Below are 72,089 nucleotides of genomic sequence, written 5' to 3' on the forward strand. Positions count from 1 at the left end.
ATAGAGTGCCCATAGGCTCATCTGGGAAGAGACTTTCAGAAGCACAGACAGAAGCAGGTTTCAAATATAACCCTATTCCTCCCTAAGTCTAGTGTTAATTCTCTGATCATATTACAACAGCAAGTCCGAATGCTTAAGGGGCTGCATAATCGGAGGAAGCCATCTGTAATGGACATTGTTAGAATGCCCTTGATAATGCCTTTAACAACATTAATAACACTGATGATAATGTTATTAATAATACATGGATTTTAATGTACTTTACTTACACACACAAAATGCAGTAGAGTGAACAGGTGCATGTTTATTATGGAGCGCATCTAAAATCCTAAAACATATTAATAACTAAAATCTCCATTTTAAGTAAAAACATCTTGTATTTCGTTAACCAGCTATTGACTAAAAAATACATTTTACATTATATTATCATAACTTTAAAAACAGATAAATGATAAAAGTGTATTCATGTTCAATCTGTCCAACCTTTTTAACTGCTGGTGTGCCTATGGGAAAGTGCTGCACAATCGACTACTGCAGTTTGTGTTCAGTAGAGAGTCATGCTGTAGAAAGACAAGGTCATTCCCAGATTAATGGATCTGAAGGAAGATTTTTCAACTCCCTCAGCAGCACATGTAGTATAGGTTTTTAACTCCCCAGTGCTCGAAGCCAAATCATCAATTAACCTACAATTACAGCTTTGGCAGCTTAAATAAATGAAGACCAGTGAGAGGACTAATTAAAAGCTAGACTGATTTTTATTTTTGGCAAATACAAATTTAAAGCAGCTGACTTTGAAAAACAAAGAGGATAAAGTAGATTTAATCTGACACACTTATTAATAATGAGGTTTGTTGTAGATATTAGAATTTTTTTTTATTCATTTAAATGTAAGCTATCCACATTCATCACACAAACCAATGAGGAATTGCAGGGACTTGTTTCATGCATTAATGATTAATGTGTTTTATTATTCAGTTCCTGGCCTTTTACAAATTAGAACTTTCCAACGTAACTGATAACCTAAATGACATTTAGCTCTACATATGTATTGATTCTTATTGTTTACAGAAGAAGGCGTGTTCTACTGAAGTGAGTGAATAAAGCCATAAGGTGCTTTAAGTACTAGTCATGATTTGGCAGAAAATAATGGGAAAACTTTTTGTCATTCTGTTTCAGTCAAGGCTTCGAATGTTTTCATCTCTAAATAAAAACAAATACGAAATCTTAAATAGTAATAATATTATATTTTATATTTATATATAAAAAACTATTTCTAATATGGTATTTAAGCAGTTATTGTCCACAGAGATGCCCATGTAAACTCTAATAAAAATAAAAGTAAAATATAAGACATCTGAGACATTCCTGTCTTCGCCTGTGCATAGAGTTGCATGTTCTCCCTATGCTCTGGGGGTTTCCTCATGGCACTCTGGTTTCCTTCCCAAATCTAAAGACATGCATTGTAGGCTCAATGGGATCTCTAAATTTTCCATTGTGTACCCCTCAATGGCTTGGCACCTTGTCCAGGGTGTTCCCCTTAACTTGTGCCCTGAGTCTACTGGAATAGGTTGTAGGATCTCTGTGAACCTGTGTAGGGTAAGAGCTACAGAAAATGGATAGACAATGGAATGGATAAAGAACAGATAGATAGATGTATATTTTCCTCATTCTTCCTCAATATATTTTCTTTTCTTATTTGCTTTTTATTTAAATTTAAGTGTGTATTAGAAATATCCATCTCTCCACATTTGCTGTAATGCTGTTACTTTGTTGAAAAGTCTAGTTTAATGTAATGTAACCTTTTATTAAGACATGTGTTTTCATGACATCATTTTTTAACCACTGGGAACTATTATACAACATGCATGTTGCACTACCTATATTTTGGGATAAAGATTTCATACATTTTGCAAGTTCATTTGAATGCACATGACTAGTGTGTGCCATATGCCATGTGCCATATGCTCTTCTAGCTATCAAATGAAAAAAAAAAAATACTATTACATGATACAATAGCCTACATCCCACACACATTAAGATTTCATACTGATTTAATTTCTCATGGCCACATTCAATTGTGGGCACAATTAATTTCCGGTGTACAAATTGGAAAATAAAATCTATTTCATTGCCTCTATAGTTACCTACTACCTGCAACTCTCAACAGCAGATCCCCCGCTTAATCTCCATGCTTTCTGCCATCATACTCCAAGTGCATCATCAAAAAATAATAAAATGTTCTAGGTCAAGTGTTAATTTATTATTCTGAATAAGGATAGTTGAAGCTAAACTGTTAAATTAAACAAATTATGCACTGACTGATGTAATAATAACAACTTAGCTTTTCCATGCAGCAATTTATTGGTAATTCACTTTTCTCCTGTTTATTACAATGCTTGTCATGCCATTTATCCATCCATTTTTCCTCTTTCCATTTTCTGTCTTGTTTATCTTACGTGGGATCGTATGGAACATGTAAACATGGAAAACTTGTAAAGATTATTTCTGGTATGTGGCTTGGATTAAAGTGACCCAGTGTTGATGGAAGGCAGATCAGTAGGTTGCTTAGAGTTGTGTAGGAGGATTAGGAGAATGCAGGAGGAGTATTGTTGCTTATTGTTGTTTGACAAGAAAGAAACCCTGAATAATGTTAATTAATATGGAGAAGGCTTGTGTGTTTGTTAGAATTCAAGAGGTAAAATTTCTAAGATTACGATGGTGTGGTTGTGAATTTCAATCCCATGTCTGCCTGCTGCATTTATTAGCTCTCAGTTGTTTAAAAGGCAGATATTATCTACCCTAATGAATTAATCTGTCCATTATTGGAATGGTAGCACCATTGGGCCACCACTGGTGAATAGCTACTGCTTGGATGGTGTAACATTCCGAGCACAGCCACAACGCTAACAATGCTATTTTGCGAAACCGTCTGTCCACCAAACAAATCCAGCCAACAGTAGTCAGTGGTCATAGACCGACAATGATGAAGGATATGAATGAATGCATATTGAAAAGATTTGGAATAACAAACAAAAATGATGCATGGAAAAGATGAGGTATAGTCTTTGCTGGTGTGCCTATAAAATAGGATTACATGGTGAGTAGCGAATAATTCATTCATTCATCTTCTACCGCTTATCCGACCTACCTCGGGTCACGTGGAGCCTGTGCTCAGGCGTCATCGGGCATCAAGGCAGGAAAACACCCTGGATGGAGTGCCAACCCATCGCAGGGCACACACACTCTCATTCACTCACACACTACGGACAATTTTCCAGAGATGCCAATCAACCTACCATGCATGTCTTTGGACCAGGGAAGGAAACCGGAGTAGCCGGAGGAAACCCCGAGGCACGGGGAGAACATGCAAACTCCACACACACAAGGCGGAGGCGGGAATCGAACCCCCAACCCTAGAGGTGTGAGGCGAACGTGCTAACCACTAAGCCACCGTGCCCCCCGAGTAGCGAATAAGATTATCTTAATTTGCTCTCCTTGTTGGAGAGTCTGTCCACAAGGTGATGATTGACAGTTTGAAGAATGTCCATTGATTACATTGGCTTACATTTTCTCAAAGCCTGCTTTATGCTGATACACAGACTAATTAAACATTGAAGGATGTTCATCTTAAATCTCTCTGAAGAAATCCTCAAACAGAGGAAAAATAATTTATTCTGAACAAAAATTATAATGTTATCACTCTCAGAGTCAGATAACAAATGATTGAAATCTAGTGTTACGACAACATGAGTGTCCAGACTAATCATTAGCTTAACAACCACATGAAGAGTTAATGCTTACTGCTGGATTTTTAATGTACAAATGCTGTTTCTCTGATACAACATGATCACAGTCATTAAACACTTACTTAATAATGAAAATGACATCCAGATAACTAATTTCCACTCTTAATTAAGGAATTAATTTAATCAACAAATATAAATGTATTGTTCTATCTATCCATGCATTCATCACTTTTTTGTAGCACGTATGCTACACAAAGTTACAGGGAACCTAGAGACAATCCCATGGGACCCAAGGCACAAGTTGGGAGAAACCCTGGTGGGGTGCCAAGCCATCACAGGGAACAATCACGCACACACTCTATGGACAATTTAGAGATACCAATCAAACTACAACACATGTCTTTGGACTGGGGGAGATAACTGGTCTACCAGGTGGAAACCCCTGATGCAGGGGAGAACATGCAAACTGTTCACAATAGGCAGATGCAGGAAACAAACCCCTGATCCCAGATGTTCATGGCAAATGTTACAATAACTTACTCTACATGGTTCCAATCTGAGTGACTCATTTCATTGGAGGTGGATTTAAGGCATTTCCTCATGTAGAGTAAGAAAACAACCCATCCAGACTAAATTACAGTGTGTGTGACACAAATAAGAGTTTGCTCTTGGTACTTACTTGTGCACATGAATTTAATGCCAAGTGAAACATTCAGTATGAAAACAGTTTTCTTATCACTTCATTGAATGAAAAGCTTGGCATCACGCAGACTCTGGCCAATACGATTCTCTTTGGATCCCTATATTTTGACTCTGCTCTGTCACTGTGTAAAATGAATGGTTTGTTTGATCATCTCTAATCAACTGGGTGGCCTAATTACAATGTTAGAGCCTCAAGCCAAATATTTGGGCTGCACATGGAAACCAAAAAACCCTGAAAGACCTCAATAATTATTCAGACTAAAGCTTGTCTTTTTAAATAGCTTAAATTGTCATTACTTTAGCTTTACATTTCTTGGCTGTTATACAGTCGTGTGGATCAATCCCTGAATCTAATGTTTTAGAACTTGCTGATTTATAGTAAAAAGGATACAAGCATGTTGTTGCATTAGAAGAAAAAAAAAATGCAACAATAGTGATTAATGTGATAATTACAACTAGGACTATTTATGCAGCAATATTTATTCAATCAATATATTGTACCTGACACCAATCAGAAGTTTATTTAAACAGTTGCTGGCTGCATATTCTCGTGTACCATGGTCCGTATATACTATATTTTCACACCATATTTACCCAATTTGATAATTTTTGTCAGTTCCCACCCATTACTAGCAGTCCCTGTTCATGTAATGGCTACCAGTCAGGGAAGGTAAGAGCTAATACTTGTTTTTTTTAAGACATGAGAAGCAAGCCATTACAATTTTGTAATTGCTGCTAATGCTAGAACACATACTGTGTAGAAATGTGCTAAGTGTCCTTTTCTGCATATGCAAGCAATTTGACACTCACTATTGGATTTTACTCTAACAGGGTAGACAATAACAACATCCCTCAGAGAATATCTGTGGCATTATTAAGACATTCTTGCCAGGTGCCCTAACCACTTCAACTGGATTTTTTTCAATTCAGAGAAGGTGAGTGGTGTGGTTTCTTCCCTGGGCTGAAATTTCATAAAAACTTTTTTAATCCAGTACAACTTTTGGTAAATGTTGTTATTACTTTCTGTCTACTTTACTAAACCTGTTATTTGTTTGCCTTTTGATATTTGTACAGTATGGTCTTTCCTTTTGTCTTATTCCAGTTTATCCCTCATGTTTTGCCCTTTTGCTCAGTTTCATGCTTTTTATCTAATTTCATGGTTTCAACCTTCCGGCATTTTTAAACTCTTATTAAACGTCATCTGTTGGCTTGTACCCTGTGGCTGTCTCTGCAAAGTTTGTCAAAGTTATCAAAGATTTTGAAGTCTGGATATTAATGAAATAATAAAAACCACAACACTTAATTAAACTTAACTTATTAACCACCAATACTGGTGATATTGATGAAGTATAAAACTCTTTATACTGTATAATCAGAGGAACAGATTAAAATGCAATTACAATGCAGACTCTTGAATCACACAGCTATAGTAGTCTCCTCAGTCAAAATCTGCACTTCAGTTATAAGCTGTGATCCATTAGTTATTAGTTATTGTGTTTGGTTCAAGAGGTATTTTAATTAAATACAGTCTAAAAAATATACTGTATGAATCTGCTTTGCTCAGACTACTCCTGGTCCTTGGGGCTTGTGTCATTGTATTTAAGTATACAAACACACTGATCAGCCATCCTATTAAATCCACCTGCTTAATATTATGTAGGCCCCTTTGGTCCACAAAAACAGCGCTGACCCTACAAGGCATAGACGTTATAGATATAAAAATTCTACACAGGAACTTTTCATTTAAAATCATATGTGATATATACAAATCAAAAACCTTTTAGGTAACCTTTTTTGTAATATACAAATATTACAACAATCTAGTTAATACTTTAATAAGCACCTTTTGCTCTTTGGGTAATGTGCCATGAGTCTATCAGCATGGCACATTTTGGTTTGACAATATTTTTCCATGTTTTCTTGTAAAACTTTCTTCAAAAAAAAAGATTCATCAAATTGTAAGGGTAACTCTTGTGTACACCCCAAAGATTCTTAGTTTGATTCAGGTCTGAGATCTGGCTAGATGATTAAAAATCTGAATCTCCTTTGGGTTAAGCCATTTTTTGTTGATTTTGTTTTATACTTTGGGTTGTTGTCATGCTGAAATGTAAAATCCATTCTCATCTTTCATTTTATTTGCAGACACCTGAATGTTTTTCACTAAATTCATCTGCTATTTGTAGCTACTCCTGATTTCTTTCACGTAGCAGCCCTAATGTATGATGCTGCCACCACCATGCTGCACTGTGGATATGCGATGTTTTAGAATTATGTAGTCACCTCAGAGCATAACATATTTTACCACATGGTTTGGGGTTGTTAAGTTGATTTTGAATGTTTTTATTTTTTTGTGAGAAAGTGCTTTTCTCTAGCCCCTCTACCACATAGCTCATGAAAAACATTCACATTGAGAGACTGTCACATGCAGAGAGTAATCAGTACTTTGCAGATATTCCTGCAGCTCCGTTAATGTTGCTGAAGGTATCCTAGCAGCCTCACTGGTTAGTATTTTTCTTGGTATTTTTCATACATTTTGGATAGACATCTTGTCCTTGGTGATGTCACTGTGTTCACTATTGGTTGATGACTAACTTCATGCTGTTTTGTCGAAACATTTTTTTTTTTTTTTGCAAGTTTTTTTTATTGGAAACAAACATAAGTCACATAATGATACAGAATCCCATTTTGGTTTTGCATGAACAAGGAGTAAAGTATAAGAATCGCAACAACAACAACAATAATAATAATAATAATAATAATAATAATAATAATAATAATAATAATAATAATAACAATGACAATAATCTGAGTTAAAAAAAAAAAAAAATAAAAAAAAAATATATATATATATATCTATAAATATATATATATATATATATATATATATATATATATATATATATATATATATATATATATATAAATAAAAAGGAAGTAAAGAGAAAAAACTTGAAACGTTTCCTAAATTGATACCTAAATAGATTTTTTAAGTGTTAAATATAGTAATGATTTATACACCCTGGGAGATCCTCCAGAACAAACGAAAGCCTTAATCGTTTTAACATATAGTCAAAGAACGAGTCAAATATGAGTCAAAGAAGTGCTTAGGTAAGAACAATGGGATTGTTAGAAATAAAAAAAGAAATTTAGGCAGAACATTCATTTTAATAGCATTAAATAGAGACAAAGGCAGACTATTCCATCAATGAAGATCAGACTTCATTTTAGTGGCAAGTGGAGTAAAGTTTGAATACCAAGGTACAGTAACTAAATCCAGTGGGACTGATTATGAAGGGCATGTTCAGATGCTTAATTTGCAAAGCAGTTGTGTTGATTGGATAACACTGACTCTTCTGAAAATTTAATTTATATCCAGAAAAAGTCAGAATGTATCAAGAGTGGACAAGATACCGGACAGACCAGATACAGGGTCAGATACATAGAGCAATAAATCATTTGCATACAATGATAGTCAGTGTTCAGTGCCATTCCTAATGATACCTTTAATAAAGTAGAGGTTCGTAATGAACTGGCCAATGGTTCAATGGCCAAGGCAAATAAAGATATTTAAAAAATAAATTGGAGACAGAGGGCAGCCTTGATGTGTGCCACGTTCCAATAGAAAATTCTCTGAGCGCACATTGTTTGTTTGAATGCTCCCTTGATGGTGACGTATAAAGTAATTTCACCCTAATAATTTTTTTTACCAAAACCACATTTTTTTAATACAGCAAATAAATACTCCCACTCTGCCCTATCAAATGCGTATTCAGCATCCATTGAAATCACAATCTCAGGCACCTTCTCGGAATGTACTGTATGAATAATATTTAAAAGAGTATGAGTTTTAAAAAATAAATGACATCCTTGATAAAACTTTTTTGCTCCTCGGAAATAATGCTGGGCAACACTCTCTCTAGAAGCAGAGCTATAGTTTTTGCAGAACTTTACATCAGCATTTAAGAAAGATAAGGGCCTATAGGAACCACATAAAGTTGGATCTTTGTCACTCTACAAAAGAAGAGCTATCGAAGCTTGGGTCAGAGTAGCTGGAAGCAAACCCTTTTCTAAGGATTCATTAAACATCGAGAAAAGTAGAGGTGCCAATTTATAAAAAATTTTTGAAGAACTTATATGAAGTATGGAAGAAGTAGGATACCCATCAGGTCCCGAGGCTTTATTGGAATGCATCGCTTTATTTGAGAATTGAATTTTTTAAGGGAGAGTGGGGCATCTATTTCTTGTATATGGTCAGAATAAACGGTAGGGTTTTCAAGGTTGTCCAGAAACTGATTCATAGTAGTAGTATCGGCCGGAAATTCATATTTAGACAAAGAGGCATAAAACATTTTGAACGTTGCATTAATTTCTACCGGGGCTGTAATTTTAGGAATCAAACGTGAGACAGTTTGACGTTTCAGTTGGTGAACCAATAGTCGATTCGCATTATCCCCTTGTTTGTAGTAAGTGCCGCACGTCTGCAATAACAATCGCTCTATGTTCTTAGTGGAGATGAGATAAAATTCTTTCTTATGGTTAATACATTTCTTAAACAGTTCTGGGGATGGATTTAAAAGTGAGTTCGTAAGCCTGGCTTTATGTTTTTTATTATAACGAGAAGAGTATGAAATAATCTGCCCCCTAAGGAAAGCCTTCAGTGACTCCCAAAGTAAAAATGATGATGTAAACTCGTTCTGATTAAAAAGGAGGAACTCATCAATAGAATAAGACATAAATTCACAAAATTTGTTATCTGTCAACAATAGAGAAATAAATCTCCAAAAGGGAGGTAGATCTTTGTATGGACAGCTGAATATCCAGAAATAGTGGTGCATGATCTGATATTAAAATACTTACATTTACATTTACATTTACAGCATTTGGCAGACGCCCTTATCCAGAGCGACGTACATAAGTGCTTAAATCTCTAACATTGGATACATTAATGCTGGATCACTAAGTTACATACTTAAGATACCATGAGTTTAAAACATTTGTTCAAAGTTACAATGAAATAGTGTCAAAGGGTGTTTTTTTAAAAACACACAAAGGGTGTTTTTATATGCAAAAGATAAGGAAAGAAGTGCTAGTTGAAGTGTTTCCTGAAGAAGTAGGTCTTCAACCGCCGCTTGCAAATAGCCAGTGACTCAGCTGTCCGGATCTCTAGGGGAAGTTCATTCCACCACCTTGGTGCCAGTACAGAGAAGAGTCTTGTAGTATACTTGCCTCTTACCCTGAGAGATGGTGGAACCAGTCGAGCAGTGCTGGTAGATCGGAGGGTGCGGGGTGCAGTGCGAGGAGTGATGAGGGCTTTGAGGTAAGAGGGAGCTGGTCCATTTTTGGCTTTGTAGGCCAGCATCAGTGTTTTGAATCTGATGTGTGCAGCTACCGGAAGCCAGTGGAGGGATCGCAGCAGCGGGGTGGTATGTGAGAATTGAGTAATACTTGAGTAATCAATGGCAGCAACAGACAAGTTCAAGCTGTTGTCTATGAAAAAATAATCTATTCTTGAGTATGATTAATGAACCTGAGAGAAAGAGGAGAATTTTTTAATTAAAAGATTACAAACTCTCCAAGGGTCAACCAACCCATTCTGGTTCATAAAATCAGAAAAAGATTTTGATATAGCTGACTGAGATATTGGTCATGAACTAGATCTACTGTATATAGCACTGGGTCAAGTACACAATTCAAATCACCTCCAAAAATCAGCAAATGAGAATTTAAATGAGGTATGTTACTAGGAATCTGTTGGAGAATTCAACATCATCAAAGTTGAACGTCACCAGCAGCACCTTAACATGCCTACAACCATAAGGTATCTGCCATTTTTATCAGCAATAACATTAGTGGGTAGAAACTGAATATTTTTGTAGATCAAAATATCAACTCCTCTTGATTTAGAGTTAAAGTTAGAATGATAGACATGCTCTATCCAAGAAGCCTGCAGTCAGTCTATAATGACATTTAAATTTGAGATGATGCAAAAACACTATCTCGAAATTAAGGCGTTTCAAATGGCTAAAAACTTTATCACATTTAGATGGGCTACTCATGCCACGTATACGCTATATGATGCGCCTATAATAGGAATACTGGAATTCAACTTAACAGGACACATTTAAGTATAAATACATTTAAGAACAAATGAATACTTCCTAATGCCCCCCCTTCCTCAACACACACAGACCTATTAACATATACACACCCCCATAGAGAAAAGGCATTGATGCCGCAAAATTGTGACGTCAACTTGAAGCTGAGAGATAGATGACTCCCACAGAGTCTTAATACTGTACTTAACAGTAGGCACTTCCAAGAAGAGGGACACACAACCTTATAAGTGATACGAAGATGTTCCTGAAAGAAAAGACCATAACAAACCCCAGGCCGTGCAATTGCCTCCTGACCTCATTAAAGGCTGCTCGAGCCCAGGCCACCTTGGCAGTATGGTCGGGTGAAATCGGAGATCTCCATTTCTCTGACAACAACCAGTCAACTCTCTCTTGCATGCATTGGAACATTCTCACAGTCTCTATAATAATGATATTATAGACTTGGTAATAATTGTGCGTGGTCGCTCACCGTGTTTTGGCTTCAGCTGAAAGATTTTATGTGCTCGGCCTAACATCGGTGTTATGTAGAATTTAAAAGCTTCCTTAAGCAGTGTAGCGACAACTGTAGCGTTGATGATAGTATCCTCAGGAACTCCGATTCTCCTAATGTAATTCCGTCACGACCGTGATTCGAGGACCTCAAACTTATTTTCCACTGAAACAAACTCAGCGGTTATATGTTTTTAAGCTCAACTATATCATCAGTACAGAATGAGAGAAAATCCCCTATTTTACCCAATCTACCTCTGAGTGCAGTCAACTCTGCATCTGAAGCGGCCTTATAATTCACCAGTTGCGTTTTTACTGATTGTCGGTCAGCTCTAACTGTGGACAAATCATCACCCAGTGCTGCTTGAAGTTCGGTTTTAAAGATCTCCAAAATTTCTTGCTTTAACAAGCTTAGCAATTCTCACTTCAGGGACTCTGCATCAATTACCTGCATGACTTCCTTTGAAGAGGTGGAGCCGCGGGGTGAAGACAGGTAGCAATACCTGTGTAGCAGGCCTCAGCTGTTGGGTCGCTGTGGCACGGGTTTTAGTGGTTTTACCATCCATGATAATATATCCACAGGTGGTGAAAAAAGCTTTAACAAAATACACTAGTGGTAAATATGTCTAAATTGCGCTATAAAATAACAATTATCATGAACTGCGGTAGTCTCAAATCAGATGTCTTACTCCATTGGCTACTCAGCAGCACCCCCATTTAAATATTTTTGAATTTATATCTATATCCTTTTCCTTCATTCATATCCTTCTCCTGATACCCTCTTCCACGTGACCGTCTTGCTTCCGCAGAAGAAAATGTGACCAAGAAGATGTAAAGAAAATCCTTCATTTGGGGTTTATCAGACCTGATGACAGCTGCACTTGACTTTTAAACATGAGACTAGATTTGATTGGTTCATTCTGAGTTCATTGGTTCAATCAACAATTCAATTCAAAAATCAAGACTTTTCGTACAGAATTTCAAAGTTTACTAATATTATGAACAGCTATGCTAATTTCTCTTCACTTTCTATCCTGAGGCATATAGAGATGTTTATGCTAATTCACATTCTCCAGTGTTTATAACAATTTATAATCACACTCTGCAGTGTCACCCAACTGAGGACGGGTTTCTCACAAGATCTCTTCCTCATACTATTGAAGGGAGTTTTTCCTTTCCACAATCACCTCAGGCTTGTATTATAAGTCTAGTGTTAATCTTAAACTTTTTTGTTCTATATTTCTTATGTCCTGTAAAGCTGCTTTGATACAATGTCCGTTGTTTTAAATGCAATAGAAGTAAAATTGAATTTAATTGAACACAGCCACATCAGAACATATACCATCAGTGTATGCAAGCAGGTTATTGTAGCTTATTTTCCTTTTTCTATTTTATCCCTAAAATGGTTTTGATTTTGTCATTTTTTTGTTAAATTTTATATGTTGTTTATTTATAAATCACAAAAACCTGCTATTTGGGTAGACTTACCTTATCAACTGTAAGTTTATCTATCTATTAAGGTTCCTATAGGTGCCTCTGTTTTGTCAACAGTAGCATTCGGCTGCTGCAAGATTCATTGTATTGCTTGCTATTGATCAATATTTCATGCATCCTGGGAACAGAATATAAATCTGTACCTAAGAATGTAGCATCTAGTAACCGTGGGGCAAATTTTCTGTGCAGTGAACATTATGACTTGCTTAAAGAAAACTTGGAAAAAGCTGATATTTCTTGTACGATGTAATTTTATGACTAATTACAATAAGAGCTTCTGTATTAGCCAAGCATTATATCACATAAGATTTTTTTTTCTTTTTTATTTTATATCAAGTTAAATAATATTGAGTAAGATATATATAACAGTAGCAGATTATAAAACAAACAGAAACACTATATTCAACCCTATATATTATTGAATAACCTTTAAACTATTTTTTGATGTATAAAGCAATTCATGTGCCATGCGCTCATTGATTTAATAATCCTGACTTTTTTTAATAATTGGGTGAAAAAGGTCAGCAATAATTTTATGTAAATGTTCCCTGTTTTTGAGCATTGTAATAATTCAGGTATTATTCTTTTTGGATGAAGATCGTTGTGTCTGACCTTGATTTATATAGTGAATGGGTTGACATATGACCCCTTAAATACAGTTGTTCATTCACATAATAATTATAAATTTAATTATTTATTTAAAAAAATGTAAAGAATAAAGAATATAAGTTCAACAACAGATCCTGGTATTAATGCATTTTACAGCTATAAAGACTTTTTAATTATAAAAGAGAGTCTCTTAGATTGAAATTTCCATCTATCTATCTACAGACAGACATATATATATATATATATATATATATATATATATATATATATATATATATATATATATATATATATATATATATATATATATATATATGTGTCCGACTAGCTAGCTATATCACAAGCAAACAAAATTCTCATTTAGTAGTAATAAGGTTTTCTCTCAAAAATATAGGACAAAAATGATAGTTTTTATATAATTATAATTTTAAACGTATACATTTAACCCTATATTATTTTCCAATGGCTTGTATTACCCAAGAATAATCTGTTGTTGCTTTTGACCGTATTCTGTTTCCATGGGATATAAATGCAATATTGCACACAAATAAAATCCTTTTGTCATCCATTACTATGAAAAAACAAAGAAAATACTATCACATATTAAGTAATTCATTCATTAAAAAAACACTTAAGCAGTTTAAAATACTAAAAGCAATTAGTGCCATAACCAAACAGTTGTTTGAATTAGTTGGATGTTTACCAGAATTTGGGCATTAATATGTATTATATGCAGAAAATATATATTATTTTGGCATGCATACATTTTTGCTTAATGTCATGGTAATAACTCTGTAATCCAGCACAGTGGAATGTGTCCAAGGGCACCAGTCTGACTCGTCTGACTCTCTAGCTGACACATTCCAGCTGGCAAAGAACCTCAAGTCAACATTTGCAAGCCCATGAAACATGAAATCCATCTTCCCCACATCTAATGGTGGTGCCTGCTCTTCCCGAAGGCTAAGGGTCAGCAGGTGTCAACAGGCAACCCTGCTGAGAAGAAAAAAATTATTGTCAGCATGTGGTCTGTGTTACACCTTACTAAAATACCTGTCAGACTGTTCTCCTATCTCATTTCCAGGATGTAACAAGTGATTCCCAGAGTACTGGAACTGGCCCTGGTCAGGTTTGTTAGGGCTTTAGGCACTTCTGGGTAAACTGTCCCCAAATTCAGGTGTTCGGGGGCTCTTCAGCTCTTCCAAGATTTCTCACAATCCAGAAATGACATACATAATGCCATTCAGCAAACAAAGGTTGACTGGCCGTGCTTTGTTCAGTAAACAGCTGACAGTAGGATTAGGGGTATTCCCATTAGGATAGTGTGAAGTGGTAGTGGCTTTGACAGTAAAAGTTATTGTACGCCATGTGACTGTGTGCACTGGGACAGGATGACCACTGTTTTCAGCAAAAGTGCTCATTCACTCTCTCTTCACACCCTTGTGGACTTCCCTCTCTAGCATTTGCACAATGATACCTTGAATAATGCCTTTGACCGAGCAAGCAATGGTTAAGGACAAGCTGAAATGCATTGGAGCATCAAATAGTGCCCCCAGAAACCCACGGGGAAATGCATTGCTACTTGGATCATTATAATCCTACATGAGACCTGGGCAGGCATTTGTGGTGATATACCATGCTGGCATGCAGCACGGCAAGATTATTAGCTAGTAAATCCTCCAGCCACACTAAATCCACTGTTGTACTTTTTTCCTTGCATAAATATCCCTTGATATAGATTTCAGAATAGTGCCATCATTTCATATTACTCTGCACTGAACTACTGTGGTAAGTGTTTGCAATCCCAAAGCAGTGTGTCTGGGGAAAATCTGCGTGAAAAGCTTGGCCAAGGCACTGTTTTACATAATCTCCTGAGGTGGAATTTCGAAACAGATTCACACATATCAAGGCGCATTATTTATAATGTGTACATTATTTGACCTTTGTAAACTGCTGAGAATTAAAGCGTTCTGAGCCTTTTTCTTTCTCCTTAAATTGATGAAATATTAAAAACAATACAGAATTTTAATTGAATTTGTGAACAGACAAAGAAACTCGGCTAAACACACTAAGAGTTAAACAATATTACTTTGTTTTGTTGATGTCAGTTCTATAGTAAATGTTGGTTAATCCTTAAAAGACTAAAGATTTATATGTAACATGTCATGGTTCAAGTGTTAGAATTCTTAGTATTAAGACACTGCTATCATATTCCAGATACTTGGCTGCCAAGAAGAGTTAAGTATGTAATGATGAACATGTTAAAGACTAGACAAAAATGCTGCTATGCTAACCCTGCTGGTTGCTAGGTAGCTATGGCATGAGATGCATCAACATGTAAGCAACATGTTATATATTTATATATAGGACAGATCTTTCATTTTTCCTTCTTATTTATTTATTTATTTATTTATTTATTTATTTATTTATTTATTTATTCATTCATTTATAATTGGATGATGATGTTGACGGTGGTGGCAATGACAATGTTATTATTATTATTATTATTATTATTATTATTATTATTATTATTATTATTATTATTATCATTATTATCGTAATAATAATGATGATGATAATAATAAAAATAATAATATATCATATTCTTCTTCTGATTATTATTAATAATAATAATAAATAAATAAATAAATAAATAAATAAATAAATAAAGTATAACATTAATAATAGTATAATAGTAAAGTAAATATATAATAAAAGTATAATAATAATAATAATAATAATAATAATAATAATAATAATAATAATAATATTTTCCAGTATCTAGTTATCTAGTAATGTTAGCATACCCTTTCTTTAAATTTAACAAATAATCTACCTCAGCAGATTCAGCTACAGCTTTTGTGAAAACATTCCTCTGAATGTAATAACATCAAACTCAAATTGCCTCTGAGGGCTTCTCTCCCTTGGCGCCAGTAACTGTAATCCCCTGAAAGTGGTGCTGTGATTTATTGTTCTGTTCACTGCTGCTGATTAGATGAACTCCAGACTAAAACTCCACCTCAACTCCATCTCAACTATGAATACAAAGTAAACTGTGTTCATCTGTGTATGACCCTAAGCATTAGTTATATCAAGCTATTAATACTACAATATTATTTATACAGTATAGATCAATTGAAGTGTTTAACATTCAGTATATGAAATAGCTATTTAGTGTTTAGTGCTCACTACCACGTTCCATCAGAAGACCTTTGAGTAGGAGAATGTCACAGGCCAGACCACATGGAGCCAAGAGGAAATATACACTGTTTAAGTATGAAACAAATCAAAACAGATCCTCTTGTATGACTTTCTTTAATCTGCTCCCAGCAGTTAGGAAAGGTATGAAAATTATTCCTAACAAATCCAACATGCAAAGACTATTGCATAAACAGACTGTAAGTCATCACCAGACATATATTATGTGGCTTTCATAATGATATATATTGTTTGGTGCATTAGGCAAAAAGGAGGATTCATATTATAATCAATGTTTCTGAGGAACTGTTTCTGATGACTGGGATTTAAATCCTAGCCTTTTTTTGTGATGCTAATACTAGTTTGATGACGTATTTATATGAAGTGTGCTTTTGATTCCCTTAATAATTTGCTGCATGTAGTGCACTTTACTTAAATAAAGTGGTTTCAACAACCACATTTCTTGTCATAGTATAAGCAATGATGTCGATGTTTGGCAGTGCTTAAACCTCTCTAGCAAATTTGAGTGCACTACACACTCATATACTACATAATAGCTGTTTTACTGTATAATATTAATGTGTAATAGCTAATATAATATCCAATACTGTATAATAATGTAACATTCCTATGGCCTCCTGGTGGTCTAGCAGCATGATCCTATGCGCTCATTGCCGTGGCCCAGGTTCGATTCCCAGGTAGGGAGCTAACCCATCCACCAATCTCTCAATTTAATATCCTCTGCCTTTTCTATTAAAAAAGCAAAACTACAAAACTAGTTGCCTAAATGTGATACTATAGTTATAGTTCCAATCAGTGCCAACATCCTTGTGAAATTTCACAATGTATTTGGTTTAAATTAATACTAAGTTACTACGATAACTAAGTTACTCACTCTTCATAATTCAATCTACTTATTAGACACTCGTATAAATTAAGTGAAAATAAGCAATGAAAGCACAATTTGTTAAGAAACGTAATTTTTTTTTATCCAAAATATTATTAGGTTTAGTACCTAATAATATTTTCTTCCATCTGACTGACCATTTCTGCTCACTGAAAGAAAACATCATGGCTGTATATAAAACACAATAAACCTTTTTTATTTCCGAAACTCAACAACACAGTCCCAAAGGTAAATCTTTAACCTTGAAGTTAATAAAAAAACAACACAAAACACACTGCAAAGTCAAAGTGTGCACTACTTTTAGTGAAAGTCTCTGAAGGGAATTAACACTAGACTGCACTAAAATCCTGTTAGCCATGAGAATCTCAAGGCTTTTCACAAGGCCACATAAGACGCCTTTCAGCATTAACTAAACTCTTTTCACACAAGGCATGTGCAACAACTTCATTCCACTGAGAGTGTTTTCTCTTTGAACAGTGAAATGGCAGAATGAGGCTGAGGAAGCCATGCAATAGATGCATTTGATCTTTTATAGTCATTGGAAATGTCTAGTGCATGTTTTCATCCTAGCCTTGTTTAGTGACTGCAAAGCAAGCTGTTAAATTGAAGATGATCTCAAAAATAATGGAGTGTGGCAAAATAGTCAAACACACACACAAAAAAAAATTTAGACCCTTTTTGTGGCATGAGAATTGCTGAAATAATTATCATCAGCTCTTTTAGGTTCACTTTATTAATTTGATCCAAACCTGTTAATCTGCCCCAGATTTTCTGCTGACTCTGTTCCTTAACATCTGTCACTTTCAGAGCAATCTTGTTATTTTTGCCTGAAAATATTATTCTAATGATTTCTCCCAAGTGCTACTTCAACAAATTAAAAAAAAAAATCTTCTGAAAGTGTAAATTTAATAATGTTATAGCCATAAGTGGTTATGAGCAAAGATGGCAAATTTGTCTGTGCTGTCTGTCTGGGAGGAACGGCATACTGTCTCTTCCCTGAAGTCACAGTGACATAGTGGCAATTTTATTTGACTGTGAGTTCATGTTTGTAGAAAAGTTTTGTTAGCACTTTCCTTAGAGTGGGTTATCACTCAGTGGGTTAGCATGTGTTAGCTTTTACCCTCCCTAGTCACTAGCTGTTATATAATAGAGAAGAGCTAGCTTGTGGGTGGGAATGGGCAGGTGCGGAGAAAAACTGGTCAGAAATCTAATGATACAGAATTCTTATGATACTGATTCTTCTTCAATTTATGTTTGCTGTTTCTTTGTTTATAGGCAGGTAATGTTTCCACTTTCCTCAGAGTCTTGGGTTCGATCCTGATTGTTACAGTCTGTGTAGAGTTTTGCTGTTCACTCTGTGTTAATGGGGGTTTCCTCTGGGTTCTCTGGTTTCCTCAGCTATAACTGTGTGCATTGTGCCCTGTAATGAGCTGGTGTCCCATCCATCTGGATCTACCATGACCCTAACCAGGATTAATATTTTATTCATTACTGTGAATGGTTGTGTCTGTATTAAATAAAATTTGATAAGATAAGTGCCTTTTGCACAAGCTTTCTTGATATGGTGTTTTAGAGAAAAAATGATTATAAAGCAAGCATTAATTCATGGACGCACTAGAACAGCCAAATCTTTACAGTTACAACAATAAAGACATTTGTATTAATAAATATTTTGTACGTTTATGCTTTGTCACGATCTGAGAAGAAGAGTTAGCCTGTTTATAGTCTGAAGTTAAGTAAAATTCCACACAAATTCTTGTCTGGGAAAGAGACCAACATTTTCAAAGTTTCCAGATAAACATGTGCCTATTTAGAAGAATGGATATGTCTAATACAATCTAAGCAAGCCCCATCTGTGCATATATAATCATGGCATGCATGTTTTTTTCTAATGGATAGTGGCAGGAGAAAAAAACATCCTGTCTTTTTCCCCAACACTATAATGAGGAGTGAAAGGTTTAAAGGGAGCATCTCTGTAAATTTGACTGCAGAGTAAAAGGTCTAAAGCACCTTTCTTCATAACACTCATAAAATATTCATACAGAATGGGATCTGAATCAGCTTTGCTCTCCCCACCTACAGTACCACCTGTACAACCCTTCAATTCACTATACTATGTCTAAATATGGAATCATTTGTCTTTTTGAAAATCGCACTTTCATTTATCTACCATGTTACATTTGTCACATATGAAGTAAAAATATGGACGTTTTTTCAATGTGGTTTGATGTAAAATAGTTTAAGAGTTCAAAATTAATTAATGACCTATGATATAACAACATACTATCTATCTATCTATCTATCTATCTATCTATCTATCTATCTATCTATCTATCTGTCTGTCTGTCTGTCTGTCTGTCTGTCTATTTATCTATCTGGTTAAAACTGCCTGATATATTCTTCAGCATTTCTTTGAAGTGTTCTGTTTTTTCCCCACTCTGCTACATTAGTTCTCATAAAAGCTTGTAGAAGATTGCAAGCCATTACAGCTCATGTCAGGGAAAAAAGGGATTTCAACAAATCAGAAACTATTGCAGCTCTAGTGAAGTTTCAGCTCTCCTGAAATGAGGAACACATTCACCAAATATGGTCTAGTTTAGGAACATAAAGGACAGTTACACCAATTGTATTGTTGGCCAAAAGTGACCCAATGGTAAGTACTGACAGTTAACATTTGTAAGAGCATTAAAAATATAGGCTAAATATATATAAATCCCTATATCCAGGGATTTACTTTAAAAACATATTTGAAACCTCCCTCAATAAATACATCTGAATAGAATATAGAAGAATAATTGCATTTGGTAGCTGCCCTTATCCAGAGCGACAGACTTTTTAATACAACTGGGCAATTAAGGGTTAAGGACCTTGCTCAGGGACCCAGCAGTGGCAATTTAGTGGACCTTGAGTTTAAACTTGTGACCTTCCAATCTGTAGTTCAACACCTTAAACACTGAGCTACCACATGCCAAATGTTTATGTTTACGGCATTTTGGAAAGACACCCTAATCCACAGCACCTTAAATTGTAGTCTATTTAATACAACTAAGCAATTGAGGGTTGAGGGTCTTGCTCAGGGGCCCAGTGGTGCCAGCTTGGTGGACCTGGGATTCAAACTCACAACCTTCCAATGGGTAGTCCAACATCTTAACCACTAGACTACCACATGCCCCCCTGAGAGATTACTAACAGTCTAAAAAACTTTATTGGATTGGTAAGATAGTATGTATAGTGCATATAGTGCTTTACTGTTTGTTTTTAAATAAAGTGCAAATTTAAGGACTTTATGAAGAGCTAGGTCTTTAGCCATTGTTATCTTGTAAATGGAAAAAGTACAAATGCAGCAAATTAATTTGTGTCATGTTACTTTTAGAATGAAATCATCTTAGCTGTAAACATACAGTCTCATTAACAATGAGTTACGGCTGTGTTATGGCTGCTACCATCAGACATGTTCATTGCCATCATTTCACAGAGATATATGGGCCACATAAATTATAAATTAACTGGAATGTGTGGGCAGTGATTGGTCAGTTACTCATTTCCTACGTACCAAGGCTATCCTTGCTGGTTGGAATTAATTTTCTTGCTGTACATAACACACTAAATCCAGTGGTTTGAAGAGTATATAGATTAATGTTTCCCACACTTGGTACATAGGAAAATAATTATTTTGAAAAGCGGTAACCCTTGAAAAGCAACAGTAAAGAGAGAAGAATTAAGATGGCAGCATTCTCCAGATAGTGAAAGAAATATATTGAGAATGCTCTTCAAAATCTGGTCATCTTGCCCTAAAAGACATCACTAAAGAAAAAAAACGTTTTTACATTACATTGAACAGCTGAATGTAACTAGGAACAAATCAGGAAGATTCAGAATTTTCTTCTCAAGCACGTAATCAATAACAGAACATTGTGTACAATTCTGCAGAGTATCTGAAAAATACATCATTGTAAAGTAAATAGTTTCTGTTCGTTCCAAGAAGAATGCATTTAAAATTTGATTCATTTTGATTTTTCAGTATAAATGGAATCATGTTTGGGAGTCCTATTGTAACAACCAACTGAACCCCTTCCCGTACATCAAAAAGAACCCTCACCTGAGTTCTGACACTTCCGGTTTGCCACGTTGCACATCCATACCCATTTCCGTGAATTCCGTGATATATACCACAACCACACCAAAAGTCTAGTGCGAAGTATTGCCAACTTAGCTTTGCATGCCAAGCCGTTGTTTTGTTGCTAGTTTCTCTGTGTATCTTTCTGACTTTTCTCTAACTTTCACTTTTTGTTTTCTCGACCTCACTTCCTGTATTTTGCCCTTATTCTATCTTGTATGCTACACTGAATGCTTTCCTGGTTTATTGACATTCTGCCCGTATTTTCACGGTTCTGGGTTTTGCCTGACAATTTGGATTTGTTTGCCTGTGTTATTTTATTAAAGTGCTTTTGGGCATATGCATCATACAGCCTTCTCCTCCTTGTTACACCTGTTATGTCCTATTTTACCAAATGTTTTGCATTAAAAAAATGACCAGTGAAAGTAAAACAGGGCATAAGCAAGGGACAAAAACACTGAAAATGTGATTGGTCTAGTTTATGATTATTTAAGTATTAAAGTTTCATTAACATTGCTGGTTGTTACCTTCAGGAGTGATTAATAAAGAACTGATCTGGAAACACTTGACATGTTTTCACTAAATTAGTAAACCTGAAACTAAATGTTATAACAGTAATTTAATTTACCAGTAATTAGTGCTACTGTAATGACAATTACTTCACATTTATGGCATTTGACAGGCACAATTATCTAGAGTGACCTATAGAAGTGCTGTGAAGTCTCTAATAATAAGTATATTCCAATACACGTTCACTAGGTCTCAGAGATCAATCAGTCAAAAAACCCTGCTAGGGAGGTAATTATAGTATGAAAGGACACAGAAGACCTGTGTTTAGTTAAACTACCAAATTACTGTAAGTACTTCATGACTTTAGTCATTGTTTGTAGACAGCTATTTGGGCATCTAATGACAAAGTAAGGACAGTGATCACATTGGCTCAATGTCATTATGGTTTTATCAGCATAATTATTTTATCATTACATTTTTAGTTTAATAATTTATACTTGTTGTAGAACTAATAGAGTAACATTTGATTTCTTATTGGTTAGTAAATAAAGCCAGAATCAACATTAAACATCATTTCCCAGAACACAAAGCAGCATACAGAAATGGCCACAAATGACCACAAACTTTAACACCTCTCCCCATGACATGTTCATGCTCACCCAAATACTAACAAGGCACACCTGTTACGAATCACACCCTTAGCCTATATATACACAGACTGATGCCATGACTCTTTGGGAAATAATGCTCGGATGTTCAATTATCTGACTTACCAAGCCATTGTTGATGTGTCCTGCTATCCTGCTTTCTACCTGTCCCTGTTTCCGAGGTTGCTTAATGTGACGGATTTGCATACTAGTTTTAATAAAAGTCTAAACTAAAATTACATTTATCTCCAACTCCTTTAAATGCATAATTAAGGAACCATGTTACGAAGTGTTACATTAGAGTTACCTTTATACAAAACCTTAATGTTTATTCATCTAACCACAATAACCTCTACATTTAAAGTAATTAGAATAAATATTTTTTCTCCTGAGGTTATGACATCTACAGTATTAATGTTTACCAACATTTTAGATTTGTACTTTCTTTATTAAATATAAAATTTCCCAAAAAGAAATAATTATGATGGCTTTTGGCTTTTTGGCCATTTTAGCAAAACACTGATGGGACTGTAATGTACAAGCTCTGCCGGAGAAGGCCCTGCAGGAAAAGCTTGTCACCATGGAAACAGGCCGATTCATGTGTTGTGGAAAGACCACAGAGGATCGTTAGTGTTTCCACTCATACCCCTTCAGCCCAGTATTACACAATTCTTCTACACACAATGGAGATTTGAAGACGGTTCACATACAGTATACTGTCAAAGTGATTCTTAGAACTGGTGTAGGGCTCATACTGCAAATTCATATAGGATTAGATATAATAATAACATGCAGTCTAAATGTATTCTGGGGTAAAAACAATGCTAACTTGATTGGTTAGTTGGTTTATATAATTGAACTATTTTGTTCTCCTACATCGGATGCCCTTCCTGACTCAATTCTGACTTTTTTTTATCTGGACATGGGGCAAGCACCGAGAGTGTACTGACTTTGTCTCTGAATTTTTAATTGGTAAATTATCTTGTAGATTTAATTGAACTCTTTGTGACGGAAGACTTTGCCTGCAGACTCAAGGAAAAGTCTGTGGTTGCTCATTTTAAACGCCAGTCATTCTTCGTCATATTAAGTTAAGGAAAAAAACAAACTCACTCAAAACCTAGAAGTAAAAGTGGTGGCATGAAAATAATGACTTCAAATAACTGAAAAGCACTTTTCCTACGGTATGATTTCCTAAGTCTTTTGCTATTACGGAACATAAGAAATTTCATAAGAAATTTCCATTTCTGAACACTGAACATAGGAACAAAATATTTTATGATAATTAAGTAAAGAAACACAAGTGCAAGGTAATATATGTATACATATATGCATATATATATATATATATATATATATATATATATATATATATATATATATATATATATATATATATATATATATATATATATATGTGTGTGTGTGTATGTATATATAAATATATTGTCACATATGTATACATATATTACATAGATTATGTAGATAAATAAATAAATGCTGGCCAATATCAATTTGGAGAGATATAAATTCACTCAGCATGCATTTGGGTAGACAAGCATTTTCTTTTTAGCAGCGAATATTTTTTAAGACTTAAGCTGCCTACATGCAATATACATACACTGCAAGTCACTTCAGTGATCACTCAGTGCACAGACAATCAGAGAAAATATGTGAATAGTAATTAACCTGAACCTTTGACTCTGGAGCTGTGAAATGGCAGCACTACCTACTTTGCCATAATGCCACCTGATGCTATACTTGTTTGTGCAATATAACTCTTAATTAATGTAGTGCTATTGCCAGGTTACTCCAAAACTGTGTCCTGTTGTGCACAAATATTCTCTAATCTTAATCTATTCTTGATTTTTTTTTTATTCTGATTTGTAATGGGACAATAAAATGAAGTGAAAAGGTCAGCCAGGTGGTATTACTTCTGACAAGACACTGCCCTTTGCAAAAAAACACCGGAACTGGACAATCCTCAAGTTTTCAATGTAGTCATTGAGAAATCACTTCTAACCTTTTGCTTTAGAAGGTTGCCTTTTATATCACTCCTGGTAAATCAGCTAAGATTTATATCAGCATATCGTATTTTTTTTTTTACCAAACTCTAGATTACATAATTTCTTCATGCCAAAAATTGTACAACGATCACTGCAGCATTTCAGAATAATCCAGACCCAAATTCCTAATATCTAACTAACTCCTAATACCCAGTTGTAGAATTATTACCAATACATCCAATATTGTATTTAATTATTTTTCAGATACTCCACATATCTTTACAAAATGTTAAAGACACTACAAGCAATACAAGCTTCCTAAATAATATGCAAGGACTCATAGTTTCGGATTCCTGGCCAGACATAATGCAATTGACAATCAATGCAAAGTACGTGTGGAGAAAATTAACGAAGGAGGAAAGTCCTTAGGATCTATCCAAACACCTGATCTTTGTTCATATCTATCCTTGGGATTTTTTATTTTATCTGTGTATTTATGCTTTTTATCTCACATACCTGTGAAGTCTTTTTTATATTGTGCTTTTATTTTGAGCCAAAATAAAATGTTTATTCTTTGTCAAGGGCCCTAACACTTGCCCTAATCCTTTGTCTTTTTGGTACTTTCTGGTCTTTGCCAAATTATATTTGATTTTATCTCTGTGAAATTATTTTTTAGCTTGATTATTAAAAATGTCAGTATAAAGATCCTGTGCACCTACTGATCCAGGTTCTATCGTTCACTTGCTGCTAAAGCACTGATTACCTGGACCGGGTATGAGATTAGAAGTGAACAGTGTATGAAGGTAGATCTAAAGAGACAGAGTTGTTTTTATGTTCTAGTTATTTGTTCAATAAAAAAGACCCTATGGATGTCTTACGGCCTAGACATAGGCCATGACCATGTACTGTTTCTAGAAAAAAAATCATAGACTGTGACTAACAGAGTAAAGTTTTACGATGAAATGCTGGATTAGGATGGTTTGATCATTGTGTCAAAATTGTGTACTCGAATAACCATTGGGGAACTCAAGTAACTTCAGTGTACAGAGAATTTAGCAGCTTTGTTTGGAAAAAAAATCAAGTAAATATGCTTGGTATGTATACTATTAAAACTATTTGAGATACATAAATGGACTATGGCTAGATTTTAGAGCAAAGCTTTAAAGGTATTCATGTGCGTTCCTGGATAAAATATACATAGTAAATGTTCCCTTGACAAAAACCCCGGCAACAAGGAAATACTTTTTTTTCTGAGAGTGAAACATTTATTGTGGAATTTTTAGGTCTAGTTTGACTTGATTAAACATTGCAAGTTTTTATTTACCGCAAGAAATTAATTGTGTGAAAAACTTAATAATTCCTACGACTTATCATTTGCTATATTTAAATTTTCACAGTAATGTCCTTTCGATTTGGTCACCCAGCTGAGGGGCTTCAGTGCTTTCACACCACTTACTGTACAGAATGACAGATATCACAACCTGCAAATGGCTTTACCCTAAGGACTGGAATGCTGGGAAATTACTTAACATATTATCAGACCATAATTCAATCCATTTAACATTTCCAAAGAAAATAAGATCATGCAGCCTTGCATTACTACCATTATCAAAATGAATTACTGGTGTATTAACAGGGTATGTACTGTTCCAACATGACATAGGACTCTGTTAATTTTGTTATGTAATGGCATTAAACATTAGCTGTAAAAGCAGAAATTGTATTTGTGTGTATATTGTAAAGCACGGAGGCCAGTTTGCTTTGCTTATCAGTGTGGATTTAAGGATTTTTTTTTTTTTTACATTTCTCTGTATATTTTGTATGAGCTGTCGAACCCTGTTCTGTAGGTCTAATAAATGAATGGAGACAGATGAGTTAGAATACAGATGAATTCATAAGATCATGCATAAGAAATCTGCTGCCATTTGGTCTGTTATGAGGAGTCATAAAAACACGACATCGTCGTGAGGACTTGACATCTTTGAAATATGCACTGGGGCAAAGTTTCTGACCCCATATGGAATCCCTGAGAAGTATTAACCCTGTACTGTGTTAGATTTATATATATAGCTAGTGTTTATCTCATTATTGTAGCAGTCGTGTGCTCGTGTGCTCATTCATTCTGGCACCAAACCACCCCATGCTACAAGCTGGACACACCACTAGTACATCATCTGACCGGAGGGTTTTGACCCGGTCCGCGATCGGGCTTCGGTCTCCAACGCGCTTCTTACGCGCGCTTCAAAAAACGGAGCCTTGGGTCACGTGCCTTTGCCCGTGACGTCATATTGTCAGATAAAAATGAGAAAGAGAAGCCCTCCTATCCATCCGTTTGTATGTTGTGTTACGCCGATAGGACAGGACGTATCGGTTAAGTGATCAGATAAAGTGTTGCATCGCAGCCCGCGAGTTTGGCTCATAGCTCTTGCGCATCGAAGCAGCACGGGGATCAGCGCGCGCTCTGAACAGCGAATTGAACAGAACAGGTGTTGGAGATAAAGGGAGCGAGAGTGAGAGAGAGAGAGAGAGAGAGAGAGAGAGAGAGTGGTACACCGCAACACAACTCGAACCGAGTCCACCGAGAGCCATGGAGAGCATGGTGAACGTCTCAGCGCCTCTCTATCACCTCTCTCATCTGTCCAACATCAGCACCTTCTGTCCGAACTTGAGCTCCGGCGGTGGCTGGAACGCGACCCTGCTGGAGAACAGCACGTGTGAGCGACCCACCGACGCGAACAAAGGCTCGACCCCCGTCATCATCGCCATCATCATCACAGCGCTTTACTCCATCGTGTGTGTGGTGGGGCTGGTGGGCAACGTGCTCGTCATGTATGTGATCATCAGGTAAGACTTGCAAGCATGTCACTTTTGGTACTTTCCTGACCATGACAACTCCACCCCCCCCAAAAAAAAAACAAACAAACAATCTGCATAAGATATAATACATCACCTGTTGAGTCTTATCTTTTGTCATTGATTTAATGATCTATACGAGGCTGGAGACTCTCAGAAATAAAGGTAGCAAACTGTACTTTTCATTGTGTTGTGTACCTTTGGTGTGTATCTTTTTTCTTGCATGTTGGGCTTCCAAATGCAATGCTTTGTGTTACGAATGTTTTACAAGTGTAGAGTTGTGCACTAACGAAATAAAAATGAATAGAAATAAAAAAGAAAAGCAACAAGAAGATGTATAATTTAGTAACATAATTTCTGAAAGTGTATGTTCCCTGATAACATTTTAAACTTATTTAAATTGCATTATTTTTGGTGCATAGATTTGGATGTACTAATAATACGATTGATTTAGGAATGAAAAGGTGCCTGACGGTGTAGTGCTCTTCAGTATTTTGTTTTCAGTATTTAATGTTCAGTACTATGATTCTTACTGTTAATTTTTCGACTGGTAAATATTTGTTATCTGGAACTGCTGAGTGATGTTATGGGCTAAACGGTCAATGGAGTTTAATACTATTCAGTGATTATTAATGCTTGAACATGCCATTATGGAAGTGTTTGCTAACTGTGAGTAAATATGTTAAAATGGAAGTCATTCCCTCCTGGAGTGCATGAGCACATGTTGAAAGATTTACACAAACAGTGAGACAGGTTTAGTGATATGCTGTGATGTAGAGTACACTCCCAGAAAAGGAAGCTACCAACACCAGCCTGTACTGTTCAGTATAAAAAGGGCCAGTCTTTGAAGTTGTGCCCTCAAAGGTATTTTGGTGGTACACAGAATGCCCCCGGAAAGCATTCATCATCCTTATGATTATTTTTTTGCTGCATTTGAAAATCAAATTTAAGTATATTACAATCAATTATTTGTTACTGCTCATTTTGAAGTAATTCTCTCAAGAAATTGGTTATGGCTACATAATAGGAAATAAAATGTACTATTACCCTGTTTTCTTTTAGCATTGTAAATTAGGACTAGTATTTTATTTCAAAAAAGCCATGTATGTTAAACAGGGTGCACTTGTGTTCATTTTAAATCCACTTGTATGCTTTTACAATAAATAGCTCTGACTTTTTTTTTGAGGTATTAATCCTGCTGTCACAAAGACAGAGTAACTGCCTGTAAAGCAATGAGATAAAGTTATGAGAAGGAAAAAAGATGGATCAAGTTGTTACAACATTGGCAATTCTTTGACCCTTTATATGAAAAATGTGAAATCCATTTTAACAAAGTGGAAAAAATGTGGTACAACCAAAGTCAGTGCTTAGGCAGGAAGGGAATTTGTTGGAGAATTGTCCATGAGTCAAGATAGAACACTGGAGGATATGTGCAGACTTTAACTTTATCATGAGCTCTTCGCAAATCCAGCCTTTATAGACGGGCCGCCAGAAGGAGGTCGCTTCCATGTTCGGTCATGCTAGAAAAGCTGATCAAACAAAAATGAATCCTCATTAGGTCTAAAGCCAAAACATAATGATTGGTGCAAATTAGCTAATACTCAGGTAACACCATTCCTGTGATCAAACATGATGATGGCAGCACAATGCTCTATGGTTGTTTTTTAGCAGGAGGAGAACCTGTTCCATTCAGACAGAAATCTGCATTTAGGGTAAATGTGTATGTTCCAACAGGACCATGAGTCAAAGTACATGACAAAAACTACTAAGAAATGGCTTGGAGAAAACCAAAGGTTTGTTGTGTATTTGGCATGGCCAAGTCAAAGTCCTATGCTTAAAATGTAATTGAAAATCTGTTTGACCTGATTGCTGTTTATCACTATTCTGCAAACAATTTGGCAAAAATCTGCAGGCAGGAATATGCCATGTGCAAAGCTTATAGAGACACATCCATACTTATGAATTAAGCAGTTTGTAATTTTTTTGTCTATACAGTAGGTGCTTTATTTTATTTAATTTTATTTCTTTATGTGGCTTTATGGTATGATGTGTAAAAAAAAATGTGGCTTTATGGCATGCTTAAATTGTGGTGCTATTGTGGCAGTGATGCCATAAATAAAAATAATTCTGGGGGAAGACTGAATATATCTGTATATCCTCTCTGTATATCTTCTACATGCTCATTTACGTCATATATATGTGTATATATGTATATATATATATATATATATATATATATATATATATATATATATATATATATATATATATATATAAAATACAGAAATAAATGTACATTTGTGTCTAATGGGGAAAACCATATAAACTGTTTACAGTAAACATATGTTTTCTGTTTACAGTAACCATACAACGGGTTTTGAGAAAAAAGTTAGATCTCCATTAGTTAGTTAGGTCACTAGTACAGTGGTAATTCCAGCTCTGTTCAGGATCAACAGCATAACTATTCAGTGATATTTTGGTGATGGTCTGTTATACTGTCTGAACCTTTCAGTGTTTAATGAACTTTTGTGTTGTTCACTAACTTTTACGTTCTGTGTTAATTAGCAGTGAGCAGTGACGTGTGTAAATACAGCTGGCTGATTGCTTTTGATAAGACCTTTGTGTAGTGGGCCTTAAACAAAAGAGCCACAAAGCAACTTTTGTAGTTTGCTAATATGACTTCATGATGGCTGTGTGAGAGCTTGTGGTGTAAATTCAAAACAATACCAGGCAGATCAGAGAATTAAATGATACATTGTGGTGTAACAGAGATTGTTTCTACATCATGGCTCCAGGCTTCCTAGATTGATCCTGAACTTGTGTTACGATCTGCATGGAGGTTCTTCTCATGTTCTCTGTATATGTCCTCTGGTTTTTCTCCTGACTTTCAAAAACAGGCCAGTGGACTGGCTACGCTAAATTTCCCCATGGTATGAATGAATATGTGAATGTGTGTGTTTGAGTGTGTGTATGTGTGAGTTGTGATGGACTGGCTTCCAATTCAGAGTCTATTCCAACCTCATACAAAGTGTCCCCAGGATACTTTCAAGCCCCTGGATTCATAACAAGTAAAAAAAATGAACTAAATTAATTATCTCTAATTTCTCATGGGATCACTACATTGATTTAAAGTTTATGAAAGTTCTTTACTTGATGCACCCTGTGAGGATGCTGTACTCAGTAGCACAGGAAATTGGAATTAGTTTCAGATTTTTAGGGATGTTTTAAATTTCATCATATCTTTGCAAATATAATTACAGCAACATGCTAGTTAAGCTACAGATACATGGATGCACGTAGCGAGAGGATATCCTAAACTCTGATTTTAGTAGCGCATATTGAACTAGATTTATTTTCTCTTTATATCTCTTACTGTTTGGAGCATCATAATTTTCCTGGCCATGCTCTGTAAATAGAATGCAGTATAAGGCATTGTTTATATATATATATTTTTTTCGCATGGGTCACTCAAGATATTTATGATGACAGGCTAATCTGATAAAGGACAAACACCTAAATTGGGCCAGTCAGTAAGAAATGGTTTTTTATCATATGTCAGGATTTTATGGACAGTATGACAGGATTTTTAGGGTAGTATGACAGATCCCAACAACTGTCAAGATAGATGTCTCAATAATTTGCTGCTATTTACTTTTTTATTGAATGCTGTGGGTGACCTTGATGAGTATAGCTCTTTTGTCCATGTTCCAAACACGATTAACTGTTGACCACATATAATATAAAAGAGACAAACACAAAATACACAGATTTGTGCTCTTTGAAACAACTTCTAAGCACATTCACTAATTTTGATAAGAAAAGCTCATTCTGTGCAGCAGCAACTCTACCTGCAGGTACAACCTTCCTGTGATTATTAATGATTTGACTGCAAGTCGGTAAAGGTTTACTGGCGGTATTGTATGCCATCGTGTTAGACCTTAGGGGCCAAGTAAAAATGGATTGATAATACAGAAGGGTTTTAAGGTGATGTATTTTTCCCATTGATACAGGAGCTGTGCTGGACTCCTGCTGTCTCAAATCGCAAGCATTACCTCGATAATATGCTGCTATTGTCAGCAGCAACATGTTCCACTATAGTAATCCAAACAAGCAAGCAATGCATTAGAGAACAAAGAAGTAAATAAAAGATTGATCTTTAAGTGGGGAAGTAAAAAAACAAAACTGGATAGTAAACGAAACTTACTCGAAACTTATAAACTAAAATCTGAATATGTGAGACAGTGTGCTTCGCAACATCATATCTGCAGATCATTTATCTAAAGCATTTCAAGCCCACTACAGGGCCCAGTCCACTGCTTCACTTTCCCTTCAAATGCTTCAATAAACCATGAGTCATCCAGTATAGGTTAGGAAAAATGTACCTTTTAGTGTCCAACAGCAATGACATAGCACATATTCACCCCTATGAAATATGTGGAACGTTCCACAGTCAAAAGTTAAAAAGGAAGGTTTCTCTTTTGAATTTTCAAAGACTGCATGATAGTCTCCAAGTGGTTCTATCCACAGCAATCTAATGCATCATGGGCTGTTAGTAAGAAAAAGTTAGTATAAAGAACTTATTGAATTTCTGTCTAAATATTTGAGTAGTCCCTAGTTTATCATCATAAAAATATCTGCGACAACTTCTCCCCTGGCCAGTTAGGTCTGGCTGATGTATATAACTATAACTGGGAAGATTTGCTCCTTTGTGACATAATTTTACAAAAATTCTTAGAACTGTGGCCATTTCCGATTAAAATTAAAGAGAAGATCATAGTACAGATAAAAGTTATTCATAAAGCATCTTAAACCTTAAAAGAGATCTTAAGGTAAAAAAGCATTTTACACACCTTTACAATATTACTCTTGGTAGCATCCGACTATGGAAGGCATATATCATTATATAGGTGGAAAACCACCTTCAAGAACCTAAGCTTGCCTAGGACTCTAAGATTACCTGCTATGTACAGCACCCTGGCTCCCAGAATATACCTAACCAGTGCTGCTGTAGCCCCTACAAACCTTGCTAATTTTACATGCCATAACATTGAGTCTCCTATAACCAGAGTTCTTTCAGGTTTCTCAGTTGTTGCTTCACTGAGGAGAGAAAATCTGTTAGACCTGTGAAGTGAAGAGGAGTGGTGCTCTCGTGGTGTGGTGAGGAGTGGTGAGCCTTAGCGTTAGCTTTGGCTTTGCGACTATGCCTCCAAGTCATCATCGCTGTGAGGGATCTAATGCCAGAGTAGGAGGGTTGCTAACTCTGCCTAAGGCATCCAGAATATCTACTACAGACACTACACTACTCTCTCGATCGCTAAACTTCTCTATCATCTGGTTGCACACCTCTAAAACTAAAATCTTCTCCATCTGAGAGCTAACTAACATATAATTATCACAAGTAAAATTAACACTAATGACAAAGAATTATTCATTCATTCATTCATTTTCTACCGCTTATCCGAACTATCTCAGGCATCATCGGGCATCAAGGCAGGATACATGCTGGACGGAACGCGAGTAAGAATTACAAAACACCTAAAAGCTTACACACTTTTCAAGCTGAATTTTTGCCATATTTAATGATTACATACCTCTGACTTGAATATGAGCTGGATTTTAAAAAAGATCCGAAGTGTGTTTCATCCCCTCAAAATCAACAGTGAAAAATATTGAGAAAAAGGAGAAAATTAAACGGTATAATTTAAACTTTGGCACAGACACGAAACTTACTGTAAACGCTCCAAACCAAGGAATGTTTTTGAATGGTACCGTGAATGTTTTATTAGATTCGGTATTAAGAAATCGTAAAAACAAATTCCGCTTATTTTTAAGAGTTACAAGAGATCAGCAGCACAACAATCATGGAATCTTCCTTAGGAGATTAATTATTCAGTCAGGTATATGCTAACATACAGTACATCAATCAATTTATAACAGGAAACTATAGGCTTGTGTGTTTTATGCCTGTTACAACATCATACATTTTTCAGGCAATAATTGCACCTCTCAGCTAAAAACTTGAAAGTTACCACATAAGCATTCAGAAATTCCTATCAGATATCAGTGCCTCCCTCGGCAGTGGATAATTATACTTAGATTCTCACAGCTTCTAGCCCCCACAAATCAACATCCGGTGTTTTGGGCCCTTCCACCTCACAAACAGGAGTAACTCTCCACAATCATGTGGAAAATCAATTTTTAGTGTGCAGGAAGGGAAACTGAAGAGAATTCTAATAGTGCCTGAGCTCTTTGTTGTCATGGAGAAGCTGGAAGAGCTGAGAGTTTGCACTCATTGTCCCCTCCTCCATCAGACTACGCTTCCTACAGTACCGGAGGGAGGAAGAGAATTTGTGGTGCAAAGAATACAGCACAAGTGTTCATGTTCGACCCATATGTGTGTTTAGTAATACAATACAGGACACTAATTAATGTGACGATGAGATTTCCTTTTAAATGGGGCTTTTAAAAAGAGGCTAATTACAGATAAGTAGTTAGAGAGCTGTAGGACTTCCTGTGGGTTTTTCGGTTCCTGTCCTTTATTTTTTTTTAGCAATTTGTGTTTGTACTATCAACTGGAGCTTTTACCATTTCCAGCTGAGTCTTTCAATAATTTACATGACTCGGTTTTGTTTTGCTGTCAGAAAACCAGTGACTAACATAAGCCACAGCCTACTTGTATACACAAGGAAACTCCCAGTGTTACTCCAAATACAACCTAGAGCTTTTGAATCTTGAATGCCAAGTGAGCTTATCATAAGGCAAAAAAGCACATAAGGCAGAGAGTGAATGCTGCTGTCAAGAAACAGGGTTCAAAACTGTTCAAAAGCTATTGGCCATGAATCAAGTCCCCAAACAATTGTCTCAGCCCTCCACTGAGTATATTCACTGCTGTAACTGTCCTCCATTGTTGTTTTGCTATGTTGCTGATATGGATCATGATGATGATGACATCTTCATATTTTCCATTCTGCTTCATTTTGCTTCATTCACATATCAGGGATACATATAGCAAGCCCGTAGGCAGGGGGGGATCACTCACTGCCTCACTGCTAAAGGTCCAGAATTTAAGTCGGTTTTTTTTCATGTGATTATTGTCATCATTGTTTTAATCAATGCTTGTGACAAATATTCTGGGTTACTGTTTCAAATTAATATGATACATTATTGTAGCTGGACGTATGTGTGTGTGTGTGTGTGTGACACTTTTCAAAGCAACGGTGAAGCATCGCCTCTGAATGATGGGGGAGGAGTTATATATATATTTTTTTTTAATTAAAAGGATTTCTATATTTTATCCACTCAATAGTCTACAATATAATATCCATATAAACGTAGCTTAATTATAATAATAAAACATAGTGGAATATTCAGTGATATTGGCTGTGCAATATCGACTTTTGTGATTGGCCAATACCGGCAAACTGGAGCCAATGGAAATGCTTCTCTCCTTTGGTGCGCGTCTTTATTCCTCTGAGAACTTCAAAGCGGACCGCTTAAATCTATTCTGTTGTTAGTGTGGTCTTTAAACTTATGAACTGTGTATGGACTGACAAAGGTGGTACGTGAGGAAGCAATTTGACAACAATGCAGTAAATAATTTAGGTGCATCAAAAAGCGTGCTCGTTAAGATACCAGCAGACAAGCTAATCCAGCACAAATTAGTGCATAAAAGGTCACCAAAATGAAGTATTTGAACCTCATAATTAAATACAAAAGGAGGAGAAAAACTGCAAAAAGGACCTGTATAGTATGAAACTGTCTCTGGTCAGATTTTTATTAAAAATCTGATCTGTTTTTGGGGGGCACGGTGGGTTAGTGGTTAGCACGTTCGCCTCACACCTCCAGGGTCAGGGTTCGATTCCCGCCTCCGCCTTGTGTGTGTGGAGTTTGCATGTTCTCCCCGTGCCTCGGGGGATTCCTCCGGGTACTCCGGTTTCCTCCCTCGGTCCAAAGACATGCATGGTAGGTTGATTGTCATCTCTGGAAAAAATTGTCCATAGTGTGTGATTGCGTGAGTGAATGTGTGTGTGTGTGTGCCCTGCGATGGGTTGGCACTCCGTCCAGGGTGTATCCTGCCTTGATGCCCGATGACGCCTGAGATAGGCACAGGCTCCCCGTGACCCGAGATAGTTTGGATAAGCGGTAGAAGATGAATGAATGAATGAATGAATGAATGATCTGTTATTTTAAAGGCAGAAAATCAGATTTGTGTAAACTCAACTTGGTAATATGAATATAGCCTTGTCCTCCATTTCCATTTCTTCTCTTGGCTGTCACTTTTATCCTAAGCCACTTCAAAGCACAGCTGCTAGACTTAGTTGGCAGAAGCTCTTACAGTTTAGAAATTTAAATCTTCCAAACACCAACTGAGTATCTAAATCACTGCGCTCAAATGTAAGGTTCCTATAACAACTTGATTTGTTATAATAAGGGCAGACACAGATGAAGTGTAGACCTCCATGTTTTAAGGAATGTCGATACGTAATTGTCGATATTTATAGGGTAACACTGTACCTTATTACATGAAGAGACCATTGATTAACCAGTGGTAACTGTAATCTTTATATAATTTGGACAAATTATAATTAGTCTAACATACATGCCTGTCAAACTCACAGCAATACAACTTGAAAAAGCACTGGAGAAGATATTTAGAGGATCCAATGAGTGTTAATAAAAAGTGCCTGCAATTCCCTTAAACTCTCTGGTCATCTTGCAGCAAACTGCAGCAGTATAATATCTTTCCAATACACCAGTTCTGGATCAGCAGTTTTAAACGTGTTCAAAGTGGTGTGTCATCTGCCACTGCAAAAATTGCACCATAAGGTCGTAGATAGAGTCAGATAGAGTGCAAATTTGGAATAATGACAGGATGTAAAATTTGGACACATAAATGTTTTATGGCAGCTGTGAAAAGCCTGACACTGTGGCAGATGCATTCTGCTGGATGTAATTATGTGAAGGTAATGTTACATCTTCATCTTTTTCCAATTCAGAGTATAAGAATAAGATTTGAAAGCAATGTGCAAGCTATATATGGTTAAAAAGGTTCAAATAGCATCATATGGTGGACAGAGATTAACTTAATTAACTTAAACGCTTTCCTTGAGTATTTGTTTTAAAATCTATAATGTTTAACAAGACTCACTTTGCAGCCAGCTCAGGAAAAGTGAAGTTATAAATCCCAGGGAGTCTAATGATTGTTCATGGAGGGGAGTTCTCAGATGATGAACCAAGAGTTCCACTGTTATGACCAGAGTTTTTACTCTGTCAATTTTTTTTATGTATATGCATGGAACATTGTAGTTCATTGGACTTCTGTGTTTGTCCAGTTGCAATCCACTTAACCTTCCTCAGTTTACTACCATATGAGGTGACACACTAAAGGCTCAACTAAAATACATTACTGAACACAACTATTAATCCATTGAAGATTTTGGTTTAGCCTTTAGCACTATCACACACAGATTGCTACAAAGGCTTATTGATCTTACAATAACAGAGCTTTTAGAAATATGGGTGTACCTCATGCCCTTTATATTGTATCATCAGTAATGTGTGCTATTTCAACTGAAATTTCTAACATGGAAAATTTGTAATTTAAAGTATATTGATAATATTAAGAATATTAAGAATATTAAGAATATTGATTCTGTGAAAATATCACATATACCGAGGGTCTAATGTATAGCGTATTCACTTTGCCACTGAAGCATTTGGTTTCCCAAACATCTGGTTTGCCTTTCTCACTTCTTTGTATGTTCTTGTTCATTTCCCCTTGTGATTGTCTGAATGTTTAGAAGGAACAAGAAAGTTTAGTTAGTTAACACATATACTTTCTCCGCCTTTCATCTGCCCTATTTAAACTCCTTGATTTTGCACCGGTGCAAGGTGAAGAATTTCCAATATACAGTACATCCGTATGCTGTTTGCAGTTAATGGTCACACAGTGACGGCTCGTCTTGATGTTAGATGGGAGAATAAAAATCTATGATCTATAAATTAGTTGACAGTGAAACTATTAACTATTAATGTGTTGAGCAATGCATTATATAACAGTGGCATAAGGTCTCAATGGCGTGAATGATGTAGACCAAAATATTCACACTTACGTAGTAGACTCAATCCTTTCTTTATTGATTATTTTTTTAGTTTTAGTTCTCCTGTTTAGTTCTCCTTTGTATTTATTATATCTGTGGCTATATTACACATTTTCCTTCTCAATCAGTCCATTTTACTTTGTGTAATCATTTGATATACCTGTCACTGTGTAAATCTACAGTCTGAGCTAGAAAGAAGCCTGCCCCAACCTAGCATAGCCTTATATGTATTTTTCATGCAACCATTGGTAGTGCTATTGTGCTTGACAAAACTGTTTTTAAAAAAATCCACCTTAAGACATTTTTTTAAATCAAAAGCACATTAAACAGCATGCCAAATAATTACACTATACTGTATGTGTATGTTTTTTTTTATCTTTGAAATACTTAGGTGGCTTAGATTTGCTGTATTTATACTAGCCAGCCATGCAGCTACTGATTCCCATTCTGTGCCCTGGCTGGCTCTTGTTTTGACCTCCTGCATATGTCCAAATTTTAGGATGGTGTATTTACCAAGTCTGATTGTTCCAAGGCCCTGGTCATGCGGTCACAATGTTTGCTGGAAAGCCTGTTATGAAACCCTGAAATTACACATTTAAAAGCTGACCTTTGACATTATCTTGTTAGTGTTTTGGTCATTAGGTGTGAAAGCTATTTTCACTTTGCACATGCACAATAAGACTTAATCTTTTTATCATATAACAGTCAATTACTAGTACCTCCTCACAGAGCTTATGCTAGTTTGAAATGACAAGGCTGCATACGGTTCACAGAACCACAGTTACATATTTTTCTTTCCTATCCCAATTTTAAAGATCGGTAACAAATGCATGGAAAGTGAAAATACAATAATAATTCTGCAGTTACAGAAATAACAGAAAGGCTGACCCTTTACATCTTGTTTTGCTTGAATAGGTTCGATAGCCATTTCAGGTCCACTTGCACACTTTTTATACACCAGTAAACAAAACTGTTCCCTTTTTTAAACATCAGTCAACGTCAAATTTTCCCTCTAGAATCATCAAAATGTTAAAGCCTTAATAATGATAATTTGCTGCAAATTCAGCTAAACATTACCACCTATTTTAATGGAATTTAAAACAACCATATGTAGTTCTCAGACTAATGTTGCAGTTTCTAATCCTCAGACTCTGGTTGTGTTTCAGCCCCGTAACCAAAAGTGGCAGTATGAAACATCTGGAAAACACCACAGCATTGAACTACATCGATATGAGGATTGATAGTGCATGACCTTCATTCTTCATTCATCTCAACAATAATTTCATGTTCAGTATAGTTAGTGTACTGAGCATTTTCTTACTTGGATTTTGTGATGTCTTGGAAAACATGATGAACTTACATTACGCTATATTACGTTTCAGGTGAATTCAAGTATGTGTGCACTACAGCATTGATCCAGGTGAATGAACAAGAAGCCTGGATTACTCATGACTCATTACTCACACAAAAATAGAGGTTTAAAAACAATAACGTGAATAACTCAGACACATTGCCGGACTTTATAGTAATGTTTGTATTTTAATTAAACAGATCAGAAAGGTTAAAGAGTATATATTCAGAACCCTTAATCTTCATGTCATGAAACTATGATGCAGATTTAATGTGCCTTAATGGTGCATTCATAAATGTTAATCCATCCCCGTGTGTGTTTAATGTGCAATAAAATATAGACATGTAAAGACAAGCAGTCTTTAGGAGAAGAGGTTTTTTATTACTAATCAATGCTCCATCTGTGACATGAGGTGAAATTTCAGGGAAAGGAAGCTTGCCTGGATAGACAGCAAACATCATTGGTTGGTTACTGATCTGAATATGTTGACATGGTGATGTGGTAACTGAAAAGCGGGTGGTGTGTGTATGGCCTTTATTTCACTGACTATGTGTCATCGTACAAAATGTATTATAGATGGCTTCCATCAACCAACCTTTAACATCCTTTAACAATATACTTTGTAGGAATGTTTCATAAATCACTGAGAAAATATATTACCACTCATCACAAACCTTTTCTGACCCTTTTATACTAGTTCTCATACTAGTTTGCTTGTGAGGAGTATTACAGACTTGTGTACAAAATGCAGTGCTTTTGCAGTCAATTTGGTTATTATTTCATTAATAAAAAATATATCATGATATCCACAATATATCAAAAAGCATGTTTGTCACAGAATCCATATAAAAGTTTTGTATTACTCTGCATTAGTTAACACACCAAATGAATTCTAATTGTATTGACCAGTTCCGTAAAATATTAATAAAACAATAGATTCCAGTATGTTGCTGACTCATGATTTGTCTTCACACTCGTGCCCCGGGTCATTTACTGTGCCATAGAAACTATTCAATTCAATTCAATTCAATTCAAGTTTATTTGTATAGCGTTTTTTACAGTTGACATTGTCTCAAAGCAGCTTTACAGAACATAAACATAGAACAAAAGGTTATTATAAAGAATAATATAAAGATTAATGTAATACAAAGTTCCAGATTAATATTAGATATATTATATATAAATATTATATATATATATATATATATATATATATATATATATATATATATATATATATATATATATATCCCCAATGAGCAAGTCTGAGGTGACTCAGTCAGCAGTGGCAAGGAAAAACTCCCTTAAACGGTAAAGGAAGAAACCTTGAGAGGAACCAGACTCAAAGGGGAACCTCATCCTCATATGGGTGACACTAGAGGGTGTGATTATAAATATACAGTCTGATAAATGATGTATTGATGCAAAAGATCACATGGAGTTCACATCTCTTCTGTAGTATCACAGAGTCTAACTGGAGCTGGTAGATCTCTAAATGCCTCAGGATTCTCAGAGTCTGTCTCATCTAAGTGGAGGTCCAAAATCTTCCTCACACGGAAGACGACGGGATCTGGTATAATTTCTGGATGCCTCGGGATGGGTAGAAAGAGAGAAGCAGTGGAGAGTATTTGTTTGTATTTTAAAGTGTGGTGCCCCATTTATTCATACTTTGGATGAACTGTAATTATCCTTTCCCAAAGGAAATTAATTTTAACAGTCTGTTTACTGTTTTTTAACTGTGTGCCAGAAAGTCTGGTTTAATTGATTATGAAGCTCAAATCACTGCTCAATGTACTGTAGCAATGGAAAACATCCACACTGAAAGGTAAATCCTCATGAAATAACAAAATAGTCAAATAAACTTTACAATCCAAGTGGCAGGATCCAGCCCGGCCTTTGGCCACGTGCTTTTGTTTATGTTCTATGTTCACGTGTCTGCCCCGCCCTTGTCTCTTCCTCCTCGCCTCTGCACACCTGTTCCTCATGTGTTAATTGTCATGTCTATTTATCCGTGCCGCGTTGCCTATGGCAGCACGGAATCCTTGTCGTCTTTTGTCTTGTCCCTTGTCATGTCGTTTGTCGAGTCCTTGTCCCTGTTTTCTGTTTTTTAAGTTATTAAACCTGTTTATTTTACGATATCCTGCATTTGAGTCTGTTTTTATCCCCGCACCCCTGACACCAAGTCCCTCACTTCAGCAATGCCTAGCTCTTTCACCTTAATTATTGTACGCAGGAGATGCGTCTTCCAAGAATATGCTTACAAACGTTATCTGACGTCTGTTTTGATTGTTGAGAACTTGAGCTCTTAATAGAATTGGAACACATGAAAAAACAATAATGTTCAAACCGACAGAATAAAGAAAACCATGTCTGTATGCTGACTGCACCTAACTCAATTTACAAGCCTGATTATTTCTTTACTTAATTAATTATTAAATTACTGAACTTTCCACTGACAGAAAACATTAGGCCCAAGTCTACATTATTTACAGGCTATTTATTATTGAGTTATTCAGTTTGGAATAAAAACAGTTCCGTCCAATGAAACTGGCTAATATTTCTAAAATCTGAATAATAAGTCGTTTTGTGATTTCCAATGATGTAGCACAATAAAAAAAAACAAACAAAAAATGCAGACCTTCTGGATGTCCCCAGACCTGTCTTCACGAGCCACTGACATCATTTTGAATATTCGCCAAGCTCTGGCATAGAAAGACAGGAGCAGGTGGAGTGTCTGGGTAATCTTTAATGGAATGACTCCAAGTGCTAGGATGGAACTGAGCTCTGGATGATTCCGTTGCAGGCAGACAGAACAGACCATCTTCATTCTGCATGTAAATGTCAATTATATAAGCTTTAATTGGGCATTTTTATGCTTGACTCCCCCAGATTATATTGTCCTAATCCATTGTAACTGCCACATCCTTTTCCTCCAGTCAGTCTAATGACATTTAATTTAATGGAACAACTGTCATATTAGAGAAAAGAAGCTTTCGACTAAATTGTAGTGGCACTTCTTCTTCTTTCTTGTTTCTTCTTTGTTTTACAGAATCCAACATCGGGTTGTATTTGAATTTGAATGCGTCACATTGACTAAGTAGTTGCCTAAGCAGAACAGACAGTTGTTTTTTCAACAATGTTGGTTTTTTCCTACAGTAGATGCATTCAAGTTTATTCAAGATTAGTCATGAGCATTTCTGACGTTTCTGTCAAACTTGCTCACTCGAACAACACCCGGCTGCCATTGTACGGACGGCGTGTGTCACTCAAGAGCGAACACATATGTTCAGCATCTCTAGCGACCTTGGTTAGTATATTTAGCTATCCACATTTAACATTTGGAGAATCGATCTGGAAAAAAAAAATACAATTATAAAATGATGCTTCGATGAGCTCTAAAGAGACAGAAGCTGTTCTGGTGTTCCCTAGCAACGAGCTAATCCTGAGGTTTTGTAACAGAATTGAAAGCCGGTTTGTCTGTGATAATACATTCTGCTCCGCCTGATCACTAGCTTTGGCTCGGGATTCATTCTTTATGAAAATCCATTTCCGATTTCAATTTCTACCTCATCCAGTAATCCACTTGTTGTACCTGAAAAAGAAGGTAAAATAAAATGCAGTCAAATAACCTTATGTCATCAGTCAAGCTTTTACTACATGCCTGGGCTCGAAGGCTGTCCGTCCTCGATCGGTATGAAAAATCTACTTCACTTGTCATTTCAGAGTCCTTGACGAGAATTCACTTTAGAAAATGGATTTGTGACAAATCCATACATTTTCCTCAATTTCTTGCCTGATTATTCCATGACATGAGAAATGTGAATGTAGATAAAATTTTTGCCCTGTCAGGATACATCGTCTGTGTGTATTTGAATTATAGTGAACCTATTTGTTGTAATGCTCTGATACAGTAAAGATGCCAGAAAAACACCATCTGTTTAAAGCTGTTTGAGAGAAAGACAGATGCTGCAATTTCCAATTCAGTACGCTCAGAGCTAATATGACAGTCATGAGGGATCAGTTTTAATGGGTTCCCAGCAAACATCTAAAAACCATGAAGATTGACATTGTATATTGGTGATTAGAAGCAGAGTACAGTTCCTCACAAGACTGAAATGCTCAATTGCAAAAGGAATAATTGATCCTTGGGATATTCGCACAATTAGAGATAAACCCTGGTGAGAAAAATAAATGGCAGGATCATTTGTCGGGTGTAAAGAGATTATGGATGATTCCATAATCAGCAGTAATGTTTGATAGCCTGCAGTGTCACAATGTTGTGCTACATTACAGTTGAGTGAATAAACAGGTACATTTGTAGGTAGTACAGATATCTGTGACATTTACTTTTAAACCTTTCTAATGTCAGAATGACTATTTGCAAGGGTTTACGTTCAGTGTGATATAAAATCTTTAGCCATATACAATGTATGTTGTTTTAATCCAATCCATGTACACAGTCAGTGCAGAAGAGAATGCCAGAAGGTTTCAGGTGGTATTTTTTGGGACAGACTAGAGGTGTTCATCAGCACTGGGATCCTGTAGGATGCAAAAAAAAAAAGGAGGATTTCATCTTCCTGCAGATACAGTATGAAGCTTGTGAGATGAAGAAAGATGCTGCACAATGCATTGAGAGTGTGAACATGCATAGAACTTTAATAATCTACTGGTCAGAGCCACTGTGGGATAAATAGAGTGCTGCAGGGATAACGTGTTGTTGTAGACCAACCCAGAAATGATCATCATGCTGGTTCCCTTAACACAAAGCCAGTATGGTTTGTACAGTATATTTTGTATTATTGCAAAATTTAAACTCAGTAATAAATGATTTTGACACATTTTGTTCAAGATAATCGTTACAATTGAAAACAAAACTGATGAATTTCGATGAAGTAAAATCTAAAGTTAGGCTATAAATGAACTACTCCATGCACAGATGTACGTAACACTAAGCTTCTGAAAACTCTTTATTTAATACCAAGTTCCCTGATAATGATCCAATGTGCTCTTTTTGTGGGTAAATCTGAATGAATGGAAATGCAAGTGCTGAAATAGTTTGCAAAAATGTCAGTATAAAAACAGCAAGGCTGTAGTAGATAATGCTTCCTGTTCTGTGTGATGATGTTTAATGTCCCTGACAACCTCTCTGGTCCCTTTCAGTCACTTGATAAAATCTCAAGACTTTACAAAAAGCTTTACAAAATCATGAGTGGATATTATTATGGGTTTTATGTTGTAGAATAAACCGTGAAAATATCTTGAAAATATCTTGTGTTAAATGTGTGTTGACCTTATTTAAAGCATTTAACCAAAAACCGATATATAAAAATCCCATTGAATTCAAGATGATGGAACTGGGTATTAGGTTATATAATAACATAAATTATTAGGTCAGAAATAACCAGGTTATTTCTGACTTTAGGGCATTTCTTTAAAACTACATACCATTGGATTTTTCCATGTAAATTATTGTTGCTAACAATTAAATTATACATATAAAGCTAAGGATATACCAGCTAAACATTCCTGATTTGTCCATAATCGTTAATTATTAATCAATGAAATGTTGGTAAAAACAATGAAGACATTTCAAAAAGCCAGCCTAGGTGTTTAATCTCCATGAATCCCAGGTTCTGTCATAGAAAGAAGTTAATGCTTTCAAAACACTTACTTAAATGGCGTATACATCCAATCGTGTTTTGCCTGACATTTACAATAATAACAGTTAGCCATCGTGTTATTATGACTATTAGATACCACAGCGTGTATACATTTATAATGAAAACAACTAGATATGCATCATATTAGTGCAAATGAGAGGAGCTTTAGTGCCACAGATATCAAAGTTAATAGTCGTATAGTAGAGATGTTTTCTGATTTCTTTTTTTTTTATTTGAGGAGCGGGCACACTTGAGACTTTGGTGGGATTGAGAACGGCTATATAGGCTAGCGTTTACCAAATGAAATTAGAAGATCACGTCAGGTCTAATACACCTTGAGGTCAGTGACCCTCAGGAATGTATTAAATCCTGCATGCGCAACACACAGTACTGTGACGTTCTGTGCTATTTCATCTGTGACAGTAAACTAAACACTACATCGTCATTCATCAGATGCGCCTGCGTCTGCAGACATTGCTATGTTGGAAGCCCACACCAGCGAGATTTTTGTTTACATCCATCTGGTTTGTCTGGAATGCACTAGACATTATATTTTATCTCTGTTTTTTTGCAAGAGTCAAATAGTAGCGTTTTAAATTGCGGACCCTTTGCTTTTTTTTTTTTTTTTTTTTACAGCATAATGGTTTAACTTAAAACAAATACACTAATCTAACATGATCTTTTTGTATATTTTGCAGGAGGCTTTAAAAGCCATTTCACAAACTCTATGGCATGAATAAGTCCATAAAAGCATAAATGCACCCTTCTCCACTGAGTAATTCACTGTCTGAGCTCATTAGCATAAAATGCTTTCACATCGTCAATATAGAAAGATAGCAAATTATTTTCCTGCACAGAAACCAGACACTATACTTATGAATTATGCATTATGCTCATTAAGAACCTATTTTCATAGACACTGGAGAGCACTTAAAATCTCATTTTAATAGTCCAGACACAACTGCCCCTTTCCACGAGGCGACTAACTTTCCTGATTAGAAAATCTTCCAGATGAGAATTTATGCATATGCCTTCCTCTTTCCCTTGGAATGAAAACATTTGAAATGCAGTGCAAATGGCACTCTTTATAAATTGTGAAGGCTTTCATATAAGACGGTGAAAATGGCAAGCATCTTTGTGTACTTTGTGTCATTTAGTGCATGCGTTAGTGTTAAAATTGGGTCATTATTATCAGAGATGGGATAAGACTTTTTATGGCACTCCGAAAGCGGATGAATTGAATGTGCTGTAATGGGCATTTCTATGCACAATAGAATAGTCTCCTATTAAAATGCATGCTCTGCCTCACCTCTATTTCTACATCTCTGTCACTTCAATACTTCTAGATTACTTTAAAGACTTCAGTAATTATCAGCATTTATTTCAAAGTGGGGAAGCGTTGCCGTATTCGTCTGTTCGTATGAGAAAAGTCTAAGAATTTAGGTGATTTGCTGATGTCTAATTATGATGAGAGTTGCGTAAGTCGAGGAGAAGAATGAATCACGGATTGGATATCAAGTACGCAAGTGCTACATATATGTCTTCGATATGAGCTGGCTTTTCAAATTAACGTCTTTAATAAAAGGGCTGCAGATGACTATCAGCCTGAGATTATGTTGTAACATCATATAGTGTGTTAGTATTGTAATGCAGTGTCTGGGTCTGTGTCTGTATATTGTTTCAATTAATCACATCTGTCCTAGTATTATGAGTTAAATCTAATGTAAGCGGAAGTTTTTTTTTTAAATTAGGGATGTGTGCAAGACGGTATCTCAATTTTTATAAGTATTTTATTTTTAGAATCTTTGTACCCGCTAGTGACAATGTCTGATTAATTATATAACCCTTTTTACCAGTACACTGCATCCTTATGAACTTATCAGACATTTTCGATCAGTATAAGCAAACAAATGATTTTATCTTAGCAAATTTGATAGAAAATGAGTCAGGACACTGTTGTCTTTCAGTGTGCAATGTTTTTCAATCTGTTGGATAACGTTACACAGAATTTTAGTGTTTGGAGATGACCTTCACATTTTAGATGCTTATGAGCAAGCACTTGGGGCATCTCAGGGAACAGAAATGGGTTTGATATCACTATTCACTTTGAAATTACTTTTTTTTAACTTTTCTATGAATATATTGCCCCTAGAATGCTAGGGAAAAACATGAATACTTATGAAAAACTAGAAAGTCTTAAAGCCCTGACTGCCTACTTTCATATGAGCCATTAACCAACACTCTGGGCTGTGAAAGAAATCAGTGGAGAATTCAAAGCTGAACATAGTCACCCCAAAACAGGCACAAATTCCATGTTTTGCCTCTGTTATAAAGAGTTGCTGTATATCCAAAAACACATGAAAGTATAAACCTCCTGCTGTGGATAATAGCAATAGTGTGCTTCCCATTCGTATGTATATTTGAATCTGTTCAGTCCTAATGAAGCATTTTGTATTCAGTTACATACTATTCTTATATGTAATATTACAACTTTATCATCCTTGAAAATGATTCACAAAAGTGCAATTTAATGCAGTGCTTCTGTGTGATCTGCTTCTATGCACCACAGATACACCAAAATGAAGACTGCAACAAACATCTACATCTTTAACCTGGCCCTGGCAGATGCCTTGGCTACCAGTACCCTCCCCTTCCAAAGTGTGAACTATCTCATGGGCACCTGGCCTTTTGGGGACATCCTGTGCAAGATTGTCATGTCGATTGACTATTACAACATGTTTACAAGCATCTTCACATTGACAACTATGAGTGTAGACCGCTACATCGCAGTGTGCCACCCTGTGAAAGCTTTGGACTTCAGGACCCCTCGCAATGCCAAGATCGTCAACATCTGCAACTGGATCCTGTCGTCTGCTATCGGTCTGCCAGTCATGATCATGGCTTCGACTATTACTACACTCGACTTCCACAGCAGCGGTATGTGTGAAATTACTACATAATTCAAATACCTTATATAAATGGGTGTGTATTTTCTATAATGGATTAGTGAGAGTTTTAGCAAGAATTACAAATATACTTATAACCTGGATCTGGAAAATTATTTTGTTCTGAATCTAGACAGAATAGCCCATAATACTAAAGTGGGGCTAAATATATTGTGCAAATCAAATGGCACCCCAGAGTTTATTAGAGAAAACCAAAACAAACATCATCATGAAAACCAATGAACTATCAAAGCAAGTCCAGGACAAAATTCAGGGAAAGGAGTTCAATGTATATGGACATCTGACCATTGCACCCTTATGTGGCAATTCTCCAAACTGTTACCACATAGTTGGAATAGCAAAATTGTCTAGAATGTATTTGTAAATTGTAGCATTATGATTTCCATTGACTTGAACTAAGAAGCCCAGATTTGTTCCAGCATGACACTGCCGCTGTGCACAAAGCAAGGTCTCTGAATGCAGGGTGAGGCTGAAAAATGTAGTTTATTGTGTCCTTATCTGAATGTCGCTGAACACCTTTGGGATTAATTGGAAATCCAGCTGCATCCCTCCTCATCTGACATAATACCAGTGCCCAATCTCACTAACGCTCTTGTGGCTGAAAGACTCAAACAAAATTCCCATAACTGCATGAAAAGGTTTTGTAGAATGCCTTCTTAGATGATTGCAGGCTGTTATAGCAACCACAGAGGAAGGTGGGGGACGCAACTGTGTATTAATGACAATGTTTTTAGGATAGGATAACAAGCATGGCAAGTACTTATAGGTCTGATGGTAAGACGTTTACATACAATGAGCTTTTTGTATGTTGGAATGGTGTCTGAAAGCTTTTAATTCATTACATACGAGAGTAAAAATGTGAGACATAGAGAAAAACATAGAGAACCCAATGCCAACATAATGCCTTCATAGTATAATAGATCCATTGTCTTTCATAAATTGTCACATATCTGATGATAGATGATGCACTGTTGTTCTAATCGTGTTTCCGTGTGCCATTTTCTGCCCATCCTTTCTCCCACTTCATTAGGCATTGTTGACTGCACTCTTTTGTTTCCTCACCCATCCTGGTACTGGGAGAACCTGCTAAAGATCTGCGTCTTCATCTTTGCCTTCATAATGCCTGTTTTGATTATCACTGTGTGCTACGGCCTGATGATCCTCCGCCTGAAGAGCGTTCGCATGCTGTCCGGCTCCAAGGAGAAGGACCGCAACCTGAGACGCATCACACGCATGGTGTTGGTAGTGGTGGCCGTCTTCATTGTGTGCTGGACCCCAATCCACATCTTTGTGATCATCAAGGCCCTGGTGACTATCCCCAACTCTTTACTGCAGACCATCACCTGGCACTTCTGCATCGCCTTGGGTTACACCAACAGCTGCCTCAACCCAGTGCTCTATGCCTTCCTGGACGAGAACTTCAAGCGATGCTTCCGTGAGTTCTGCATACCCAGTCCATCAGTGCTGGACCTACAGAACTCGATGCGTTCGACGCGCACCCGCAATCCACAGCGCGAGGCTCAGTCCAGTCCCACAGTAGATCGAACCAACCGGCAGGTATGACTAGCAGTGGAGATGTCCTCACTGGATTTGCGCTGCCAGCCCAGTGTTGACATCAACTCAGAACTCACACAAGTCACCACAGGTCTCTAAGCCGGGGGTGGAACTACCAGTCAGCTGTGATAGTCATGAAAATCTACCATACCATTCTAGATTTCTTCTAAAATCTATATTTCATATGCTAAAGTAATCTAGTTACTAAGAAGAAACCTTACACGAACACAAACATTTCCACGAAGCTGAATGATAAGTAGCCCAGAATTGCTTGTGCAAACATCTGCCATGTTGGCCATTAGACCAATTATGTTTTATAGGCCAACATATGCTGTATGATAACTGTTGCATTTCTGCTTTTCTTTTTTCTTTGACTGTTTGTTTGTCACTGTGTAATCATAAAAAGACTGAAAAGAAATTGTTTTCTCTTCATCTCCAGTTCCTGTAATGCTCTAAATACATTGTAAATAATATTTTCTTAAAAAAATAAATAAAATCAGTGCTTTATACTTGTCAAACTGTGCCATTAGACTGAATTAAATATCCTAGATATTTATGAACATATATTCTGTATATCAGTAGTTTAAGTGGAATGTCACATCCACACTTTACCACAAGTTTCCAAGCAGCATAATATCAAAGGTGGTGTTTTTTCAGCTGGTCCACCTGCACTGCAATGTCCTTAAAAAAAAAAACTATACATGATATAGTTATAGTTAGACTAGGTTTGTAGTTCTTTGAATCAAATGCACAATGTGAAAATTATTTGTTCTTTGACATGGCACATACTGTATGCAATTGTCATGCTTCAGTGGTGACAAATTATGTATGTGATTGTACAAACGTGTTATTTGTCAAATCTGATTTGTAAGATAATCAAATTTACAATGCTGAGGTCTTAAACTCAAATATCTTGCTTGCATGGCAACATTTTCTTCAGACAAGATATAAAAGTTGTATTTTCTACATGTTACTGAGCTTTTCATTTTCATCCTAAATAAATTATTTGGTGTGAATTGTATGTTTCTCGTCATGTCACTGGACTGAAATTAGCAGCACTTTACAGAAATATGCAGCACAGACATCAGATGAGGTCTGAACATCGTTGTTCAAAAAGATAAAAACGATTCATGCATTACTAAGGTTTGGAAATGCAAAGGTCTCTCCATGCTGATCTTACCCATGGTACAGTCTTTGTCTTTGCTCTCCTTTGTGCGTTGTGACAGATATTCATAGGAATTTTTGTTTCTAATGCAAGCACACAGAACGTTTTATCCAGTAACGAGTCAAATACACAGAGGTGATGAGATACAGTAGGATTTGTTGCTTTTCTCATTCACTGCACAGCATATTTGTGTTGCTTTAACTGCTGAACCACATCTTTAAAACATTTTCAACATTACTTATACCATTCAAACTAAACTGAAGGTCACTTGAAGGTCACTTGATGGTTCACAACTGTTACATTTCTTTAATGACCATAGCTTATTCATATTAATATTAATATTTAAAAAAATATTCTTAAAATATGCAGTATTCGCAAGGCTTCTATGAAAATGGGCTGCTTTGCATAATTGTAGACACAGGAAACAGCTCTGAGCATAAATGCAGGTGTCTTACGATTTGCATATTTACACATGCACAATATAATCTGCTGGTGTTTTTATAGTGTTAAATAAGTAGACAAATGGCCAATACCATGCCAGAAAAATACCCCTTATCGCATAACTGAGAAACTGATCCCTTTCACTCTAGGACATCTCCGTTTTGCTGCTGAATTTTGCACATGCACTCGCCCACATTTAAATATACCGTCTAAGGTGATCATCTGATAATATGACTGTTTACACATCTTTATAGGCTTGTGTTTGCGCTTTTGCACCACTGCACTCTTAAATGTGCGTTAATCTTTGTAATGAGGGTTTTATGCCCTGCAACCCTACCATAATATCCCTCTCTGTGTCTTGCTGACATTCTGATCACGTCCTGCATTAACATTCTCAGTCATCTGAAAAGCAGTGGCTCTTCTGCTTTCCACTCATCGTACATAATGCACAAGGATCACTGTCAACAAATGTGCACTTTCCCCTACAGTGTCCAATCTTATTTACTGCTGTCTTTCCTATAGATCTTAACAATATCTCACTTTAGCGACCGGTAGTGTTTAAATCTTTGTAACTGAAGCTCCTGCTGTTGGGGTGTCTCCATAACGAACGTCGTTCAAGTCATATAAATTTTTCCCAATGCTGTCTTAATTTAAAGATGCACAGCATTTTTCTACAAAAATAGAAGTGCCTAGAAGAACCGTGGCTGGTTGTGACGATGCTTACAAAAAGTTAAATTTCCTTATAAAGCTGCACAAAGTATACCTGAGGCTACTGGTGCATTTTAATATACAAAGGATTTTCACATCAAATCTTGACTGTTCTTGATGACAGGAATGGAACCCAGTGTGGTCTTCAGTTGTAGTATCACATATGACTCAATGTTTGATGTATTATTTTGAGATGCTTTTCTACATAACATTTATGGCATTTGCTGATGCCCTTATCGAGAGAGACTTTCATTTTATCTAATGTTATACAACTGAGCATTTGAGGGTTAAGGGCCTTGCTCAACCGCCCAGCAGTGGCAGTTTGGTGGACCAGGGATTGGAACTCACAACCTCCTACTCAGAGGTCCAACACCTTAACCACTAAGCTACCACATCACTTTTCTATTTATAGAGAGTAGTTAATTACAGTATGTAGCCTGTCATCTTGAACCAGTCTGGCAATTCTCCTTATTAGCTCTATTATCTCTTTGTCCCTGTATAGAGTTGCGTCTAAAAATCCCAGTAAATCAACAAGTCTCTAAAATACCTTTAGACAATTTCACAAATGACAAAAGTAAGTGAGATTATTCTGATGTAAACATCTTAGTAATGTATTAGCATGCTTTTATATGAAAATGAAAGAAAATGCCTATGATTATACCTCATACACTGTATGCTGGAATATCATAGTATCTAATAATAGTAATAATAGTTAAAAGCTCCATTTTACCTTGAAGATTTTCAGCAGATTTCTATGTGCTCTATAGTGATTTACTATTTTTCTACTACACTTGTAATAAGTGCCATTTTCACTGTATTCTACGCAAAGACCTACATGCTGACACTCTTTTCTTTATTTTTTTCCTTTTTCAGTTATGCCTTAACATATGGCTTAAACATACACTATATTGCTAAAGGTTTTTGGACGTCTGCACTCCATTCAGACAGAACAGAAATTATAAATCCTTTCTTACGCATACAAAGCTTGAATCTACACATCCAGCACAGCGGAAGAACAGGAAGAAGCTTCGCTATAAGACTCCAAAGACCATTTCCAGCAAAATAAAACACAATACCAACACCAAGCGGCTAAATGAACAGACATAAAAAAATGAGCAGACATTACACATGCAACAAAAATGACCCAAGCAATCGGCCAATACACGACATAAACACAACCAGCTTCTGCAGATTCCAACTGTATAACTGTATAAACACTTTTTTATTAAACACCAAGGATTTTTTTTTTGCTGTGTTCCATCTTCTCTTACTCTGATCTCGTGATATTCTTATTCTATTATTCAAATACACATTGTAGTTTTTAAGATTTAACCATGATCAACGTGGGCCTATAAACGTGTGACAGAATACACACACACACACAAACACACAAACCCAGCCACACACACACACAAACATACATACACACACACACACTCATTTTTAAAGAAAGAGAATTGTTACTGCACTTAAATAATTATAAAAAAAATATTATATATATTATATTATATAATTATATATTATATATTAATTATTCTCAAACAATTGTTCAATAGCAGGAAATTAAATGGGCAATTCAACACTTCAGTGTAAAAACAAACTCAATTAGGTTAAAGGGATCAGCTTAAAAAAGTCATTTTTCACATGTATTACATGATACTGTGCATGTTAAAAATGTAGTAAATTTACACATCACTGCTCACCATCCATCCATCTTCATCACTTATCCTACACACATCACAGCGCACAATTGCACACTCACAAACACTTTCTCATATACTACAGAAAAATGTAGAGATGCCAATCAACCTACAAACATGTCAAAACACGGGGTGAACATGCAAACACCGAACCCCCAACCCCGTAGATGTGGGGCAAATGTTCACAGTTAATTACATTTATCATTGCAGTGCAAATGAACAACAATACTTATATATTATCCCCATCTATAAAGCTAATTGTTCTGTTAATTAAACTAACGAGCTATAGCTCATCGGATAAGCGGTAGAAAATGAGTGAGAGTGAGAGAGTGAGTGAGCTATAGCTCACATACTGAAATAGCTCAGTCAGTGTAGGAAGAAAGCTGGGTTGTTTTTTTTGGAGGACTGTGCAGTGAAACAATAATGTAGCTATAGATCATTTGCATAATTAAAAGATTTGTGGTAATGAGCCTGCATTTCATTCAGGGTGGATTTCAACCTCATATCCACTTTTTATGGAACATGCTCCTAATCCACTAGCACTACAAGGTCAGGATAAAGTGCTTACTGAAGATAAATAGTCAATTAGACAGATCATTCATTATACTTAGTATGATTAATTCTTAAATATTAACCGGTATCAATATTAGTAGATTTTTGGGTTAACTACACGAACCTACTGATCTGTTCCTCTCTACTGAAATAACCAGAAGATTATTAAGTAGTAAATCTGTCAAAGAACCTAATGTTTACAAATATTTTTTTATATCATTTGTCCGAATATAGTGATGAATTATTAGAATTTCCATCATCATATATTACTGTCGGGGGGCACGGTAGCTTAGTGGTTAGCACGTTCGCCTCACACCTCCAGGGTTGGGGGTTCGATTCCCACCTCCGCCTTGTGTGTGTGGAGTTTGCATGTTCTCCCCGTGCCTCGGGGGTTTCCTCCGGGTACTCCGGTTTCCTCCCCTGGTCCAAAGACATGCATGGTAGGTTGATTGGCATCTCTGGAAAATTGTCCGTAGTGTGTGATTGCGTGAGTGAATGAGAGTGTGTGTGTGCCCTGTGATGGGTTGGCACTCCGTCCAGGGTGTATCCTGCCTTGATGCCCAATGACGCCTGACTCACAGGCTCCCCGTGACCCGAGGTAGTTCGGATAAGCGGTAGAAAATGAATGAATGAATGAATGAATATATTACTGTCATCATGGTTATATATCACACTTGCATTTGCATACTGGTCCATTTTTTCTTTTCTGATCACTCTTGACAGGATATACATTTAGAAACATTAATTTTTGTGTAAACACCTTACACTTGATTTATTTAATATGAAAATCTGTAAACTTTAATGGGAGATTTCATTGACGTGTACCTTGTTAGACAGGTTCAGACTATAGGTCAACTGTATGGTTAACTATAAGTTCAACAAACATAGTGTGCACATATTTACTGTATTACATAACAACTTTCATCATGATGAATTCATGCACTAACCACAACAGGAAATATATTGAGATGGTTTGGATATGTACAGAGGAGGGAGATGGTTATATCGGTAGAAGGATGTTGGAGATGGAGCTGCTTGCTAAGAGGTCAAGAGGAAGGACAAAGAGGAGATATATGTTGGAGATATATGTGTTGAAAGAGGACATGAAGTTAATTGGTGTGAGAGTAGAAGATGCCGAGGATAGAGGTAGGTGGAAACAGATGACTCACTGTGGTGAACCTTAACGGAAAAAGCCGTAGAGGAACAGTAATAAATAATGATCATGATTAAGTTTTAACATCTTGTTCCCAGAATGTGCAGAGTTATAATTTAGTCATGAGTCAGAAACACATCACTGGGATCATCTGGATTTTTGCATCAAAATGTTTGTTGTAAGATTTGTAGTAATTGACAATTACATACTGTGAGGAAAAACACTAACAGTGCAAAGGTATACAGTGGCCTCACTGTGTAAGTGAGTTAATACAATATCCAACAGGCCATATTGAATCTTTAACAATTTTCTCAACTTGGATAAGCGGTAGAAAATGAGTGAGAGATGAGTGAGTTTTCTGAAGTTTTCTCTGGCTTTTTATGGAATGTATAGTGAGAAAAAAATACACTTTAAAAAAAAGGATGACTTTTTTTAATTTATTCGTTCTACTATTCATGCTTTCACTGTAAAGCTAGCCACAGCAGCTTTAAGGCGTAATTAGTAGTCTGTACATCTCTGGATTTCAGACTCCAGCTAAAATTAAAGTGATGATCATTTGATTTTTATTACTTTGAAATCTAATTATTCCATCTATTTAATGCCAACTAATACCATTTTAGCTGTTGTTTTATTGCAGTGCTGCTTGACTTCAAATATACTTCAGATCCAAAGCAAATACTCAAAGAGAGAAGGTTTGGACTCATAACCTCAGGCCATAATAAGGAGACACTTCAGATTATCTTAATGTTGGCTCACATGAGTCTAAACTACCTTAGAGCAAAAGTCACATAAATAATAGTGTAATTATTTGTAGGATTTATATGGTGTTTACAAATTGGTGGCTTATATATTATTACATTGTAGTTTGTAAGCAATTCAAATTGTATATTTAGGACATTGTATATTCATAACTGAATGAATAATTAACAGAAAGCACACATTATTTCATGGAGAACCTGCACCATTATCAGGACTTATGAAGTGCTCATTAGGTCTGGACCACAATGAAAACGTATATTGTAGGTTATACTGTAAGTTTACACAACCACATAAAAAGAGAAGGAGGTCATGGAAATCTTTAATTTTAGCCAACTCTGGAGCTCTGTTTTCCCTTAAAATCACACCTCAAGAAATCATTATGCTTTAAAAGATCGTTTTTCTCCAGTAGAAGACTATCTTTATTTAATCAACTTTTGGGGAGAATTTAGAGAAAATCTAGTTGGAATTTTTCTTCATTCATAATATTCAGAGAACCAAAGTGAATCGAATAATGAAGCCAGCCCAATGAATAGAAACATATCAAGGCCAGAGTGTATCTTTATACCCCTAGCAAGCATTTCCAGTCATCATGTTCAGTATTCATTGCAGTATTCAGAATATAAAGAGACTTGCGTAATGCAGTTCAGTTCTAGGCTGTGTTTGAAATTGTAATCACTGAATTAGTGCATGATTATTTCTGTACTGTTAGAGTAAAGTGCTACCATAAGATGAATTGAACACACACACACACACACACACACACACACACACACACATCTTCAGAAAGAAGGAAAAGCTTTGCTTGATTTTTCCGAGTGCATTCATTCGATCGGTACGTCGTTACTCATGGCAGACTTCGATTGTTTTCCGCTTCACAGCCTGAAGGATGTATGATTGAGGAGGTGTGGAGGCATCAGTTAGACTTCTGGGACTCTTCAGTAAGGTATTTAATTAAAGAGACTGGGCTTGAGAAATCCATTTGGCGGAACACATTTAAAGGTGTAAGACAAACCACTGTGTGATTTCCAATGTTAAATGAAATTCTTTCAGGTTATAACTACAGGCGTTTTTTTTATGAAATCTATATTACTGTACCACCATATATGTTTTTCCTTCAACCATTGTTTTTGCAGAAATTGCAGTGTGTGTGCGTGTGTGCATGTGTGCGTGTGTGTGTGTGAATGTAAGAGATGACTCTGAAAGAGTTTAATGATTTATTCAGGAAAGTTATGTTGGTAACCTCAGGATAATCATGTCTAGGCATCTGGAACAGATTCATTACATTGTGAACATAAGTTTAAGGATTTGTTCCAGGAAGTCAGATGGAAACGGCATCTGTGAAAATGAGCTAATCTACAGATTTATATTCACCATAGTACATACTGTAGTCTATAACATTTACAGAGACTTGTATGGCAGATACATGGCACAATCCAAGGATAATAATAAACAGATATTTCTACAAAAATAATGGTATTTAACTAATAAAAAAATGTAATAGATTTTATATAAATTGATTAATTTACATTGTTGGACACCAGTCTACATGCATAGTGATGAAGCAAATTTATTTAACTAACAGTGACATTTATATAAATATTCAGTACTTCATATGTACCATTGGCAGCATTTCAGGTCTTTTTAAATAAGCATCAATGAAGAAGGATTTCACTAATTTCTTCTATTTTTGCTGGCAGATCCTCTCAAGCTCAGTCACATTGGATGGGGAGCATCTGTGAACTGCATTTCAGGTCTCACCACAGATGTCCTGTGTATTTTATGCCTTTTACTGCACCTTTCATTTGCATTCACAGATTTGTCCTGAAGCCATGTTGGCACTGACTTGCTTTGGGATGTTGTGCTGAAAAGTGAACTTTTGCAATGGTCTAAGGTTGTCAATCTGCAGCAGGCTTATCTCAAAGACCTGTCTGTATTTAGCTGCTTTCTTCCTTGCCTAAATTCTGACCACTCTCCCTATCATTTCATAACATGATACTGTCACCATCATGCTTCACAGTAGGGGTTTTATTACACAGTTTCTAAGCAGTACCACTCAGTGCTTTACTGGGAAATGCTGTAAATGTAAATGGGTATCATTTGACATTTGTCTAATGTGACACACTCATGTTGGTTTCTTCTCTACAGCATCAGAAGGATTTGGCAATTTTTATCCACACAGGCTGCTCAGATTTATTCAGTCTCTTGTCATTTCGAGACTGGACGACTGCAACTCACAGCTGGCAGGTCTGCTTATGAACACAGTGATGCTTGTCTACAAAGCACAAAATCGACCGACACCCTCTTACCTCAAAGCTTTCATCACTCCTCACATTGCACCTCGCTGTGCAAGAATACAGCAAGACTCTTTTTTGTTCTGGCACCATGGCGGTGGAATGAACTTCCTCTAGATGTCCGAACAGCTGAGTCACTGGCTATCTTCAAACGACAAGTGAAGACCTACTTCTTCCTGAAACACTTAAACCCGCACTTATTTTCCCTGTTTATTCTACGTGTATTCTATGTACAATAAAAAAACATGAACAGAGTTTTAGGTTGAAGGTATTATTAGTAATATTGTAAACCAGTGTTAATGTATTCACTGATAGAGATTTCAAAGCACCTTTGTACGTCTCTCTAGATAAGGACGTCTGTCTAATTCCGTAAACGTGAAACGTAAATGCTGTACATAAGTTATGTTACTGTTATTTCCTCAACAGCTACCGCACATACTCTCTTATATGTTGTACATATATTTACATATTTAACTGTGCTTGTTCCTTTGCATAATTATGCAATTTTTACTTGTGATAGATATTAAACAGCGTGTAGTCTCATTAGACCAGGAATTGGGGGATTATTAGGGGACTTTAAGTGCCTTCCAGATAGACTTTAATTTCTTTGGGCTGTGCTGTTATTGGAAAATAATCAAAGTCAGGGTGGTAATTTAACTATCACACCATGCCTTTGCTGATTATTTTCCTTGATGTTGTATTGACAGCAGTAGTGCCATGATAATGGTACATTTCCACACACTTTTTTAAGTATTAAAAGTTGAGAAAGCTAAAAAAAAAAAAAAAAATCTTGTCTCAAAAGAGTGGGGATATCCTTCTTGTTTTTACATCTACCCATGAATATCTGGCTTCTAAATGATGGTGATGTTCTGCTATTTGGTGGCAGTAATGTTGTATAATCACCCTTAAAACACAGTGCATGTCACAGCAGTAGCAGATATATACTAACTGAGCTGCTAATGGACCAGCTGCAGCTGTGGCATAAAAACAAACCATTGCCCTAAATGTTACACTTTCCTGTGCATGCAAGCTTCTTTTAATATAGTGAGTGATATAACTTTGTGTTTGAGAATAACCCATTATGGTATACAAGGTCATGCATAGTACAGAGAATAAAAGCCAGTTAGAATTGTGAGGGTGTCTTCTGTTGAAAAAGCCATATCATGTAATTTTACTACATGGTTTCATTGCTATTTATTTATATAGCGCTTTAAAAATGAAAAGACTTTACGTTAAAGCATAAATTCCTGATTTAAATTTATCCGTGTTGACTTCAAAAATGCAAAGCATGAATATGTATTAAATAAAATAAACATTACAATGTTTTCAACTTGCAGCAACAGCTGCAAAATATGTTGCAAGCACAAAACTGACCATAAAGTTGAATTAATTTGAATTATATAAGTTAATTGTCATTGACTCAATTGTGAATCCTCATAATTTGTGTGTTTACAAGAGTAGTTTATGTGAGTAGTGTGAGTAGTACTCAATCTTTTTTAAGAACAGGACTAATAGAGACAATATTTGATGTTGTTGTTGTTGTCCTTCATCTGCCCCTGTTTGGGGTCACTTCAGTGAATCACCTGACACCTATTTGTTTTTGGAACAGGTTTTACACAGGATGCCCTTCCTGACACAACCCTCCCATTTTATCCTGGCTTGGGACTGACACCAGGCCACTGCAATGGTTAAAGTTGCAATAGTATTTTTTTAAAATATTGTACTAGGACAAATACCCAAAACGTACATAGAACAAAATAAGCAATAATTGTTATGCCATTGCCTCATCACAATTGTAGTATATTTTTGATAAAACCTGTTAACAGCAACTAAAACGCAATGAAATTAGAATAAACATATTTCAGCACGTTTCTAAAATGGAGTAAATTACTGGTTGAAAACAAAAACGTAAATAAGCAGTTTTGCTCCTTTTCCTCTTGATCTACATGTGAAGAAAACAAACTTTTCCAAGAACTTGCTGAAACTTCCTTCAAGAGTTCTACTAAAGTTTTAGATTTGATGCGGACACTAGTCATGCTTCCTCCATTTATTAGGTGAAACATACTGTAACATTTCCCATTGGTTGATCAATAAAGTACATCTATCTATATTTCCCAAGCGAATTAAAGTCTACGCTCACCCTCACTCATTGAGACAACCATGCCTTCATACAATGCATTTAATTGCTACTGCTCTTTCCTGCCTCACATGTTTATATGCTTAGCACTCCAATCATTAAGAGCAGGGAACAGACGTATTAATGACTGAGCTCTTTAGTATCGCTGACAGGAATACAGCACTGCAGAGAGGAAGATCTGGCTAAATGAGACTGTCAGAGAGGTGAATGTGTGCTGAATATCAGTGAAGCAAATGGGAATCTTACCTCCATGCTCTTCTTACTGTTTCTGTTCACTCGAATTCCCTATGTAATATATTGTAGATACACAGTGTGCCTCAGAGAACCTGAGCCCTGTTTCTGATCCTTTACATCTTATTTTATATCCCAGTGATATATGAAAATTGAGGGCTGAGAGGAAATGTATGCAGAACTCTCCACCTCATCTATATTCCTGAATTATCTGAGACCATAAAATTACGATTACGAGCTTTGCTACTTCAGCAGGCAAGATGTGCACGGTTATATTCATCTAAGAGACAGAGTACTCTGAACCGCACTAGCATGTTCTCTTTACTTTCAGTTGAGAAGAACAAAAGACTGTGCTCCTTTCAAGATAAGTAGGTGAGCTTTATTTTAGCCATTATCCTTCTGTTCCCATTTTAACAGCCATTCACCAAATCTATCTATGAGAATCATATATTGTGCTTGCCTGGGGTTTACTGTTTACTCCACAGTTGTCATCGAGGAAAATGATTCTATTCTGTTGTGGATATGAAATGGATTATTTCATTTCCTCCAAATTGTATTAATGAGCCAACGACATAATTGAAGTGAGTAATATGTCCTCTAAAGGGTAAAATTGTACCTTTTGGAAACTCTCTCTCTCCGTCTCTCTCTCTCTCTTTGTCTCTTTCTGTCTCTTTCTGTCTCTCTTTCTCTCTCAGGGAAATTTGTTCAGGCAAATTAAATAAATAATTAGTTTTATGAGAGGTACTTAAATTATGTGCTGTGCAAATAAACAAGCTTTGTCACTAGAAGCAGTAGAAGAATGAACACTGAAAATGGTATAAACCAGGCATCACATCAGGGTGGAAATCAGATTCGATTTCAAGCAGCACGCCCCCGGATCCGAAGCAAACTCGATGAACTGAAGCTGTTCCATCTAATGGATGAACACAATGGCTCATCATGCTGAAGCTCATTTGAGAGACTGCTGGTGTCTGTAGACAGTTCACATGCTTCACTGGGCTTGTTTACAGTCTTTTTAAATGATGAGGCAGCAAAAAAATGCTTTGCACAATCTGCAATGGGCTTTGTATCCCCAGGCAAAAGAAACATGATAAAAAAAATGTATTCAATGTTATAAAATCCTCGTGGCCAAAATCCAGGTCTATCTCGATTTAAATGACAAATGTGATGTTAATAACCAAACATTTTAAAATATTATAAGACAGCATACCAACTGTTAACAGAGTTAACTAAAAGAGGTAGCGCAAATTCTGATCAACTTTGGACAGTGTTTGCCTGCTGGCTGCTAACAAAACAAATAAACCGATATGCTTGTACAGATTACCCTAAGCTAGGATGTCAAATTACGGCACATCATGATCTGATCATGTATTACAGCAAGTCTGTCAACCTATTGTACATTTAAAACAAACAAACAATCTTTGCTGGTTCGATCCTGATCTCGGCCTACTGTTTGTGTGGTCTGTGTGCATGCACTTCCCATGTACGCAAAGGTTTCTTCTGGGTCGTTTGGTTTCTTCTGAACCCATAAAAAACGTTTATTAAGATAAGATAAGATAAGATAAGATAAGATAAGATAAGATAAGATAAGATAAGATAAGATATATCTTTATTCATCCCACAATGGGTATATTTCTCTGTTACAGCAACACAACACAATGTATAAATACAGAGAAGAAAAAAGAGACCACTAGTAGTAGTTACGCTAACAGACATATTGCACACAGGTAATATTGCACATTTTTCAAAATTTCTGTTATTGCACGTGTTGTTTAAATACTTTGTTATTGTTATTATTGCAGTTAAACAGTAATCCAGGGTGTAATTATTTGGTTCACTGGGAGCAGCTTTGATTTTGCACTAAATGTGTTAATGAATGTGTAGATGTGTGATTATAATTCTTGTGATGGACTGGCTCCCCCATCCAGTTTGTATTCCTGCCTTCTGCCAGTATAATCAGGACAGATTCTAAATCCGTATTTTAATTTTACTATTATATAGGTGAACATATAGGTGCATATATACGTACATACATGTACACGTGTACAATATATAAATAAATGTAAATATATGTGTGCATATATGTACATGTAATATAGGAAAACGGCCAATTTTATATATGTCACATATATTAAAAACCTATATCAAAACCTATATTGAAACATATATGTTTATATAGGTTATTTCCATGTGGGCCACCACAATCCTCGAGCACCATGAAGCAGCAACTAAAGATGCATGAATGTTGGCTGGATCGCTGATTTAAATTGTGCAATGACACTGAATGAAACTTATTGTTCTTTGAGGTAAATAGTTAGTTTTTTTTTCCCAAAGCAACAAAATCCAGACATGACAACTGGCATTAAACAAAGACACATTTATCTGTAACTCAAATAAGCTAGGTACATTTAGCTGCTTAATTAATTATTTACTATAGTTTATATCTGCTCTATCAGAACAGAGTTTATCCTCTTTTAAAGGCACTTATTTACAAGGCATGCTCTTATGACATACAAAGTATGTTAATAAGGTTTTGAAACAGAATGCTTTACGCAAACAGTTAACATCAAAACGGAACACTTTTATTTGTTCCTGCTTGTCACCCGGACACCATTTGAAGAGGCAACTTCTGCTTTATGTTGCTTTATGCTACCTCCATCTGCTTTGTAACAACGTTCGTAACGATTTTTAGACGAAGCCCCGAGTTATTTTCTGGACCAAAAAGCTTGAAATCAGGTAATGTGCTTAATAGTAGGTAATAGTTAATAAATAGTTCAGGCTGTGAACGAAGTGTAGCTAGCTAACTACTTAGCAACCGAATAAACAGGCCAAAGCTAATGCTAAATGATTAAGCTAATGCTAAAGCTATTGTGTGTGACCTAATGTGTAAATAAATAGGCAGCTTATTATGTGTAACGCAATCGTATTTTGATTTTTTCCTCATAACATTATGTTTGAATAAGTTAGCATATTAACTCCACTGATAAATGACCTTTAAAGCCTATTTAAGCGTTTCTGTGAATAATGTGCTTTTACTAATAACCAAGTAGACGACCATGTCACTGCTGTGCTGAGAGTTTACACATTTCACATAAGTTATGTTTCTGGTTATCGATGGTCTTATTGTAGTTCGTTTACCGTAATGGACAGAGAAGATGAGAACAAGACATTGTGCAGAATGACATGGAATACAGTTAGTAATGGTGTAGCTGTTGAGGCATCTAGAGCTTTTCCAACTCCAGTTAGACTCTGCTATACTAAAGAGATGTGAACTCCATGTGGTCTGTGAGGACAACAATCTCCTCATCAATACAACATTTATCAGACTGTATATTTATAATCACACCCTCCAGTGTCACCCATATGAGGATGAGGTTCACTTTAAGTCTGGTTCCTCTCAAGGTTTCTTCCTTTACCGTTCAAGGGAGTTTTTCCTCACCACAGTCAACGGAGTCACCTCAGACTTGATCATTTGGGGATAAATACAAACACATTTAAATATATCTAATATTAATCTTGAAATGTTGTATTATATTATTTTCTTTATAATAACCTTTTGTTCTGTAAAGCTGCTTTGAAACAATGTCAGTTGTCAAAATGAAAAACAAAGTCAAAATGAACTTGAATTGAATAGCTGCATTGCAGGAGTGAGTTTCTGTTTAAAAAGGTGATATTAATTAACCTTGTCACATGAGAACTAGTTGTAATTAAAGTGCACACTACTTGTAGAGTGAAAGAAATCATCATCATGGTGTGTAAGCAAAATAATGATGAGGCTGTAGGAGGTAAAACTGGTCAATATTCAAAATGGTTGATGCTCGTCATCATAGTCATGATCATTCATTCCACTAGGTTCCAGGACAGAGGTGGTGAGCTTTTTCTACTTCTTACCTCACTTAATTTTCCCATCACAATAACTAGTAGTACAAACAGAGCTGCGTTAGGATCACTGTTAAAGTGTCTCACCGTTGGGAAAAAGAAATCCATAATTTTATTGGATGAAGGTGTTCAACAAAATGATCAGAAAGTGTCCTCTTGGTTCCTCCAGTGTACTGCTTAATGATCTCATGCAGGAAAGATTATAAACAGCTCATGTGGTGATGTGTGGGGAGTGATGAGTGCTTGAACCCGAACCTTAATAACATTTAATAGCATTTCAGGTGGGTGTGTTGAATAGACACTGTTCTACAGATACTATGGGACAGATTTGGTGTTTTTGTCCAATCAGAAATTACATGGATTACAGTCAGTTTTTCCACAAAGTTGGAAAAACACCGTTGTGTAGAATGTCTATGTATACTGGTCAGCCATAAACTTTTAAAACCCACTGTCTTCTATAGTGTAAGTCCCGCTTGTGCTCCTAAACAAGCTCTGTTGGGGCTTGGAATCCACAAGGTTCCTGAAGGTGTGCTGTGCTACCTGGCATCAAAACATAAGCAGTAGATCCTTAAACTCTTGTAAGTTTAAGTTGGGTCTCTTTGGTTTTAACTTGTTTGTCCATAAAATCCCAGAGATCGACAAATACCACAAAAGACCTGTTTTAGAGACGCTTTGACCCAGTTGCCTAGCCATCACAATTGGTCTGTTGTCTGAGTCGCTCAGATTCTTACACTTCTTGATTTTTCCTGCTTCCAACAGACCAACTGAGAAATGAGAACTGACTGCTCAGATGCTGCCTAATATATCCCACCCCATGAAAGGTGCTATTGTTAAACTGTGCCCAAAGCAATCTAGTTGAAGACGTGGTTTGTTTAGTTTGGTGTGAAATAATGTGAGTTGAATATTTCATTGGGATGAAATAGAACATTGACTCACACCAGTGTTATGTAGTTATAAGTAAACAAAGCAATATGTATGTTTATATTCAGAGCCCAGTTTAGCGTCAGTGTCATTAGAAGCTTGTTTTAGTGTCATGTCTTGAACACAAATCATCAGCTTGTTAACTGCATTTTAGTTGCCTTGGTCATGTTAACACAAGCAAAGGTATTGATTGTGGAAACAGTTATTTAAAGGTTTACATGATTTTTGCTGTTTTTTATTCTAAGCTGCTGTTTGAATAGAAATTTCAATAAACTTTTTGGCAGCTGGTTTATTTACTCTATTTTGAGTTGTGTCTGTGTTGTTGCACTCCTTTGGTGCACTTGATGATTATTATTGTTTTTATAATTTATTGTTCTAAAAAGACTTTGTCAAGCTGCAGGAGGTCAAATTGTTGTGCATTTGGTTCATTCCACTTAAAGCTGCTCTGTGCCTGATTAGTCAGTGATGGGTCATTATTTTAATTTTGCTGCTTCACAATTCATTTTTCCACTTCGATATTGCAGTGTTTTAAATGCCCTTAGAATTTTTTTTAAACCTGCTACTTTTTAAAAGCTTTCAGCCAATTTAAGAAGGAAGAATTAGCATTCTCATGAGCCTTTACTCATTAAAAGGATTTACATGAATTCACTCCACTGACTTCATCCAGTTTCTCTTTTGTCCTCCTCAGAGGCTTCACGGCTGATCTGTAAGCGAAGATGACGGACCGTTACAACATCCACAGCCAGCTGGAGCACCTGCAGTCGAAGTACATCGGCACAGGACACGCAGACACCACCAAGTGGGAATGGCTGGTGAACCAGCACAGAGACTCGTACTGCTCTTACATGGGCCACTTCGACCTTCTCAATTACTTCTCCATCGCTGAGAACGAGAGCAAGGCTCGTGTGCGCTTTAACCTAATGGAGAAGATGCTGCAGCCCTGCGGACCCCCTGCTGACAAACCCGATGATGCTTAGAATGAAGAATTGTTCAGAGAGGACTTTATAGTGGTCATGTGTGGATGAGGGTTTTAAACTTTTTTTTTTTTTTTTTTTAATGAATTTAGCAAATTTTTCTCTTTTGGCATTTTGTGTAACATTTTCGAGTAAATGTGTTTTAAGGAAATAAAAATGGAGACTGTCTATGCTTTTCTTGATTTTATTTATTGCTGTTAAACTTTAAGCCCCCAGATGGTCCAGCAGCAGGATCAGCCGCGGCCTGGGTTCAATTCTCGGCCACGGATCTAACCCAGCCACAGAAGAGTCAACTCTTAGCGCTGGTCCTAGTCCAGATAAACATGGGAGGGTTGCATCAGGAAGGGCATCCGGTGTAAAACCCATGCAAATATCTAATATGCAGACCACGTGATCCGCTGTGGTGTCCCCAAACCGTGAGCGCCCGAAAGAAGGTAAAAGAAAAAAAAGGTGTGACATGCAAGACAGACAAAGTGCAATTTATGAGAATTTAAGCCTTTTTGTATGTTTTTTAATTCTCTCTTGGATGTCCAAACAGCTGAGACTCTGTGTGCCTTCAAAAGACATACTTGTCTGTGCATTTCTTGTTTTTTGGAGTTATTAGATGGTATGCTTGGTCTGTGTCCTAGTGTGCCAGTGTCAGTGTTCATTAGAGCAGTGGTGTACAGTCTTAACTGCAAAGGGTCCGTGCAGGTACAGAGTTTCATACCTGAATCAGCTGATCTTGGTCTTTTATTAGACTCCGGTGTGACTTGTGCTTGGTTAGAATAAAAAGCTGCATCCACACTGGCTCTTTGTGGATTGAATTGGACACTGATTTAAATACTTTAAAAGCACTTTTGTAAGTCGCTCTGGAAAACCAGTATCTGCTAGATGCTATAAATGTAAGTGAGAGTTTTGTCTAATTGTTCAAAACAGTATTAATTCATCCATCCATTTATATTTCTGTCACACACATCTTACACTTGGGTCTCAGGGAACCGGGAGCCTATCGCAGGAGACTCGGGGCACAAGGCAGAGAGAATTCATTCAATTCACTCTTATTGTGTTTTGTTTATGTAGAACTTTTAACAATAGACCTTCATTCACTGAATGATTGATTGATGGATTGATTTTTAGTAAGCGCTTTCTTCTGGCTGGGTTTGATGTTATCACAGGGATACTATTCACAATGCACAAACACTCCCCAGATGGGATACCAGTCCGTCACACCACAATAAAAGGTAATTCCAGTTAGCTGCACTGCCTTGAAGGTTTCAGCTGCCATTCTGTAACGAGACCCTTGATGACGCCTAAACACAGGCTGTTCCCTCTGAAGTAGTCCAGGCCCTCTGAGGATCGTTGTACAGGCAACGGTCTTGGTCGAGAAATGATTGATGAAATTCATAAAACGGTTTTGCATAAATATTTATTTAGACTCTCTTAACTTCTTTTTTTCCACTTTGTTATTCTTCACATCTGGGGGAAATCTAGTACTGCTCAACTCAATGGCTGAGGCATGCCAGACATTTTTTTCCACATTAAGCTGATTTCTGCATAATTTATTTTCCATTCCTATCACTATAGATGTGAGGAAAACGCACGATGGTTGTGCAGTTATAAAAAAAAGATTATCATTGAAGGGACTGTGTGACACAGTCTGCTGTGAACTGGAGTTACTTGTACCTCTCAGAAGTGGAATAATTTCCTCAATGAAGGCTGTTGTTCCCCTTACACTGTAGCCATTTATACAGTTTCCCATCAGTTATATTATTTATTAATAGATGACACTTTACCAGCCTCTATCTTTCTCTCTCGAAGATAAGACAAAATAATGCAGCTTGTCGTGTTAAAAAGAAACCCCAGCCCGACACTGGAGACTCCTTTCTGTTTCTTATGTCAGAGCTGCTGTTATATTAAGTAAAATTAACTTCAGCCTCATTATTCAGAAATAATGATGCATCCTGATGTGGAATAACAAACAAATTCAGATCACCCTACTAGATCAGGAGGTTTCAGGATTTTTATTTATAACCTTGCGACTTGCAGTGAATTAAAAATCCAGCTTATGCATCCTTAGACTGTGCGTATAAATAAGTACACAAAATATAAAAGAACGAAGAAATAGAAATATATTTTTTTAGGAACGTGCAAAAGGTAATTTAGGAGTTTTGGTCTTTGGTTTCTTGAAAAAGTGTGTGTGTGTCTGTGTGTGTCTGTGTGTGTGTGTCTTGACTGGGTAAGTCCTCACCAGCTGTCCCCACAGTTTGAGTCGAGATGGCGCTCACACGATTCTGCTGTGTCAGACGTAGCATACTGCCGCAAGCTGATCCGCCTTTTCTTCATTTTCACACTCCTGCTGAGGAACCCATTTTGTTTTTGTGGCTTGTGTTAATGTCAGTGAAAAACCGAACAAGTAATTTGAGGAGGATTATTACTCTAGCTGTCCTGCATAACTCTGAAAGGAAAGTTCCACCCTGAATGACCTACAAATCCATATCTATAATCAACATCAGTGGTGAAGATTTCATTGATTAAATCATTAAATTCAAATAAAGTTGCCTTTTTTGTTGTTAAAATATCTTTCACACATTGGCTCCTTTTTTCTATTTCATTTTCTAACTGCTGTGCCAGTGGGAATGCTTCTTTACCTAAAGAGATTGATGGAGCTGCTTTTTAGTTCTTTAATCCTTAACTAGACAGGCAACAAAACATCAACTTTCATGCTAATACCACTCATGGCAGCAACACCATAGTGCTCTCAACATCGAGCTGAGGTTCTGATCTAAGTCAACTGTATCGTATGGCGACGTTGCATTTTTCGTCGGATGTTGGATGTCTCCAGTGGATTCTGTGTTTGTGCTGCAAAATAGCGAGTGTCAAAATAAGCTCTGGCCCTTTGTTATTTTTTATTTAAACACCATTCAAACACTGCTCTAGTACGTGACTTTTAGTATGCTGCTACTAAAGGTGTGTACATACAGTATGTTTACAGCCCTCTTACTGTTACTAATCTCTATTTGCACAATGACATTTACAATCTGTAATCTGTTCGACGCTATGTTTTATGTATGTTTTGTATATGTATTGTATTGTTTGCACATTAGTCCTTAGCTCTGTGTTGTCTTATGTAGCCCTCTGTTGTTCTATGTAGCACTGTGGTCCTGGAGAAATGATGTTTCATTTCATTATATACTGTGTCAGCTATATATGGTTGAAATGACAATAAAAGCTTCTTGTCTTGTCCAGGCTTGTTGCACAAAGTCAAGTCTGGTGACCGGTTTGGAGCAACTCTGATTTTTTTTTTAACAAGGTCTGGCACATAAAAAGCATCATGAACCCTATTAACCCAAGTTTGAACTGTTTTTTTGTTTTGTCAACTTTTGTCAAAAGGCCTCAGGATGTTACTCACCTCCTAGTGTAAGTGATTAACTTAACAAATCACTGCACAAATGAGCAAATTTAACATGCTTTATGATCAGAACGCAGTCAGGGTTAGTGATATGTAAAGTATTGCAGCATGGACAAGTGGTTTATTGCAAGTTTCTTAATATATTCACTTTCCCGAATGCAATAAACAGCACAATCATCCGTTTGTCAGTTTGGCTGGAGTTACCAAGCTTTACTGCTTTATAAAGGTGTTTTGGTTCAAACTTTGTCTCAAAATATCTCAGGCTGAGGCCATTAGGAGACACAGTGCTGACTCCAGATTTAACACACCTCAGTTGCAGTAACCTGAATGACAAGCCTATTAGGATGTGATGAGGAAGCACGGCTCATTTAGTACGCCGTAAAAGCCTTTATACGGCATCTTATAAAGGATCGTTTACTTCACTCATCTGTGGGTTGTTTTCCTTCTTTCTTTTTTTTTTTTTTTTTACATTTTTACAGGAACTTTTGAAATGCTCACTCAGTAAATTGAACTCAGACAGAACTCTTATGGAATTAATGTACCATCAACATCCTTTTAACATTTCTAATCGTATTCGTTTCATTTCTGAACCAGAAACAGATTCATATTTAGTTTGTGGTCCATCTTGCCTAATTCTGAAGCCATCTGATGATTACGATATAATTAGGCGAGCATTTCATAAACCATAACTCGGATGGATTTAAAGCTGAATGCATTATGCTGAGTGTTTCCTACAATCAGATTAGCTGCGTACTTCATGTGTGGAAAATGTGCAGATCCACACCTTGTACTTTAACAGCATCTCACTTCAAAGGCTTTCCACATTAAATGGATTTCTGATTTATGACCCGCTCTTACACCTCAGTCTGGTGAAGGTCTTGTGAGATGTAATGGAGGAAATTGTGCTTAATGTCACGTCAAGTAAATGGAGGTATAATCAGCCACAGTAGAATGTAACTGAATACGAATGCATTATACGGACTTTGTTCTGAATAGCAACGGTAAGTGCATTATTGTTTTTTCTATTGTCAGTGGTTTTCTCCATCAGCTTAACCTAAACACTGTCAGACTGAGCACCAAAATTCACAACCGTTATATATTATATTTATAAAACCTCTTTGTAAAGACATGTATGATGTATGTCGCAGTAGTAGCACTTTTCTTGGGGTAATTCTCCAAATTATCCAGCAATATTTAAAGAAAATCTTTCCAGAAAATTGTACATATGTAATAAACTCAAAAACTATTTGAAGATTATCTAATAAAATATTATTATATGACATTTGTATTCGACTACAGGTAGTAGTTCTTAAATTTGGGATAAACAAAAAAAGAGTTTTCCCGGAATGTTCCATAGGATATCTATAGGATATTCTATAGGATATGGTCCTGGAGAAACGTTGTCTCATTTCACTGTGTACTGCAACAGCTATATATGCTTAAAATTACAATAAAACCTTCTTGACTTGACTTGATATCTGGTTGAGACCAATCACTGATATTGATGTTTTTTTCCAGTAGCATCGATGTCTCAGTCTTTACAGAGACACAGTGGGAAGGATCACATTTAATAAATAAACTATATGTTTTTCATATCCAAAGATTCTTTCTAGACCATATCCACTTCCAGTCCATATTTGAATACATTTTTCAAGCACTAAACAGACACAGATACACTGTCACACACCGTGTTACACACCAGAACACAGTATACACACATACCATATATGATAATGTACAGTGCTGTCTGTAGATCGTTGTTTTGTAAGATAGCTCCCTTGTTCCTTTGCCTCTCCAGAAATTTCCACAGGGTGTCTGATTGAGACCAGTGATCAACTCACTTGAAGACCTTGAGTTATATACTGCAGGTTTTTATAATTTGTTATTTTTCTATTATCTTTGATGATTCAGTCGTTACAGGGACATAGTAGGAGAGGACAAATTTAATAAATAATCATTTTCTTTGTGTTCAAAGGTTCTTCAGATCTGAATACAGTAGAAATGTTTTGAGTACTAAATAGACACAGATACACTGTCACACTGTGTTACACCCCAGGACACAGTATACACACATACTGTAAATGACAATGTACAGTGCTGTCTGTAGATAGTTGTTTTGAAAGCTCGCTTGCTGAGTCACACCACACAAAGAGCTTTTCAGAAAGTTCTGCAGGATGTCTAGATGAGACCAGTGAGGAACTCACTTGAGGTAGCTGAAGTAAGTCCAGGAGCAAAATGAAGTGATGATCTGTAAAATGAAAATGTTTTTTTTTCCCCCCAGTAGCTTTGCTGTTTTAGTCCACAGTGAAGGAGGTAATAAAATAAAAATGGAATTTAATTAAAAAAAAAATTATATTTTAAAAAAAATATTATTATTCAAATATTTAATGTGTGATATAATAGTCACAAGATTTTAAAATGCAGGGATTATCTCAATTTATGTTCATTTTATTTATGTTTTACATTTCTGTCAGAGTTAATTGAATCCTGCCGTTTCGTATTACACACCGAGGTCGTTCTGGTTTTAAAAGCAGTGCTGTAATGAAATTGCACTGCTAGCTACTTCGTGTTTAATTACTTACTTTCCCTGACCCTGAAAGTAAAACCTTATGTTCTGCCTTCTGTGAATAATTAAGAAAAAAGTGAAAAAAAGGACAGACAGGACGACTTCCCTGACAGTTTGTTCGCAAAGTCAAGATCTATTTCCTGCCCAATTAGATATTATATAGGTGATTATCTAATGTATACATTATATTTTAATGTAAAGA

At 36.2% G+C, this 72,089-nt stretch overlaps 2 protein-coding genes across 2 annotated transcripts; both read left to right on the plus strand.

The window, feature by feature from the left end:
• Window positions 1-26,854: 26,854 nt before the first annotated feature.
• On the plus strand, window positions 26,855-49,991 carry oprm1 (opioid receptor, mu 1). Its single transcript, XM_060872899.1, has 3 exons — window positions 26,855-27,379; window positions 47,069-47,436; window positions 48,496-49,991. Exons 1-3 carry the CDS (start codon window positions 27,123-27,125, stop codon window positions 49,026-49,028), a joined length of 1,158 nt encoding a protein of 385 aa, XP_060728882.1. The 5' UTR covers window positions 26,855-27,122; the 3' UTR covers window positions 49,029-49,991.
• A 12,768-nt stretch (window positions 49,992-62,759) lies between these two features.
• sf3b5 (splicing factor 3b, subunit 5) lies at window positions 62,760-66,098 on the plus strand. Its single transcript, XM_060871443.1, has 2 exons — window positions 62,760-62,892; window positions 65,645-66,098. Exon 2 carries the CDS (start codon window positions 65,673-65,675, stop codon window positions 65,931-65,933), a length of 261 nt encoding a protein of 86 aa, XP_060727426.1. The 5' UTR covers window positions 62,760-62,892; window positions 65,645-65,672; the 3' UTR covers window positions 65,934-66,098.
• Window positions 66,099-72,089: the final 5,991 nt, after the last annotated feature.

The sequence above is a fragment of the Tachysurus vachellii genome, chromosome 6 (genome assembly GCF_030014155.1).
Source record: "Tachysurus vachellii isolate PV-2020 chromosome 6, HZAU_Pvac_v1, whole genome shotgun sequence".
Taxonomy (NCBI): domain Eukaryota; kingdom Metazoa; phylum Chordata; class Actinopteri; order Siluriformes; family Bagridae; genus Tachysurus; species Tachysurus vachellii.

Coding starts and splice junctions, on each gene's coding strand:
- oprm1 (XM_060872899.1), top strand. CDS start 27,123: ATGGAGAGCATGGTGAACGTCTCAGCGCCTCTCTATCACCTCTCTCAT. Junction 27,380..47,068: donor GTCATGTATGTGATCATCAG/GTAAGACTTGCA, acceptor TATGCACCACAG/ATACACCAAAATGAAGACTG. Junction 47,437..48,495: donor ACTCGACTTCCACAGCAGCG/GTATGTGTGAAA, acceptor CCACTTCATTAG/GCATTGTTGACTGCACTCTT.
- sf3b5 (XM_060871443.1), top strand. CDS start 65,673: ATGACGGACCGTTACAACATCCACAGCCAGCTGGAGCACCTGCAGTCG.